This window comes from Zonotrichia leucophrys, chromosome 15, assembly GCF_028769735.1.
Source record: "Zonotrichia leucophrys gambelii isolate GWCS_2022_RI chromosome 15, RI_Zleu_2.0, whole genome shotgun sequence".
Taxonomy (NCBI): Eukaryota; Metazoa; Chordata; class Aves; order Passeriformes; family Passerellidae; genus Zonotrichia; species Zonotrichia leucophrys.
In genome coordinates, this window is record NC_088185.1 from 13,983,723 (window position 1) to 14,049,366 (window position 65,644).

The 65,644-nt window shown below is 56.1% G+C and overlaps 4 protein-coding genes across 12 annotated transcripts; 2 read left to right on the forward strand and 2 right to left on the reverse strand.

Moving 5' to 3' along the window:
• Positions 1-8,914: 8,914 nt before the first annotated feature.
• On the reverse strand, positions 8,915-20,938 carry INPP5J (inositol polyphosphate-5-phosphatase J). 5 transcript variants are annotated; one of them, XM_064727316.1, is made up of 12 exons: positions 20,266-20,938; positions 19,353-19,463; positions 17,765-17,873; positions 17,061-17,177; positions 16,814-16,989; positions 16,147-16,258; positions 15,638-15,747; positions 15,159-15,348; positions 14,831-14,968; positions 14,383-14,475; positions 14,042-14,146; positions 8,915-9,373 (listed from the first exon to the last, which is right to left on the reverse strand). In XM_064727316.1, the coding sequence occupies exons 1-12, from the start codon at positions 20,871-20,873 to the stop codon at positions 9,071-9,073; spliced, it is 2,172 nt and encodes a 723-aa protein (XP_064583386.1). In that variant the 5' UTR covers positions 20,874-20,938; the 3' UTR covers positions 8,915-9,070. The 5 variants fall into 5 exon arrangements, with proteins under 5 accessions (XP_064583386.1, XP_064583387.1, XP_064583384.1 ...); XM_064727317.1 differs by lacking the exon at positions 8,915-9,373 and adding an exon at positions 12,811-13,802 and having other exon boundaries at positions 20,266-20,937; XM_064727314.1 differs by lacking the exon at positions 8,915-9,373 and adding an exon at positions 12,811-13,909 and having other exon boundaries at positions 20,266-20,936.
• On the forward strand, positions 10,055-12,753 carry PLA2G3 (phospholipase A2 group III). The gene is made up of 7 exons (XM_064727319.1): positions 10,055-10,481; positions 10,546-10,678; positions 10,746-10,880; positions 10,986-11,446; positions 11,557-11,686; positions 11,797-11,931; positions 12,089-12,753. Exons 1-7 carry the CDS (start codon positions 10,055-10,057, stop codon positions 12,267-12,269), a joined length of 1,602 nt encoding a protein of 533 aa, XP_064583389.1. The 3' UTR covers positions 12,270-12,753.
• Positions 20,939-24,196: 3,258 nt separating the features above from the next.
• SELENOM (selenoprotein M) lies at positions 24,197-26,214 on the forward strand. Its single transcript, XM_064727320.1, has 5 exons — positions 24,197-24,774; positions 24,857-24,892; positions 24,977-25,011; positions 25,426-25,504; positions 25,594-26,214. The coding sequence occupies exons 1-5, from the start codon at positions 24,583-24,585 to the stop codon at positions 25,804-25,806; spliced, it is 555 nt and encodes a 184-aa protein (XP_064583390.1). The 5' UTR covers positions 24,197-24,582; the 3' UTR covers positions 25,807-26,214.
• A 630-nt stretch (positions 26,215-26,844) lies between these two features.
• On the reverse strand, positions 26,845-48,773 carry SMTN (smoothelin). Of its 5 annotated transcripts, XM_064727309.1 has the most exons (22): positions 48,582-48,772; positions 43,441-43,601; positions 43,120-43,213; positions 42,935-43,013; positions 42,557-42,840; positions 40,974-41,076; positions 40,573-40,790; positions 40,382-40,445; positions 39,103-39,195; positions 38,251-38,580; positions 37,190-37,293; positions 35,082-35,198; positions 33,926-34,084; positions 33,759-33,834; positions 33,326-33,490; positions 32,714-32,776; positions 32,486-32,549; positions 31,986-32,156; positions 31,767-31,887; positions 31,544-31,695; positions 30,045-30,218; positions 27,633-27,771 (listed from the first exon to the last, which is right to left on the reverse strand). In XM_064727309.1, the coding sequence occupies exons 1-21, from the start codon at positions 48,630-48,632 to the stop codon at positions 30,074-30,076; spliced, it is 2,814 nt and encodes a 937-aa protein (XP_064583379.1). In that variant the 5' UTR covers positions 48,633-48,772; the 3' UTR covers positions 27,633-27,771; positions 30,045-30,073. The 5 variants fall into 5 exon arrangements, with proteins under 5 accessions (XP_064583378.1, XP_064583380.1, XP_064583381.1 ...); XM_064727308.1 differs by lacking the exon at positions 30,045-30,218 and having other exon boundaries at positions 26,845-27,771; positions 48,582-48,773; XM_064727310.1 differs by lacking the exon at positions 30,045-30,218 and having other exon boundaries at positions 26,845-27,771; positions 40,573-40,778.
• Between the last annotated feature and the right edge of the window lie 16,871 nt (positions 48,774-65,644).

Here is a 65,644-nt window from a genome sequence, read left to right on the forward strand (position 1 = left end):
TGGGTTCCAGTGGGAGCCCAGAGCTTCAGAGAAGCTGGCCTTTAACTTGTGACAAGTCTTGCCACAGCATACAAAGCATCTCAAGTCGACGCTAACTTTGGTGCCTAATGACAGTCCCCTGACGGTGGCCCTGGTAGCTCATCCTTTCCTCTCCCAAACTGCAGTGATGTCAGCTTTGCCTGTTCTTAGTTTAGTTATCCTTCTTTCAAAGATCCCTAGAGATTATTTTCATTCGTCCACTATGCACACAGTGATTCCTGGGGAGCTGCAGAAATGCAACAGCAGCAGCAGTAGTCTCCTCTGGGGTTTTTAGAGGGAACAGCCTCTCAGACACTGTTCTGAGCCTTCCTGCAGCCAGGTTTTACTCCTAAAAATGACACAACTGAAAAGCTCCAATGATCAGTGACCTAGCTGAGCAGTGATCAAAAAAAAAACAACACTCTTTATCCCACTGAAGCCTAATACTGATGTTTGTTGGAAAAATAGCATTCCAATAAGTTCTTTTGTGCCAAACACAAAATTTCTGGTACAAAAAAAGAAGCTTCTGATTAACCAAATAAAAATGTAAACAAGCAATGAGAGCAGACACTGCTCTGCCTTCTTGGGGCAGGAAGCCAGAATGTCCCTCTGCTCTGTAAAAGACACCCTTCTCACTAAAATGAAGAGCTCTGGAATGCACCACAAGGCAGTCAGTGCTCACCAGGCTCTGACAGCAGTTCAGTCTGGGCAGCTCAGCTCAGATGAGTGCTTGCACTACTTCAGTGCTCCCAAGAAGCATCTGGACCCCACTTGCCTCTCAGGAAATGTCTATAGATTCCAAATAGCATCCTTATTTTGGGGAAAAAAATTATGTTGAGATTCAGGCAATGGGAGGCAATGGGAGGCAATGGGATACAGGCAATGGGAAGTTCTTAAGCTTCTGGAAAAACAACTTGCATTTTATTATCCAAAACCACTGTAGAGTGCAAGCAGAGACAGGAGGCAAAGTGAATATCAAGTCCCATAAACCCTGCTCCATCCTGAGGGAACTTCTGTGGTGCTATGTCCAGGCTGACACTCCAGGTAAACACATAAAGAACACCACTGACACACAGAAGTAAATCAAGTGCAGGCAACCAGGATTGCTGAGGCTGGAAGTAAGGAATGCATGAGGGGAGGAGGAACTCAGTTTTTTCATTCTGGAGTATCAAAGGCGTTGAGGATCCTAGTTGCTACATTCAGAAGCACCTGCCTAATGAGAAGATGCCAAGGGGACAGTGCTGGGTCCTTAGAGGTGCATGGTGATAGGACAAGTGTTGATGGGCACACAATAGAACATAGGGAATTCCAGATGGGTACACAAGAGAAAAAAACTACCTCAAGATGGCTCAGGTGCTGGAACAGGGCCCAGAGAGTCTGTGGGATCTCCATCTCTGGAGACACTAGAAGCTCAACCAGAGGAGAACCTGGGCAACCCCTCCTAATGGAATCCGTTTGGAGTGGGAGGCTGCTCTGGAGACCTCTGAAGGTCCTTTGCCATCTACATTATTCTGTGATACACTGAGCAGAAGTGATAGCACAGATTTGGCAAGAAAACTTGCAATAGACACCAGTAAAACCAAGTGGGTGACCACAGCCCTGCTCACGGCCGATACCAGGTGAAAGAAACACCCCGTAAGAAAGGGAGAGGAGGACAGAGGGTTGGTGTGCTAGAAGGCAACTGACAAACCCAGCCCACCCTCCAGATTTTTATTGTACTCCATACCTTTGTGTGGGAGAAGAGGTTTGTTTAGGTGTGTTTGGAAGATACCTTGTAGGAGTCTACTAAGTGCACATAGCAGATGTCTTCACTCCAACTCACCCTGAGCAGTTCTGGCAAAGTGCAGACAGTCTATCCATTGTCCCCTGGCTGCTGGGGGCAGGCTGTGGAGTCCCCTCACGGCCTCCTTCAACATGTCCTTCCAGCCTTTCCAACTGCTGGGCCTTATCCGGCAGGATAAGGCACTTGGTGAGACAATTGGAGAACAAACGACAAGCAGGAAGTGTATTGCTGGAAGGTTCAAAGCAGTGGCAGCGAAAAACCCGCGTGGAAAGAAAAACTGTCCAGCTTGCAGAGATTTTGGCGCACACATTTGCTCATCTCTCTGCAACTCTGACAATCCACCAGGTAGGGTCTGTGTTTCCAAACAGCTTCTTCACAAAGTAAGTGGATTAGCTTGGAAGGGACCTCTGGACGTCTTTGCTCCAAGCCCCGTTTCTCAAAGCAGGGCCTTCAGCTCTGACGCGACAGCACGGCTGGGTGCCATTCCCTGGCAGAATGCAGAGCTGTGGGCTCCCGCCCAGCGGACAGGCCGTGCCGCTAGCAGCTCCCGCACCCCGCAGGGACAGGGAGCCAGCTCCGCCCCGGCCGCGCTCTCCTCCGCACCCCGCAGGAACAGAGAGCCAGCTCCGCCCCGGCCGCGCTCCCCTCCCGCTCCCTTCAGCAGCGCCGGCGGCTGCAGGAGCCTCTCGGCCCGCAAGGGGGCGCTGCACGACGGCATCGAGCGGCTCGGCCGGGCCAGCTCGGGCAGTGGCTCATCGCCATTTCGTGGTCAAGGGGGAGCCTTGTCTCGGCGGGGAGGGAGTGCTGTCCCCTGGACAGACTGGCACAGGTGCCCGGGAGCTTTTCGGTTCTCCCGCAGCTCTGAGCACGACCGCGCGACAGCGGGCCTTGGAGCCACTTTGGCGGTGGATTCCCCGCTGTGTCAGGGCCGGGAGTCCAGCTGTGGCTTCCATCCCTCCGCCTCTCCTCCCTGTGCCAGGCTGGCCAGTGAACTCCAGTTCCGAGAATCTCCATGTATGAGGTCACCGGGGGATTTCTGCCCTGTGCAGAATGTGGCTGAGTTGGTAAGGCTTCTGGAGGGACGCCCTGCCAGGCAGGAGTCACCACTTTCTGCCAGGACATGCTTGCATTGAAAGCAGAGCACTCTCTACCAGAGCTTGTGGTTTGTGCCTCAGTCACCACCTCGGGTCCTCAGTTTGAGGACCTGACAGGTTTCATCGTCACGAACTGGAATGTGAGTGGAATCAAATCTGCTTACAGCTTCTCCTGTGTTCCTGCAACAGAACTCAGAAAGCCTATGTCCCTGCATAACCCTGAAGTACATCTTTGCAGGTGGAGGTGCATGGCAATGCTTAAGGGATTCCTCCTGTGTTTTAATTTGTGCTTTCCAAGAAAAACGGCCAGTTCTGCTTTGACCATGATGTGAATCCAAAAGAAATTGATGAAAATCTGCCCTTTTCCTTTCCTGGAGAACCTCTGGCCACAGGGCACAGGAAAGGTGACTATCAGCCTCAAGAATGCATCATGAAGTATCTGTGCATGTGGTGTGGCCACAGGGTAGAGGCAGTCTGAAGCCTGAGAGCCTGTGAAGCTGTTCTGGTGCTCCAAAATGACTGACATGGACACAAGGATGAATTAAAGCAAAGTTGTAGGTGCTATGAGTATCCAAAACCAAAAAGATGTAGTCTCCTGACCAGCACTGCTCCTTCTTCAGGGATGCTCCAAGGACAGCTTTCTGGAAGAGCAGCTGGATTTGCTATTTAACTTGGTGGTTTTCTAGACCAGATCCATTCCCCAGTCTGCTAGGCTCCCTGGGCTCCTGCTGCTCACAAAACTTTGGTGCTTCTGCAGAGTCACAATTCCTGATGGCTGTACTGGACCAAGCATAGGCATGTTTTGTCTCAATCATTCTGATTTACAACAGGAAAGATCTGACTGTAGGAGAGAGTCCCATGGAGATTGGGCAGTGCATTCTTACCCAATTTCCTGCTCCCCCCTGGGTTTCATGCTCAGTTCCCTCCTCCAATACACTTCCTGCAGGAGGGCTGAAATGGCTGGCTGTGCATGCATGAACAAAACAACACAAAGAGTCAAGTTTACAAAAAGGCTTCTACCAGGTTAACTAGAAAATAAAGTGGATTGGGCCTTCTCATTCTCTTTCCCTCCTTTTCTTTTTCACTTTCTTTGTCTCACAACCCCAGCTCTGGACCACCCATGCGGCAAGACCAAGGTGGGATCTACATACTGATTATAATCTTTGTTATCTTTCTCCCTCTTCTGTGTTTATTCCTCTCCTGGGCAAAGCACACTTACCATATTCCACCCCATACTCTGCACTGGACTTTGTTGTGCAAGTGGGAAGTTTATGGAAATGTGTTGTGGCTTGTTAGGCAGCACCCTGTGGGAGTGTGTTATAAGAATTTACAGGCTTGTTGGCCAACACCTTTTGAGTCTAAGCAGTGGGCTGGTATCCAGTTACGGTGACTGTACAATGAAACATAGGAGTTCCTGACATATGACCAGTGGCTTTGTTCAGCCTGGTAAGAATTTGTGCTGAACATCATTCCCCTGACCAATGGGTCATGACAACAGCAGCACAGGCCCAGGCTACCATCTTTGGCCAGGGGACAAGGAAGTTCCCAAGTCCCAGTTGCCTTTGCAGAATCCCTTGTGTCAGCAGCATGCCATGTCTCCAGGACTCACTCCATGAATTGCTGCTCTGCGTAACTACCCCTCTTTGTTACTACTGACAACCTTTAACAGCCTGGGACACAGCTGGCCTCATCCTGCTGCTGGCTGACATCTGCAGAGGCTCTGTGGTGTGACTGCTCCTGAGGCTTGCCCTCCGTAGAAACTGCTGGAATTCCTGCCTTGTGTCTAGGCTGGACTACAAATGACAGCCAGGACAGCAATTTCATTGAACTAAGCCAGGAGAAGCCCAGACTCAGTTGCACCAGACTCAGCTCCAGTGGGAAGGAGAAATTCACTGGGGCCCAAGGCCATCTGACATTGGCTGCTTCCTTTACCAAAACCAGGGAAACTGGTTTTACTGGGAGATGTAGGGAGTTCAAGGAGGAATCATCAAGTTTTTAGCTTGACCTGCACTCATACCCCTTGCTGAGCCATACAGTGACGTGGGCATGGTGTGGAGGCTGCAGGCCAAGGGGCACAGGCTGCAGCCCTGCCAGTCCCCATGGGGTGCTCGGGGTGGAGCTGGCTGTGTGCAGGGCCCTGCTCTGCCACCTGCGAGTAACAAGCACACACGAGCTGTGGCTTGTTCACCTGACTTTGCAGTAAATGATTCACCCAGTACCGTACACACTTCTGCTGCAGGCACCCAAACCTCCCCAGCATTTGTCACAGGCAGAGCTCAGTCACATCTGTTGCACACCATGGGAAGGAAATCGGAAGCATGTGGGAATTTTTTCTCTTGTCAAGCTGCTTTGGTCCCTTCATCTCATTTCCAAAGAGATGATAATACCAGCCCACAGTTTTCCTTGGACATTGAAAGAAAAGTAACTGGGCTTTCCAGAAATGCCTCAACCCCATGAACTTTCCTCTCCCCAGCGTGCTGGCCCCCAGCTCCTGCCAAGCCCCCACGTATGCTGGGAAGGGGGTCCCTGCTCTGAGTTGCTGCTCCTCCTGCTCTTGGTAAGCCAAGCTCCTGCTGATTCATCACTTACGTGACCTTCACCTGGAGTGCACTGATATGCACCAGTCAGGTACTACTCCTTGCAGAGCTGCTTCCTCCTGGGTAGTTCCCATAATTTAAAGGGACATGTTCACCAGGGCAGTAAAACCAGGTGCATTGATCACAATGGCATGGGGAAATGCCTAGGGACTAAGGGAAAACAGAAAATGGTAGGAATTTCCTCCTGCCATCAGTAGGAGGAAAGTACCATCCTCTCACAAGGAACCTCTGTGCCTTGTGGTAGTTTTGGGGTGGTTTTCTTTGTGTTCCTTAAGTCTTGGAGAAAATACTCTCCTTGTATTTTCCTATAGGACAAGGCTGGTTATTTCCTGCTGGAAGCAAGGTGCTGCACACCCTTGCTGAGGGTGGAGGTTTTCTAGTCCCTGGCTCAATCAGGGTCACCCAGACAAGGCTGCCCAGGGCCTTCAGAATGCTCTATGACTCTTGGAAAAAACCTTGAGGAGGCTGCAGCTGTGGCTGAGGACCCAGAGCAGGAGATGGCTCCTGTGAGCTGCAGGACCCACAGATGTGCAGAGCCTGACCACCTCCATTGTCCCTACAGCCCAGCCTCATACTGAAAATAGCTGATGGAGCCAGCTCTGCTTCTGCAATGAGAGTCTTGCAAGAGAGAAGAAAAGACTTCCCCTGTAGTCCCTTCCCCCTATAAAATTAGACAATATATCCTAGAGGGATGTCTCTTTCCTTGAAGAAGTCTGGGGGGATGCTACATGATGACAACCAGCACAGCCTTCACAGAGGCTGGGGCCAGGCACACGGGCTGTCTTTGCCCAGGGTGGCCTGTGCACCCATGGGCACCAGTGCCACCCCAGCCTGAACCGGTGCTCTCCCTAGAGCCAGGACTGCTGGGTGCAGGTGAGTTAAGCCCACCACCCTGGCCTCTGGCCCCACAGGGTAGCCAGGGAGCAGGCAAATGCCACAAAAGCAGCAAAAGTTCCTTACTCCCACCACATCCCAGTGCTCCCATCTCCATCAGGCTGATGGAAAGCCTGAGTAGCCTGATGCAGCAGGCTGGGGCACTTCTGGCTGCTGTGTGATGAGGGTCCCAAGTCACTCAAGTGGGAGAAGTTAGCACTCGTCTGGTGTCTTGGTGCCACAAGGGGATGGGATCCAGATGGGACCAAGCTGTCACATGGGACCACAGCTTGACCCAGGCTCTCCTAGGCAGACAGGTGGTGGCTGTATTGGCTGCCAGCCTGGGGTGTGCCCACCAACCAGCATGGCGTGGAGGGACATGTGGATGCATGCCAGAGTCCCCAGGAGCCCTCAAGGGTCTCCCTGGGTCTGCAAAATACTTGAACTGATAATCTCAAATCAGGCGAGAAATAACTCCTTTGCTCATTCCAACTTGAATTTTGTCTTCCAACCTTCACAAGACATTTTCTCTCATGAAGTTGTTTCCCTGTCCTGCCTTTCATGTTCAGAGCCATGGATGCCCTGGATGCTCTATTGCTCCCTTCCACAAAGCTGTAAGTTCCAGCTTACTTAGATCAGTAAAAAGCAGACAGGCTTGTTTCCAGTGCTGCAGCAATTCCTTTTCCAGAAGGCAGAGCTGTGCATCTCCTCCAAGGGTGCCTGTCCCCAGTGACATGAGCAGGCCAGCAGCATGCATGATACACACACAATGGGGAGCCAGTGCTGCTGCTGGCTGGGGCGAAGGGCAAGGCTGGACATGGGGACATCTGGGGGTGTGTCAGCACTGAGATACGGATGAGGCTCCAGGTCTGGCAGCCACTCACACAGTCTGTTCATCCAGCCCCTGCCTGCAGGATGTCTCTATAGGAGGCATCACCCCAATGCCCATGCTGGCCTGGGGAGTGCCAAAGGAGAAAAAATCAGTCCAGCCATGACTCACAGTTCAGGACAGATGAAGCCTGATTCCTCCTCTTCTTCAGCCCAAGTAAGCCTAGCTCCAGTCCTGACCAGCTCAGCAGCCTTTACTAGCCTCACTCCAGCATGGGATCTTTTTTGTACTGGGGAGCCCCAAATGGAACATAGCGTGCAGAAGGAGGGGGGAAAGAATTGCTTCACCAGCCCATTTCTGCACTCTTGCTGACCCAGGCTGGGACCCACTCCCTGCATGGACCATGACTGCTGGCATCTTCACCAGAGCTCAGTTCTCCCCCACTGCAGGCTCAGCCCTGAGTCCTTGGGAGCTCAGCTGCACGCTGGCCTTGTCTACAGCCTTGAGCCACGTCAGTGGGGCTGGGTGCAGGCTTGGCAGTGCTGCCTGTTGAGCTGCGCAGCCCAGGGCTCAGCCCCATGTACTCACTGTCCAGCCAGACACCAGTGTTGTGCCACCAGCTGGCAGCAGGGCAGTAGCTGCATGATTACACAGTGGGGAGGTCTTCTGCAGGGCCAGCCATGTAAGGCACTAGTTGCTTGGGCGTTGAAGGCCAGAGCATTAGGCGTCCCTCCTTATCCCCTGTTATCTTCCAGACAAACCCAAACTGTGTTTTCTGTCTCTCACACACTTATTCACTTGTCAGCCAATTCACTTGTGCTGCCCCATGGATCCCTCCCTGTGGGGCCCCACAGGGCTGACAACACAGCCCAGGCACAGGGCAGCCCCGGGGTGCTGGGCATGAGGGGTCACAAAGCATGCACAGGGCAGCCCTGGGGGCACTGGGACAGGAACACAGCACAGTGTGGCAGAGCCCATGGCAGGAGGACTCTGTGGATCCCTATGGGTGGAAAGCTGGTTCTCCCACATCTGGGGTACTCCCGAGCAGAGCCCTTCTCCAGACTTGGCATGCCAGTTCTGCCAGCCCTCATCCAGCTTCATGAACACAGCTCCCAGGACATGTGACATGTGGGGTGTTGTCATGGGTGGCACACAGCAGCCCTATCATAGCCATAGGGTGGACTCTGCCCTTTCTGCAGTGCATTGCTGTCAGGGAAATCCTGATAAGGTGAGATAAGCCCACACTGCCAAGCACCATCCATCAGGACCCAGTGTCTCCCAGTTAGGGTTAGGGCACATGGGGATCCACAGACCACCTCCCCTGCCCCCCCCCCCCCCGAACCCCAGCAGGGCAGAGCATCAGCCTGGACACAGACATGACACCAGACTAGCCATGGAAGAAAAAAACACACCAGAGGAACCTTCCCTTCCCTTCCCTTCCCTTCCCTTCCCTTCCCTTCCCTTCCCTTCCCTTCCCTTCCCTTCCCTTCCCTTCCCTTCCCTTCCCTTCCCTTCCCTTCCCTTCCCTTCCCTTCCCTTCCCTTCCCTTCCCTTCCCTTCCCTTCCCTTCCCTTCCGGCAGAGAGGTGCATCTGGACTTCAGTGGGCCAATTCTCCAGAGCGGGGCCAGCATCCTTTTGGGATGCAGCAGTGATGCAGCAGGATTCCCAGACACACTAGCCACCCTAAACAACACTTCCTTGGGGCACTGGGTTCTGGGATAGGTGGAAGGGTAAGCTCTGCCCCACAGTCCAGCTACCCTCCCAAGGTATTTCCAGGGTAGAGAGATCCTGATTCACAGGGGGATATTGTACCAGCATAAATTTGCCACCAGCTGGAAAGCAGCTCCCCAGGGATCTTTGGGATCCTGCTGGGCACTAGCTGAGCAGAAGGCAGGGATGTGTCCTCAAGGCACCAGGCAAAGGCAGGCAGGGAGCACCGATGGGGAGGCTGTGCTGCTCCAGTTGGGATAACCTGGGCGAGACACAGCCATGCTGGGGTGAGTCCAGCAAAGTGCCGTGATGGTGGTGGAGCGACTGGAGCACCTGTACTGTGTGGAGTGGCTGCAGGAGCAGGGTTTGCTGAGGCTGGAGCAGAGGAATTTTCAGGGATCCTGCTAATACACAGGCAGGGAGGGTGCAAGGAGATGAGAATTCGTCTCTTCCCAGTGATGTCCGGTACTGGAAGAAAATGCAATAAGCACAAATTAGGACATGGCAGATTCCTTTGAATATCAAGAAACACCTTTGTACTGTGAGAGTCACGCCTCAGTACAGGTCACAGGAGGAGCTGCCCTGGGGGCTGTGGTGGTTCCATCTTAGGGATCCTCAGTTCTCAAACAGGTGTGATCGTGGGCCACGGGCAGCTTCTGCAGGGGCTGGACAGGACAGTGCTCTGTGTCCCGACTGCACACAGTGGACACTTGAGCAGGGACATGGCTACAGCCTGTGCAGGGCACACACATGGTTGGGGAGGCACAGCACATGGGCATACACTCACACACGAGTGTACACGTGTGCTCAAGGTGAGCGTGCAGGCACCTGTGCACATCTGCACACACACCTGCATCCAGGGTCGTACACGTGAGAGCACACTCGTGAGTGCCCAGGGAGAGAGCGCGTGCGGCGGGGTGCGTGTAACAGGGGGTGCCCGGGATGGCGGGTGCGCCGGACGGGGGCGGTGCCCAGGATGAGGAGCCGGGGTCGGGAGCCCCGGCTGCGTCCCGCCGCTCTGGCCGGGGCGGGGCGGGGCCTGCGCGGCGCCGCGCGGGCCAATCAGCGCCGTGCTCGCAGTCGGGCGCGGGGTTAAAGCCGGGTGCACCGGGGGGGAGGGGGGCGGGGTGACGTGGAGTGGTGCTGGGGATGTGGGCGCGAGCGGTTGTGGTCTGTGCGGCGCTGTGCGCATGCGCGCGCGCTTGGCTCGGCGGGTCCGTGTGCGTGCGGGAGGCGGCGGGCGCGGGCGGCGCGCGGTACGTGGCGTTCCTGAGCGCCGGCTCCGCCGCCGGACCCGCGCTGGTCGAGAGCGTCTGGGCTGCCCCCGGCCGCCTCCGCGCCTGCTGGGCCCGCCGCGATCCGCGCCTCGCCCGCGCCTTCCGTGCCGCCTGCGCGCAACGCCCGCCTGCCGCGCCCGGGGCTGCGCTGCGCGGGGCCCTGTCCGCGCTGTGGCGCCGTCGTGCCGCCTGCACCGACCCCGTGCCGCCGGGACCGCAACGCCGCCGCCGGGGCTGGACGCTGCCAGGAACGCTGTGGTGCGGCGCGGGGAACTCGGCGGGGAACTGGAGCGAGCTGGGTACGAAGCGGCGGGAGGCGGCGGGAGCACCCGGTCTCCCTCCGGCTCATCGGCGCCTCCGCAGGGCTTTTCCGCGGCCCCGACCGGTGCTGTCGGGAGCATGACCAGTGCTGGGCGCAAATCACGGCGCTGCAGTTCAATTACGGCATCCGCAACTATCGCCTGCACACCGTGTCCCACTGCGATTGCGACACCAGGTGAGCCCAGGGCGTGAGGAAACTGGGAGCTTGGGGCCCGCCTTCCTCACCGGTCCCCTGCCCGCAGGTTCCGGCAGTGCCTGCTCGCCATCAACGACACCGTTTCCAACATCATCGGCGTCACATTCTTCAACCTTTTGGAGGTGCCGTGCTTTGTGCTGGAAGAGAGCGAGGAGTGCATCCAGTGGCACTGGTGGGGCGGGTGAGTTCCCGGGGGTGCCCCGGTCCTCAGCGTTTCCTGCCCGGCTCTCTCCTCGGGCACTGACTCGGTTGGTGTGCAGGACCTCACAACACGTGGTGTCCCCAGGTGTGAGCGTTATGGAGTAGTGCCTCTGGCCAGGATGGTGCAGCAGAATCAGTACCACCCTAGTCTACCAGCAGAGGAGAGGGGCAGCCCCACTGTGCAGCCCCCGGGCAAGGGAAGGAATTTCTCTAGAACAGGGCGTAAGCGGTTTCGACAGGAACTGAGGGCAAAGCCTGGGCGCCGCCAGGCAGGGAGACCTAAGACAGCCCAGCAGCCACAGGGCCCAGGTACCCCTGTGTCGGCCAGGGACAAGGCTGAGCTCACAACCAGGCACCCAGCAGTGCAGTGGGGGCTAGAGCCTGGCCGTGCAACAGCATCCACAGTGTCAGGACAGGATTTGCTTGGACCAGAGCAAGGAGCTGGAATCTCAGCACATCCTCGGTGTGGCAGCCTTGGACCCAGCCCAGCCACAGCGCAGTGTGGAGCCACCCCCGTACCAGCTGTGAAGGGGCGCAGGCAGCAGGGTGAGCTGGTACTGTGGGCAGCACGTGCACACCGCAGCTGGGGTGGCCCAAGGCCTCAGGCTGGTGGGGTCATGTGCTGGGGATGCCCATTACCTCCCCACTGTCCTCAGGCCTGGGCAGGGGATGCAGGTGCACCAAGCACCTGCGTAAGTGTGAGCACCAGATTGCAGCCCATGAGGTGAGGTACCAGCTGCACAATGTGGACAGCCGGACACTCTTCCACTGCAACTGCATGCGCAGGTGTGAGTCCAGGAGGAAAAGGCCACTGTGTGCATACAGTTGGGGATCAGAGGAGGTGGGATGCTTGCCCTGGCCAGCACGTGGTGACATGTGCCCTCCTGTGCCTGCAGGCTGGCACGGTGCCTCCACAGGGCAAGGGACTGCAGCGACATGGACTTGGCCGTCCTGGCTGACCGCATCACCATGGACTGCTTTGTGCTAGAGCTGCCTGCTGCCTGCAGCCCAGGCAGGGGGTCACAGCACAGGTAAGTGGGGAAGAGGCCAGGGCCTGGATGGGGCAGGAAACCAGTAGTGCAACATTGGCCCCTGCTACGCTGTGCCACAACCAGGCTGCAGGGCAGGGGCAGTGGATGTTGGTGCTGCAGGGTTAGAGTGATGCTCACAGCTTTGCTTTTCCAGCAGCTGTACCATGATGACCAGGGCTGTGCTTGTACCGGCACAGCAGCTCAAAAAGATTCTAAGACGCTGGGGCCCTCTGCGTGTGAGCTCCAAGGCCAAGCATCTACACTGGAAGACACATGCCAGGGGAGGTACCCTCTGTGAGCAGTGCCAGCATCTGGTTGTAGAGCAGACACCAGCTTAGCCCCACACAGTGCTTTGATGACACCCAAGCAGCACTGCCTTGGGGAGGAAAATGTGCTGTGCGGCAGCTGGGAGCTGCTTGGGGTCTGGTCCTCAAGTCAAAGGATGGCACTGAGCATGGCTGTTGGCATGACAGCATGGAGCTGGGGACCACAGCCAGAGCAGGCAGAGGGACTGACAAGCCTCTCAAGGAGTATCATCCATGAGTATCAAAAGCAAGAGGAAAGAAATAGGAGGTCTCAGGAAAGAGGGAACTCATTGTCCTTCCCTGGTGTGCTCTGGGGCAGGGAGGATGGCAGGGCACCCCACCCCTAGATTGGTGACCCTTCAACTGGGGGGCCTGAGCAGTGAGGTGTAATCCTGACCCTCTTGCCCAGGCAGGGTAGGAGGGTTGAGGTCAGTACCTGAATGCAGCAGAAAAAATAAAGGGTGGGTGGTCAGAGCATGGTATATGGTACAAGAGTTGAGCTTGCTGTCCCCTCTTGACACTGTGGCCCCCACCCCAGGGGTGATCCTGCCCCCAGCAGTGAGCACAGTGCAGCTGGGGTGGGCAGGATCATTTATTTTGTCACTTGCACTATGTTCAGGCTGAGGCACAGTAGTAGAGCAGGGAAGGAGGGAGCAAGCATTGATCTCCGATCTCCAGGCTACCCTGTGGTGGTCCTTGCTCTGTGCCTGTCACCATTTCTACCAGAGCCCTGCCCTGGCCTTTTGTGCCACCTCAGGTGTGAGGCCAGCACTCCTCCCATGGGACAAGAGTCCTGCACTTGGAAGTTCCGTGAGAGGTTTCCCAAACCGCATTAGACCAAATTTGCCCACCCTCCCCTGTGTGGTCACCTCACAGCCCAGGGCAGGAGCTTGGGCTGTGGGGGGCAGCAAGGAGGGGGCCTCTACCTGCCAGGCACACAACAGGGGTGAGGAGTCACTGCAATAAATAAGGGAGGGGGTGTCTCAGCAGGGAAGTGGCAGAGGAAAGCACACAGCAAGCGCGCTATGGGGAGGAGGAAGGGAGCCACTGCATCAGCGGCCCATGGCACAGCTCTGTCTGTCCAGTTCCTGGGGGCTCTGCCCCTCCTTTGGGGAGGGGCCACAGCCTGGGGGGCAGGTGGTGCTCATTCTCCGGCAGGGATAATAGCCCTGGTCTGCGCTCTCCTGCCGCCGGCCCAGGGCCTGGTCAATCATCTCCAGACGCAGTGCAGGCAGCAGGCCCAGGTTCCGGGGGTCAGCCCTGCTCAGGGAGCTGTCAGCAGAGACACGCCGGAGGCCACTTTGCTCCTGCACAGTCTGGTAGAACGGGCTGCTGTCTGGGCTCTCAGCTGCCTGTCCCAGCTCCTTGCTTTTAACTTCATGGTGCCCCAGGTCTTCATGGGGCAGATGGATGGTGGGGATACTCCTGGGGAGGCTGCAACGGCTCTGGGGTGAGGGACTGCGGCTTGTACCCCTGTCCCGGCTTGATGGCCGCAGGATGAGGCCCTGGAACTTGGCCAGGCTGGGGCTTCGGCTCCGGTGACGTTTCATCTTGCCCGGGCTGGGACTACGGGATTTGGGAGCCAGGAGGACAAGTGTACTGTCATCCTCTTCTGAGCTGCTGCCTGAGCTGTCTGTAGAGCTGCTGCCCTCCTCTGACCTGGGTAGGGAAATCTGCGCCCCTGCATCAGCACTGCTAGCTGACCCTCACAGGGGACTGTTGGGTACCACACCAGCTGGCCTCCCCCATCCAGAGACACCCCCCTCTGCCATATCCATCCCCCCTCACCTCTTGGCTGTGCTCACCTGGAAGGGCTCAGTCACACCAGCGATGCTACTGGAGGTGTTGCTGTAGTATCCAAGGATGTACTCTCCATTCCCCTTGGGCAGTGCTTCCTCAGAGAACATCACCTGCAGCCCAGAGACACCTGATGGGCACCAGGATTGGCACAGGGGTGCCCCCCCCGCTACCTCCAACCCCAGCCAAAAGCACAAATCTCTGCTGCCAATACCATGAGCCTGCCCCATACTCAGCAAAAAGCAATAACGAGGTGCCTGCCTCCCCCATCCAGGGGCACAAAGGGGCGATTATCCCTCTAGTGTGGGGCAGAAGTGCCAGCAAGACAGCAGGGCTGGCCCCAGCTCACCTGTGCACACAGCTGCTTCTCCAGGCAGCGCTCCCCATCATCACTCCTGGCCCAGACATAGGACACATAGTCTTTAGGGTGCCGAAACCCCACCTGTGCACAGTACATGGGACAATACAAGTGAGTGGGACAATGTGAGCCCCACTCAGCACAGTTACTCTTCAGTCTCCTGTTGCTCAGCTGGCTCTGCTCACAGAGGGTGACCCAAAGCTGCCTTGCACCCCCCTGCAGGTGTGCCCTGGGGTGCTGTGGGGCCCACAGAGCAGGGGGAAGGAGAAACTGCTGGACCAGAGCCTCCTGAAGCAGGACCACATCATGATGCTAGGGGAAGGGAGGGCACAGCTCTATGCCCTCACCATGTTCACCTGGGGGGTAACTCAGAAGGGACCCCACAGTGCTGTGCAGTGCTCCCCACTCCCTCCAGCCCCAGCAGCCCCCAAGCCCCTACCCGGTAGAGTCCTATCCAGTCCCAGGAGCTCCGGTGGAAGCCAACAGCCATCTTGTACCTGACAACTGCTTGCTCAGGCTTGCTCCACTCATCAGCCACATAAATCTCAACCAGGGGCTTGTCCACCTTGGAAGCAAACTACCAGAGAAAGGGCATGGCAAACAGCTGCCTCTGCTCCCCAGGGACCCCATGCACAGTCCCACTGCAGCCCCCAGTAAGAGGCAAGGTAGCTGAGCTCGCCAAACCGGAGTAAGCTCCCCACACAAGGCTGGACATTCCACCCCTGCAGCTCCTGCCTGTGTTCCCAGCAGCCCTGGACAGTGCTCACCTGCACGGCAAAGATGGCAGCTACTGGCTTGTGGTCGCTGACGGTGTATTCCATGTGACTGCAGTAGCACAGCTGGCTCACTGACAGCACACCCTGGCTGGGCCGGTGCCCACCTGTGCCCAACCCCTTGCTGGGAGGTTTTATCTTCCACAGGATGCGGTCAGTCCAGGCAGGTTTTCGCTTCTTGGCACTGCAGGGCACAGAAGAGCATCTCTTGCCTGGCAGGGGCAGTGGGCTCTGATCCAAACTGCCTCCCCCTGGCACTATGGCGCAGAGAATGTGGCTCATCCTGGCACTCAGCACAGCTGCTGGGGCAGACCTGTGCTGGTAGCAGTGCTGCTGTCACATCACAGTCCAGCCTGTGCCCACCCCAGCACAGCTGCTCTCCCCACCCATCCACACCAGCACCTACACTGGCTCTGAGCCCCCGAGCTCCTGCATCTCTCAGCCCCACCTCATGCCCAGCTCTGCTCTCCTACCTGCTGTCATACTTGTTGGTGCCCACATCAAACTTGAAAGTGGGTGGGAAGTTCAGGGGTCCCTCCTGGAAGCCTCTGAGAACAGGCCATGTGCTTTTGGCAATGTTCAGCTGTGGGGAAGAGAGCACATCAAGGAGCACAGCAACCTCCATAGCCAGACCCCTCCGCAAATCCTGCCATAATCTCCCCACCCTCACACACTGTGAAATCCCAGTCCCATTCCTGCCAGCTCCCACAGCTCTCAGGGTTTGTCTATGCCAGCAGCTAGTCTGTAGACTCAATGCCTCAGCTCTCCTTCACACACTCATGAGGGAAGTGTGCCCAGCTCCATCCAGACTGACCTGGGATTCTGCCGTCCCTTCCTCCCCCAGAGACATGAGAGCCAGGGCTCTTTGTGTCCTACGGGTTGCAAGAGGACATGCCCTGACCAACAGCCACGTGGGCAGTTTTGGGGAGTGTCGATCACTGCTAGGGTTCCAGTGTAGGCTGGCAGCCCACCCATCCCTCACCTGATCCTTCTCCCAGAGCTGGCTCAGGACATTGCTGTCAATGGCATACTTCACAAAACAGATGTCCAGGCTCTCAATGCGGAAATTGAGGTCCCCAAACCAGAACACGAGGCTGTGGATGGCAGCAAGGGCAACGGGCTGAAAGGGCTGAGGCTACCAGAGCCAGGGACAGCAGGGGTAAGATGTCCCCAGCCTGGGGGCAGCCTTAGCCCACAGCACAGGTGCTCTTGGGAACACTGGCACAAGTCACTGCTCAGCCAGCAGCCTGGCCAACTGCCAGGATTCTGTAGGTAGGACCAAGTACCATTGGCCAAATGGGCCAGACTTCCCCAAACTGAAACCAAGGGTGGAAATTTCCACATGAGGCACCTGTTGGATTCAGATCACAAAGCCAGGACACAGGGACAGAGCTAGGCCCTCTGACTGGTCCCAAACCCCAAGAGTGCTAGTAAGGCAGGAACTGTACCCTGAATGTGGTGAGACCAAGACCCCTCTATAAACACCTACCCCACCATGCTGAGTCCATGCTAGGCCAGCTCTGCAGGCAAGACCTAATCTCCAAGCTGTTCTGGGATGCAGGGGAGACCCCACACCCTACATGGAGGTGGTCAAGGACTGGGACTGGCACTAGAGCCCAGACTGGGAAGCAAAGTGGTGGGGTACGCACTCATGGTCCAGGATGCCGTTGGCCACAGGCCCCTCAAACTGCTGCATGTGCAGTATGGTGGCAAAGTCCTCCTTGCGCTGCTCCGCCTTTTCCAGGTGTGCTGGCAGGTGGCAGTTCAGGAAGCAGACCATGTGGCCGAAGATGGAGAGACGAACACTCACCCCACCCTTGTTGCCCTGCACCGAGAGGATCCCATGACTCCTTGGGAAGCCAGCCCCTTGCAATCTCCCCCCAGGGCCATACTCACCCAGTATCCCCCCAGCCCTGTCCTGGTGCAGTCTGTCTGGATGTCCTGAAGGAAGGGCAGGTGGTAGTACTTGGCAAACACCAGCAGGATCACACCTTGCATCCTCACTGTGCTGACCTGGAATTGGAGCAAGGGCTGGAGTAGGATGGTAGAGAGCCTGGGGACAAGGGGACAACTCCCCTCACTCCAGGCCATGAGGCAGTACCTCCACCCTTTGTGTGCCACTCCATCCTACAGGTGACTAACAGCACATTTGGCTCAGAGATCTGTGCATACCCTCCTGAGCACTGACAGCCAAACCTGAACCTCAGTGATGCTGGGCTTACATATGTTCTGAGGCAAATGCCTTGGGGAGCTGAGCCTGTCTGGGGGAGCTGAGCCTGCCCTGAGTCTTGCAGGCTGTTGCCAGCTGCACCAGCCAGTTCCCACATTTACCTCCTCACCCTGGTTCAATGCAGGGGGCAACATAAAGCTACCCCAAAGCACCAGAGGGGAAGCATAAGCACAGGAAAGGCAGCTGGGTGACACAAGCCAAACAACTTGCTCGGTGAGATGCAGCAGCAGTCCCTGCGACCTGGATGGCTGCAGGCTGTCCCTCCAGCCAGCTCTCCCCCTGCACCTCCCTCCCAGCTTTCTATTCCTGTGTCCCACCTGCCTGGCAGGCAGAGAGAACACCAGCAGCCAACTCCTTCAGGACTCCTTACCAGGATGAAGTGGAAGGGGCTTAGTACATCCATGAAGAGTTCACTCCACTGATCTGTGAAGAGGGCATCCTTCAAGCGTTTGTTTATCTTTGAGTTTACCTCCTGCAGCCTGAGAGGAAATGTACAGGTCCTTCAGCCACACCAGGAAACCATCTGTGTCCCAGTTAGTGAGAACTTGGGAGAGGTGCCAAAGCACAATGCTGGGCAGCAGGACAGGGTGGGAAGGGCAGTTCAAGGGAAGACACTGATTTTGGAGCACAAACCAGCCATGTCCTAGCTCCAGTGATTCTGGGCCATGTGGTGGCAGGAGGCACAAGTGGCCCTGAATCCAGGAGGCTTTGGTCCTTTCTAAAGCAGAAGCAGTTAAGCTGCACAGGGTTGAGCAGAAGCCTAAAGCCCATCTCGGTGTGCAGGAGGGGCTTATGGGGCCTTTCAGTCTCTACAGAGAAGTCATGTCCCAACAGCACAAGGTGTCCAGATGTATTTGAGCTGCATAGCTCAGAGCAGCAGCAACCAGAAAGCTAATAGTGCTCCTCCTAGCTGAGCAATTAATGAAGAGAAGGAAAAATGTCCACAGAGAACAGCACAATCAGGAAATGTCTTGCCTAAAAAAATTGAGCGCTTGGAGCACAAAGACACAGGTCAGAGCAAGGACACAGCTAGGCAGAGATGCCAGGAAGTAACCAGTAGCAGGACACCCTGCCCTGGCCAGAACATGGTCCCAGCAGGTCCCTAACTATCAGCTACACCCCTCACCCCATCCATCCAGCTCAGGTTGACCTCTGCCACCCACACAGATCCATTCCACTGGCCTGTAAGGCTGAGGGGACTGAGAGGCTGGCTCCAACACAACGAGCTGGCTCCAACATAGCTCCAGCAGTGTCAGCCTTTACATCCTTCTGCCCCTGCAGCTGGGAGCTCGGGGGCAGTCCTGGAGGCAGATCCAGCTTTAAGACCTCATACCTATAGGCAGAGGCTGCTTCCTGCACCCTGTGCAAAGACAGCACATCCCTGGCCATAGTAGGAATTCATACACCGCTGCAGTCCTCAAGGGACAGCCACCCTCACCTCACCAGCCTCAGCACAGTGCTGTGGTACTGCCCTGTCAGCAGATCTGTGTACCAGGGGCATGGAGCCAATCCAGCCTCGGGAGAACAGATCTATGCCCTTGATGCCTGCATACCACATGCAAAAGCACAGAGGAGGAGAATGCTCCCAGAGGACTTGGCGAGGTGAGTCAAATGCCTTGACAGACCTGACCCAAGGACTGCCACAACTCACAGCAAGAGCAGGGCTAACTTGGTCCAGCATACTCATCAGGCTTGATGAGTATTCAAGTCTAATCAGTACTCAAGGGTTTCAGTTCCTCTCAGCACTCCCATTTTACCCGGAGCTGATTCTCCATCATTTTTTCTGACATGCTATCATTTGTGATGCACACCCCTCCCTGCTCCCCATGCCCCAAGGGAGGCTGGGGCTGCAGCTCTTCCATTCCTTGTCCCCCAGGGCTTTTGGGGATTCCTTGAAAAGGGAATTCGCCAGAGGGGGAAGGGGAAGAAAAAGGAGGAGCTGCACCTCATCTTCTTACCCAATGGCGATCATGTCCACATCGTTTGTCTCGCCCGTGTTGAGGTGCAGCAGGGATGTCACATCATTTGGGGGCATGGCTGTACCTACGTTCCAGGTGACCACTGTGATGCTTGGGAGGACAAAGAAAGAACAGGCTAGCATGAAGGCTCGGACGGGTTCCTTGTAACCCTGTTCAGCCCCCAGATCCACCAAAGAAGCTTTTTGCTGGCAACAGAAGTAGCCAGGGCTGAAGCTTAGTCATGGCATATATACAAGGTCCTTAATTCCTGTATGAGAGAGACAGATCCTTCCCTCCAAGATCTGCACCTGATATTGTAGAAACCAACACAAAGAGCCCTTGTCTTCATCACCACTAGCAAACACAGGCAGACTTCGAAACAGAGTGTCTCTGGAAAACCCCCCCTTCCCCAGGAAGGCTCAGGCTCCTGGGGAAAGGACCCGGATCTCAGTTTCCAGCCCCTGCCAGCCACAAAGGCCAGGGCAGCGCATGTGACAGCAGTGCTGCAACCCCGCAGCGGTGTCCTTCACCAACGCAAAGCGACATCCGTCACGACACATTAATGCCCTTGCGCAACGGGCACCAGCAAAGGGCCCGCAGGCTCTTTTGGTAGTGACAGGAGCCTCAGTCACTGGGGAGACGATTCAATAGGGAAGGACAGCAGCGCCACGCTAGCCCCGGTGCTCGGGGACAGCGGGGGCAGGTAGCACTCACTCCACAGTCGGTGACTCTATCACGACATCCTGCACGAACAGTGCGCGCCAGACACCCTACCCGCCGGGATCTTGCCTGCAGCCCCACATCCCATCCTGCTGAATCCGCCGCAGCGGGCAGAAGGGGCCCTGAAGAAGCGGGTGCTGCTCCCACGGCACTGCGAGCCCCGTCCCCGCGAGCGCCCCGCGGCCCCACTCACCGGAACGCGCCGTCCTCCGGGGTTCGTCCCGGGCAGTCCGGCAGCAGATCGCAGACGTCGCTGGGGCCGAGACGACCGAGGGGCCGGGCGAGGACGGGCAGCTCTCCCGGCTCCGCTCGGGGGCTCAGGCCCGCCCACCCGCCGGCAATGAACTCACTGGAGACGGCCTTGGGCAGCGTGGGGGCGCGGGGCACGGCGGGGCCCGCCCAGGCCGCGATGTGGTCGCTGGACTCCGCTTTGGGCAGCATCTCCCGCCGCTCCGGCGGGGCTGGCGCGGGGAAGGTGACCCGGCCGGGGGCTGCCGGGGACGGGGGGCCGCCCGGGCCGGGGGACAGCAAGGCCGGCAGCGGGAGACCCTCAGGCGGGATATGGGCCTGAGGTCGCTCCTCGGTTCCTGTGCGCCGCGGGCAGCCATTCCCGAAGCCCTGCCCGTCCGGTCGGGAGCTCCTACGGCCGCCCGGGACGCCGCCGCCGAGGAAAGGCGCCGCCGAAACCCCAGCGTCGGGCGGGAGCCGAACCGCGCTCCCGGGGCCGCGCGGGGGGCCGGGCCGAGACCCCGCGCCGGAGGCCGAGCCCCGGTCGGCGCTGCCGCGCCGAGCCGGGTCCATCGGCAGGAGGAGACCGGAGCGGCCCCGGCCCCGGCCTCGACCCGGCCCCGCGCACCTTTCGGCCCCGCCCCGTGACGTATCCACACAGTGACGTCACGCCCGCCACCTGCGCGGCGCCTCAGAGGCGCAGGAGCGGCCCCGCCCCTCGCGCACCTGCCGCCCCGCCCTGCTCACGTGACGGCCCGTGCCTCGTCCCGTGCGCCGCTCGAAAGCCTTTCCTGCGTGTGCCTGCCCCTGCTCACCCGTCCCTGCGTGTGCACACCTGTTCTTGTGCACAAACACCTGCCCCTGCACACCTGTTCTTGTGCACGAACACCTGTCCTTGCACACCCGTCCCTGCGTGTGCACACCTGTTCTTGTGCACAAACACCTGCCCCTGCATACCTGTTCCTGTGCACGAACACCTGTCCTTGCACACCTGTCCTTGCAAGTGCACATTTGTCCTTGCTCATGCACATCTCCCCCTGCAAATGAATGCCTGCCCTGGTGCATTACTGTGTATATGACTGTTCACCACTGAAGCTGTTCTGTCAGCTTTTGCCAGATGTATTTGTGGTCTGCTGCAGAGTGTTTGCATTGTTGGTGAGCACACACACCCTCGGGCAGTTGTGTGTGAGTGTGTTTGTGTGTGGTGTTGTGTCTGGCCGTGTGTGTATTTACAAATGTGCTGTGTGTGCTGCATGTGCATCTCTGTGTGTGTACTGGTCTGTGTGTGCAGCTGCGTGTGTAGCTGGGGATGTGTGTGCCTCTTTGTGCAGCTGTGTGTATGTGGCTTTGTGTGTAGGTGCTGCTGTACCTGTGTGTGGCAGTGCCCATGTGCTCCAGTGAAGAAGCACTTTGTACAGGCAGGTCTGAACACCTGCACTTGGGGTGCACACATACACAGGAGTCTGGGTGACAGGTTTATCCTCATCCTGTGCCTGCTACAGCGTCTGGGGAAGGCTGAAGATTGAGGAGGAGAAAGACCCAGGTGAATTAAGGAGTGAGGCAGAGGAAGATACTGGCCAGAGAGTATAAGATCCTTGGATTGCCATGGGATTCAGTCAGGAGCCAAAGGAACTGTGGGAAGTCCCTGCCATCGTGGAGGGGCACTTGCAAATAATTTGTGATCAGTAGTGGCAACTGGGAAAGGACTGAGCAGAGTCGATATCAGCAGTATCAGTCGATACTGCTCTGCACTGGACACAGCACTCCAGGGGTGGCCTCATAGGAGCCTCTGTGACCTCCTGTGGCCTGCTGACAGCACCCCCAATGCAGCTCAGGATGTCATTCACCTGCTTTGCCCCGAGGACATGGTGAGCTCATGGTCAGTGAGGGTCAGGGTGTGCAGGGTTGTGGGGGTGGGGTGTGTGTGTGTGTGTTGGTGTGTGCTGTTGGTGTGTATGTGTTGCTGTGTGGTGCTGTCGTTGGTATGTGTTGTTTCTGTGTCTGTCAGTGCAATACTGTGTTCTGTGTGTATGAGCAGTTGTTTGTGTTGCTCTGTGTGTTGGTGCTGTTGGCGTGTATTGCTCTGTGTGTTGGTGTTGTTGGTCTCTGTGTGTTGATCTGTGCTCTACTGGTGTGTGTTGCTGTGTGTGTGTGGTGCCATTGGTCTGTGTGGTGCCAGCCTGTGCAGATTGTGTGTGTGTTGGTGTCCTTGGTCTCCATGTGTCAATCTGTGCTGCTGTGTGTGGTGCTGTTGGTGGTGCTGTTGGTCTCTGTGTGTCAGTCTGTGCACGGTCACTGTGTGTTGCTGTGTGTGTGATGCTGTTGGTCTGTGTGGTGCCCATCTGTGCACGGTTGGTGTGGTGGGTTTCAGGGCTGGCTAAATGCCAGGGCACTTATTAGAATTTCCTTATTAATTTCCTGCTGTGACATAGGATTAGGAGGAAGGCAAAGCAGACTTAAACTTGAAAAGGGTATAAAGAAAAGTTTATAATAGTAACTAAAAGAAAGAATAGTAAGAATGATAATAAAATTTGTAGAATATTTCTCCCCCCATAACCTTTTCTTTCTCTCTAACAATGTACAGAAACAATTCAGTCAGTTTATTACTTTTAGAATAGTCTTTCTTCAGTTTACTTAGGGAGAGAAGTCTCTCATTAATATATGAAGACTGGTCTATAAGAAAACAGTTCTCTCCTGCCTTTGAATTTCTATGAATAGTAGCCACCAGGAAAATCTGCAATTGTGAAGTCCTTCTCATTTTTTACAGCTTCTCCCACAGCTGTGTTTATGGGCCATGTCAACTTATGGGGTACTGTTTTAAAGATGAGCTGCTTAAGAGCAAAAGTTCTCTTAATCTGTCATTGAAATCATAATTTCTGGGAATAGAGGTCTTCTCCCTGGGGGCACAGGGTCTTCATCACTCTTTTCTCTCTCTCTGTATAAACTTCTTATGGGATCACAGCTAGTTTAACATCTGCTTACTTTAGCACAGAGGCCTTTGCTAGATATCTACCATTTGAACGATTCATCTCCCTGGACTTTTCAATGCATTACAGGGAAAAAGAGCCTGATGTATCAATTATATTTTTCTCCATATCTTTGTAAGAGTATTTTCAGCCTAAAACTAAAGGCATCTCTTTATCCCTCCCATCTAGGACTTGACTTCTTCACTGACCTCAGTGACTTCATGCCATTCTGCTACACGTTTGCACTGTGTGCTTTTCTCTCACTCGAGGGAGGATTGAAGCACTGAAAGAGTTAATATCTCACCTGGGGCTTGCAGACGGTTACACGGCCCTGGCCAGGCTCTGTAGCTTGCAGCCGGAGCTGCGGCTGGGCTGGGGGGTAAATGCAGTTAGGATCTGGGCAGCCAGGCCAGGACACAGCAGCAGCACACCGGGGGCTGATGGCTTCTCCTCCCCCTGCCCACTGGCTGCAGGTGAACCTCAATGGCAGCAGAATCTCGGCCGAGCCAGCCCAGCCCCGGCTGCTCCTGGGGCCCAGCGGAGCCCCCTCGGCCTGGGCTGGTGGCAGGGCAGGGCTCGGTAGCAGCAAGATGTCAGCAGCCGCGGCCCGGCCTCGGCCCCGCGGCCTCCCCTCTCCCTGCCCGGCAGCGATGGGGCCCGGCGGGCGCCCTGGGAAGGGGCTCGGGCCCGCGGCAGGGACTGCCCGCCCGGCCTGCCTGACACGGGCCCGGCCCAGCCTGACACGGGCCTGGCCCGGCCTCCTCACCTGCTCTCAGGCCAGAAGGGAAACAGACCCTCCTGGGCTTTTTTGTCTTTAACAGGTATCTTCACAGAGGCGTGTACAGTTTCCTTAGTAGTTTAACAAATTGTCAGTTTTCATACCTAATTACTGATTGATCTTTTTGTCAGACACAGGGGAAACTGCTAACAGCCTCTTTTAGAAAGCCGCTTCCATGACTGCCTCCAATATAAAACTGTGACAGTTGGTCTGTGTGTCGCTGTCTGTGTATCACTCTGTGTGTGTTGCTGTGTGTGTGTTGCTGTGTGTGTGTTGCTGTGTGTTGCCCTGTGTGTGTGTGTTGCTGTGTGTCGCTGTGTGTGTATCGCTGTCTGTGTGTTGCTGTGTGTTGCCCTGTGTGTGTGTGTTGCTGTGTGTCGCTGTGTGTCGTTGTCTGTGTGTTGCTCTGTGTGTGTCGCTGGTGTCGCTGTCGGTCTGTGCACGTTGAGCGCTCGCGGCTCTTACGCGCCATTCACACGGTGCGCACGCGTGTGCGCGCGCGACTCTTTCCGTTCGTGTGCGCGCGTGTTTTGCGCGCATGCCCGGCGCCGTGCGCGTGCCCGTGGCGCGCCGGACGTGGCAGCGGGCGGGAGCGATGCGGGCGGTGCTGCCGGGGCCGGGGCCGGGGCTGTGGCTGCTGCTGGCGGCGGCGCTGGCGGCGGGCAGCGGCTCGGAGCGCCCCCGGCTCCGCGAGACCGTGCTGCAGGACCTGGCCCGCGGCAAGGTGGAGGTGAGCGCGGGTGGGGGCCGCGGGACTCGCCGGGGCCGAGCCGGTGCCCGCCGGGTGCCTGACGAGGTGTCCTCTCCCGCAGACCTGCGGCGGGTGACGGCTGAATCGCCTCAGGGAGGTACGTACTGGGGCCGGGCCGGGCCGTGGCGGGGAGTCGGGGCTTCCCGACGCTGAGCTGGGCCCGACTGGCCATTCTCCGCAGGTGAAGGCGTTCGTCACCCAGGACATCCCATTCTAGTACCTGCCGGGAGCGGCTGCAGTGCTGGGGTCCGGACGGGACGGGAAGGGATGGGTGGGGGATGGGATGAAAGGGAATGAAGTATGGGAGGGGATGGGCTGAGGGACAGGATGGGGTTGGGGGGGTTTGTGAGGAATGAAGGACAGGGTTTGGGGAGGAGTGGAGAATGGGTAGTTGGGGAATGTGATAAAGGATAGGATGGTATTACATGGGAAAGAGGATGGGATGATGGACAGAACGGATAGGATGGAAGGCAATAGGATATGAGACAAGATGGGTTGGGATGGAGGATGGTACAGGATAGACAGGAATGGGATGTGACGGACGACAGAAGGGGATGTGATGAAGGATGGGATGGGACAAGGATTGCATGGGCCTGATCAGTGCTGCCCATTCCTTGACACATTGCCCAGCCATAACCTGGAGATGAAACACCTGCCTGGTGCTGACCCTGAGCTTGTGCTCCTCAGCCTCCGGTATGAGGAGCTAGAGGTGAGTGGGCAGTGTGGCACCTGCTGCCACAGGGCCTGGGGTGCTCGGTGCCCCCCAGGTGCCAGGCTACAGCCCCTGTCTGGGTGCAGAGAATTCCCCTGAGCGACATGACCCGGGAAGAGATCAACCAGCTGGTGCAGGAGTTGGGCTTCTACCGCAAGGAGACGCCTGATGCCCCTGTGCCAGAGGAGTTCCAGTTTGCCCCTGCCAAGTCTCTGCCAATACTGCTGCCCCCCCATGCACCCACTGCTGATGGCAAGACCCCACCCAAACACGACAAGGAAGAACACCCAGACCTCTAGCAAGGAATGGCACCCTTAGGACAGGGTCCTGCAGCCAGTCCCCAGTGCAAAGAATGAGGGCGTTATGGCAGCTGGACATGGTGTCACAGGGTGGCAAAGGTTTTCCCCCCCACTCTTGCTTGTGTGCTGGTTGATGCCCTCCTGTCCTTGGAGCTCATTATCCTTGGCAGAGGAGGAGCAGCATTTCTTACAGTCTCTTGCTGTACCCAGACATTTAGCTGCTCCCAGCACTGGGCAGCAGTATCCTGCCTGCATGGGACAGGATGAAACCCTCAGCAGAAAGCGCCAGGTGCTAAGGGTAGATGTGCTGAGTCCCAAAGGTGGGAGAGCTGTCCCAAGAAGGGGGCTTTACCCCCCAGCAGGCTTTATGTCATATCCAGCTCCTAGTAAAGCTTTTATTTGCAGTCATCTGCATTGTATCATCTTTTCAGAGGGAGCTCAGTCGTGTGCATCCCAAACTGCTCTGTTCCAAGGACAGCTGGGTGCCCCAGGGCTTCTCACAGAAGCAGAAGATGGCACAATCATAATCACTGCTGGTGGGCCACCTGCCAACCTACAGACCAACTGTGCTGTTCCCGTGTCACCCCTCCCCAGCATGATAGAGGGGTGAGGGTGGTGGGCACCATGGCATGGGATGAGCTGTTCTCACAGGGTGCAGGGGGATAGGCACGAGCCCATGAGTGAGTCCTGCAGTGTTGAACCAAAGCCCCATGGCTGCACTGGCCCAGTTGGAGACATCTGGCCCTCAGCTAGGGAAGGAAGTGGGGCACAGCTGCACTTGACCATAGTCTTGCTGGCCATATGGGAGTTTTTCCCTGTGCCAAGCCTGGGGCAATAGGGGGCAGTGAACCCTGGTCAGGGTGGCTCAGCTATGGACATAATCAATGAGGTGAGGAGCAATACATGCCCCAGTGTCCCTCTTGGCTGGGTAAGCAGTTCAGTTGCAGGTAGAGGGGCCTGCAGCAGCTGGGCTGCCAGCATTCCCCAAGCACTGTGGTGTGCAGTATGCCACTGGCAGAAGGACCTGAACCAGAGGCATTGCCCTAGATAAACCTTTATTATCTGACTGGCGTTGGTACACGTGTCAGCGCAGGTGTAGAGATGTGACAAAAGGGCAAGCAGCGCTGAGCACGTGGGTGGCCTTAGCTGGAGAGGAGAGTGGGGGCGGTTGTCCCAGCTTGCACCGTTCAACTTGCACTCCCCTGGGACCCCTTGCTGCTACCCCCTCCCCAGCCCACAGGTGCCCCTAATGTGGAAGTGCCTCAGGTGCAGGTGGAGGTGGGAAGCAGGGAGTTGGCACGGTTGTGGAGCTGTCCCCAGGGAGGTGACACCAAGCACGGCCTGCAGTGGGCAGAGAGGCTTCCTTGCAGGGGACCAAGGGAACCCCTGGCAGGTGCTGCCTGCAGGATATACCATGGCCCTGGTTGAACTGCACAGCCCTGCACAGCCACAGACCCATGGGGTGGCCCGAGTCTGAGGGCACAGCTGTGCCCGTGCCACCCCAGGGACATAGGGATGGTACCTGCAGGGCAAATAATTCCTGGAGAACAAATAACTTAAAAGGCTGGAGTATGGGGGGCAAGCCAATGTGGGAGCATCCCCAGCAGTGCCCACCTGGCTCTGCCCACAGGGTCAGCCCACAGCTGGCCGAGGCAGAAACAGCTCTGCCAAGGCAGAGGTGTGGGGGTGCCCTGGTGGAAGAATTCTGTCCTCAGTGCCAGACCCATGGCCCCCCAGACCCTCCCAGGCAAGCAGCTCCCTTGCCCACAGGCAGCTCTGGGGTGAGGGCAGCAGTGGGGTGGAAAGGGCAGGCTCTAGCACTCCTTCTGCCGCATGCGCAACTCGTGGCGACGCAGGTGGTTATAGAGGGACTGCACGTAGGTGAAGACGCACTTGGCGTCAGGCTTCTTCCCCATGATCATCATGTCTTCAACCTCCACCAGCGGCACGCAGTCCACCAGCGTCCTGCAGAGATGAAGCCTTCAGCATGGCCTCAAGCGGGCTGCCACGTGTGGGGCTGGGATGGGCACCCCACACTGCTTAGGGCCTGCTGGTGTGGGCACTGCTGCCCTCAGACCTGCTGAGCTCCTTTCGCATCCCCCCCACCCCACCCTGGTACCACAGTCCTGCTCCTGACACTGGGAAAAGCATGTGCTATCTGCCCTAGGAGGTGCCTGCCCCAGGGCAGGGGTGGCCCAATTGTCTGCACCCCTGGCTCCCCAGATGCTCTCCATCCCACTTGGTGCTGGCAATCATCCCCTGCTAAAGCTGTGCCCACCCTCCTCCTCTTGCTCCTCCAGCTGATGCTGATGTCCTCTAGAGAGAGGCCAGCCTGGCTGCAGGTGTCTGCCGTGCCCTAGCCTCAAACCCTACCAAGTGATTCAGGGAAAGCAGGGGGTGGTCTTGGTTAAGTGCTGCCCCTTACTCGTGCCTCATGTCCTGGCTCTGCTGTTTTGCCTTCCCCTAAGCCCTGCCAACCTGGCTCCCTCCCCTGCCCTGGACTGGAACCCAGGGGCTACCTGCACCAAGCCCAGCACTCCTTGCTGCTGGAGTGGGCGCCGCCCTGCCTCAGCTCACTCAGCCCTGGCCTATTTCCTTCTCTCCCTGCCCCACCACAGTGCAGGGGTCCATGCAGGACCTGGCTCCAGGAGCTACCAGTCTTGTGGCACCCTGGAAGATCAGTTGTGGTTGTGTCCCCATCCCCATAGAAACTTTGGGGCTCTGCCCCTGCCCTTTTGGCGGGGTGGCCTACTCTGTCTTGCCACCCATCCAGTTCCCTGGGCTATGTCTCTGCCCAGGTTGGGGCTCCTTGGGCGCTTGAAGGGGCTGATAACACAATTAGGAGTCCTGATGACAACCAGGAAGGGCTGGATCCAGGATTCCCCTCCAACCATGGAGGGGATCTGGCAACCTCTTGTCTGCTCCTTTCTACAGGGAGAGAAGGGGTGGGGGGCACAGAAGCAACCCTACCACTTCTGCCAACCCTCCTGGCCCTGCCCAGGCCCCACACCCCTACCAGACACTGTTTCCCCTTCAGGCTGCTGCTGGAGCAAGGGCTGCATTGGCACTGGGGGTGGTGCTGACACAAACCGGCAGCACCTGCTGCTGCCATGGCCAGTTCAGCTGCTTTGGCCTGGGCCACTCAAGTTTCTGCCCCCAAGGCTCTGGGTGCACAAGGATGACCCAAGGCAGGGATCTGCCCCCAAAGGCAGGGTACACAAGGAGGATCTGAATCCTAAGCTTGCCACCCACCACAACACCCTCAACCCCCAAGCCCTGAACCTCCCCTCTCCCCTCCTGCAGTAGCCCCACTGCACACGCTGGCCCCCTAGAAGAGTCCCACCCCAAGGAGTGACCCCAGCCAGTGCCAGCCCCTGGGGAGCACCAGGGCCCAGGAGAGCCCCCCACCCTGAGTCCCATGGGCCCAGCCATTGCATTAGGTCTCTGCTGCCTGCTCAGTGGGCTCCAAGCCCACAGCCTGACTGGCACCAGCCCCACCTCATGATTTGGCCACTGTGAGAGTGGGAGGGAAAATGCTTGGGGCCTTTGGAAAGCCCTTGCCACTGCCAGCCTGGCTCAGGGTAGTGGTGGAGCAATGGCAGTGCACAGAGAGTGACTCTGCCCTTATAAAGCCATTGTTTGGACCCTGGTGTGCCAGCACTGTGCAGAGTCAGGGGAGCCAGAGCTCTAGCGCCAGCCAGGATGCCCTGAGACAGGCACAAACACTGCAGGACCTGAGCCTTGAGTCACACTTTCCAGACTCCTGCTTCTGCCCATATATGAGCAGGCAGCTTCTTGGAGCTGGGCATGCACCCTGAGGCAGGGGAATGAGGCAGCAAGTGGAAGCAGTGATGCTGCAGCATCCTGAGGGGCCACCCACACTCAGCACCATTCAGAACACCTTGGGTGGCATCCCCAGCAGCTGACCCCTGGGTCAGGCTCAGCCCTGGGGGCCCGGCTCTGTTCTAACTACTGCCCTCCCCACAGCTGGAGAGCAAACAGCACTCCAGGGTGAAACAGTCCCCCCTGCCCAAACCCCCACAGGTGCTATTCCAGAAGGCTGAAGCCCAGCCAGCTGTCCCTGCCAACCTCCTGCTGGGTCCTGTCTGGCACCGCCAGGACTTGCCCCTCACCCATCAGCATCCCCCAGCCTCATCCACAGCCGAGGCAGTCAGTTCCCTGCCGAGCCCTGGTGGTGGTGGGCACATGGGCAGGTACTTGGAGGGGAAGGTTCTCACCATCAGTCCTGAGGGGGGCTGACAATGGGCTACGACTTTTTGGTTTTTACCAGCCCCTTCTGGACCAGGCAGCGATAGAATTCCTGAATGTATGTGTACACACACTTCCAATCTGGCTCGCGCATCCGGACCATGTCCTCCACGTCCAGCAACTGTGGACAGTCCGCGTGCTTCCTGGGTGCGGGGAGAGAGAGGGGCAAGCCAGTGACCGCAGCCCAGTCAGGGAGGGGAGGAAGAGAAAACAAGAGACACAGATCAGTGCAGTTCCCATCCCACTGGCAGCTGCTCCGCTCTGGCATGCTCTGGGGATGCACGATGCAGGGGCAGGAGGGCTCCAGGCACCCCATGCCAAGGCCATTCAGTGATACTGGGGGGGGCACAAGCAAGGGGGAAAGGGGCAGGTGAGTGGCGTGGAGAGGCGTGAAGTCCAGAGGGAAAGACAGACGGAAGAGGAGGAGGAGTAGGAGGACGAGTGAGGTGTTCTGGCACGCCAGGTGCTCGGGGTGCGGGTTCCAGAGTGGAGCAGCACTCTATACAGCTCCTGTATAGAACCGCTGGGAGGATGGCGGGGGGCAAGCCCAGCCCTCCTGCCCAGCTCCACTTGGAACCGCGCGGCACAGCCCTGGTGCAGGAAGCTCAGGAAAGGACGCTCACAAGAGCTGGAGGAGGAGGAAGGACGAGAGGCCACCTGGCTTCCAGGCCGGAGAGATCGATGGCTCTCTCAAGTCCGCGCACCAGTTTCCCAATTAAGGCAAAAAATCCATTAACAGGAGCGCCAAGAGCCAGGCCCACAGCCCCCTTCTCGCTCCACCAAACAGCACCACGGCACCCTGGGAGCTTGTGGGAATCCCCATCTCACCCTGCCACCCTGGACATCAGCAGGATGGGACCCCCCACCCCCAGCCCTGCCCCCTGGCAGGGTGCTGGAGAAGAGTGGGTGGGTGGGAGAGAGACAGAAGGAAGGAGAGAGGGGCTGGCTGCCAGCCCTCCAGCTAGGTGCACTCCCATCTCTCAGCACCCAGGAAAACCAGAAGCAAAAAGAGAAAGGAAGAAAACTGGAGAAGGTGCAATGGTGTTTGAGGCCCTATAACTGTGAAAGGAGGAACCTGGCATAGGCCAACCCTGCTCCCCCCACAGGCTGCAGTCCCACACCTGGTCCCCAGGATGGAAAGTACTGCTGGAAGCCAGCTGGGCTCATGGGGCTGCTGCTCTACCTTTGGGTGCTCTGCCCCACATTCATGAAACCAGACCCCTATACCCACCCTTGCCACACTAGACTGGGCTGCACTGGCCTCCTGTGACTCTGCCCATACCAGCTTCTGTTTGCCCCCACAGCACCTAACCTTGTTGTATTGCATGGGGGGAGTGACACCTAGAGGCACCCACCTCCAGCACCATCAACTCCATGTGTCCCCCCTCGCCCCAGTAGCGAGCAGCAGAGCCACCCCAAGCTGCTCCAAGCCATCCCAAGTCCATATGATGGCAAGAGAGGTACGTACTCTGCAGAAGAGAAGGCCACCTCGAAGTTTTGGCGGCGGTTCTGGGGCGTCAGCTTACTGTAGTCAAATGCATCAGGGAAGAAATTGTGGACCAAGGCACAGAAGGCCATGCCATCACTCCAGCTGGATGAGAAGTTCTGGATGTCCACGTGCTGAGAGAGCAACAAAGTTACCAAGGGACAGACTGACTGGCCCTGGGACAGGAAGAGGAAGTGGCACCCACCTCATAGCCCCGGGTCTTGGCTCTGCACCAGTCCAGCAACATCTGCTTGATACTGTTGGCATTAGGCACGCCAAAGCTGGAGGAGCGCTGCACAGCAGTCTGTGATGCTGCAGGGTTTGAACTGTGGCAGGAGACATGGGGTGTTATCCATAGCTGCAGGGTGTTGTTATTTGCGCAGCAGTTACTGCCCTGGCCAGCCTGCCCCAGGCCCAGCCTCACCTCCCACCCTCCTTCTGCAGCTTCTCCATCATGGCCTTGCGTGCCTGAGAGGCTGATGTCTTGGGCAGGCTCTGAGCCTTCATCAGTTCCTTCTTCTTCTCCGCCTGACGCCGTTCCAGCGCTGCCAGGCTGCTCTGCCGAGAAGCACTCTCATCTTCACGGTCAAAAATGCTGGGAGAGAGACAGGCAATGCTAAAGGGGCTCTGGGCAACCCAGAGGAGGGCCAACAGTGGTCTCAGCCCATGGCCAGCCCTGGAACTCTGGAGACCTCCATGTCTTTGGGATAGAAGAGAGGTGGCTTAAGGTCCTCAGCTGGCAGACCTATCTCTGTCCCCAAGGAAGGACCCACGAGAACCTCTGAACACAGTGGATGTACCTTAAGGACCAGGAGGCTTTGGAGTCCCATTTGCGTGAGGACACTGCAAGCTGGGCAGAGGATTTGTGCAAGCAGATAAGTGACAGTGACATGTGGGGCTGTCCCCACAGGAACCTCTGCTCACCTGCCTGTCTTTTTGGATGAGGAGCTGTAGGATGATTTAGTTTGAACGAAAGTGCTGTTGCCATCTGCAGAGAGAAAGGAAGGAAAGAGGCCCTGGGCAGGAGCTGAGGGCAGCTATGCCAGGAAGGCAGGACTCTGCCTGCACCAGGGCACTGACGGCTCAGCAGCAGCGATGCCCCAGGGTTACACCCTGAGGATGCTATGGGGAAAGGGCAGGAAAAACTCTTACTGTCTGATCTCTTCACATAACTTGACTCCATGGTTGTAGTACGGGAGGTCTTGCTGCCATCACCTGCAGGGACAAAGCAATGGGAACTGCTTGGCTGGGAAGAGCAGCACCCACAGACACTTGGTGCTGCCAAGCATTCACACCCACTCACTGCAATAGGGAGAAGTCCCAGGTGGTAGAGCCATGGGCATAGCAGGCAGAGGGAGGACAGAGGGCATGTGCCCCACAGGCAGAGAACAAAGAGGCAAGCGCAAAGCGACAGGGAGCTGGGGCATCCCTCAGCCCCTGCAGCCACTCAGCTTGAGCCATCCAGGGACTGGGAGAGCAGGGATATAGGAGACAAGACACAGGCCAAAGGTGCAGATGAGGCCCTGCCATCCTGACAGGGTTGGGGATTCAGAGTGAAGTCACCAGAGCAAAACCCTAATTATCCCCAGGCAGACTCTGGGCAAGCCAGAGACTCAGCTCTGGAACACTGTCCTGTTCCCAGGACAGTCTAGCCAGACTCGGGACAGGCAGCGAACGGCAAAGGAGCTGTAGTGGCGGAGCACTGGGAGGGATTCTGCAAGGCCCCCAAGGGCTGGCACACCCCCCTCCTGGCCCAGCTCATACTGGACTGGATAAGACGCTCAGTCTTGGTGACGGTGCTGCATGCCGAGCCATCGGCTGACTGAGTGCTCTGCGTGGTGGTGGTCTCTGTGGCATGGCCAGCCCTTCCTGTCACAGATTGGCTCCTAGCCTCCTGCAGCCGCTGGTCCCGCTCCTTCTCCCGCTGGTCTGCAAACATGAGTGGGAGATGGCATCAGCAGGGAAGTGGGGTGGTGTGCATGGTTCCTGCCACACCAGGAGTCCTGCAGCTGCTGCTGGCCACAACTGGTTTGTGGGAAGGATGATGTCCTTGGCGTCACAAAGCCAAGGGGGCAGCAGAGGAACCAGCACACACTGGTTCCTACTGCTTCCCCGCAGCTGGACAGCCACACTTGAGCACCCTATATTTGCTACCACCACCATTCTGATTCCAGCAGGGATCACCATCCCCGAGTACCTCGCTTGCGCTGGCGCAGCTCCCGCATGGCATTTCGAATCAGCCGTCGTTCCTCAAAGTCTGTTGTCTGATCCAGCTGCAGGAGGGGGAAGTCATCATTAGACTTCTGCCATCAGCTTGAGGTCCCTTTACCTTCTTGCAGGAGCCCAAACCAGAGGAAGAAGTACCATCTTATCCAGAATATCCTCATCCTCAATCTTGCTCAGCTCCTCGACATTCAGCTTGCTCCTTCTCTCCACCTCCCTCACTTGCACCTTCTCCATGCCGTTGGGCAGCTCTGGTTCTCGCCTTGGTGCCTGCTGCTGCTCCACCACCTCTGGCTCCATCTGCAAGAACATCACAATGCAGCTGAGCCCCCTGCCAGCTTGGCCACACCCCCACCGCTTCTCAGGGTCCAGGCCCTCATCACCCTGACACCTGCCCAGTGCCACAGGCCGTGAGAACCCTAGAGAGGATGTGCCTAAGTGTTCTCAGCTGGTGGGTGCTGCAAGCATCTGCAGCGCCCAAGGCAGGCAGGGGAACATGGTAATCTGCAGCACCCCATGCCCCAGGAAGACCCAGCAGTCCCTCTCTTCCTTCCAGTCTGGCTGCCATAATATCTCCAAATCCTCTCTCTGCTCCCTGGTAGGAGGTGGCTGGGTCCCCCAGCAAGCAGGAGTTGCCCACAGCTCTGGGCCGGGCAGTGGCTGTTACCCAGCAGTGGGCAAGGTGTCGGCAAGGCCAGTGCACACCATTAGCAGCACAGGGATTTTCACGGAATTAAGGGACTTAGTGCAGAGAAGAGCTTGTGCAGCAGGTCAAGAGCCTTCTTCTGCATTCCTGCCAGGATCTAAGCCAGTTCGGCCCCTGCCTGAGCACAGCCAAGTCCCTTTCAGCACAACCCCCCAGCAATGCATAGCAGGCAGCGGGCCAGGCCCAGAATAGGGCACAGGGCACCAGAGATGACAGACTGCGGCCAGAGCAGCCATGCACACACCTGGTCCCATCCTGCATCCTGTGACCTGGTAAACCGATCCGTGGCAAAGCCATCAGTCAGAGTTAACACTGGCCCATGCACCCATGCCACCACCTGTGCCTGGTGCTGTGGTGGAGGCAAGACTGCTGCCTGGGGCCTCCCACCTGGCACACTGGGAATGCAAAATAGGTGGGTGCACAGCCCCACCACAGTGAGCCCAAGGAGCGGCAGATCCCCACGGTGCCGTGTCCCCGTGCACCACTGCCACAGTCACGCCTTGTGCCAGGGCTACAAATACCCCCAGGAGCCCTGGGGGCTGGTGACCCCCTCCCTTCCCCCTGTCATGGGGCAGGGCTGCCCACACTCACGCTGCTGTTGCTTCGGGAGAGATGCACGGTTGATTGCTGGCGCGTACTGGAGAAAGTGGGTGGATGGGCCGCAGGGACACTGGGCTCCTCAGTGCCCTCAAAGTGAGTGCAAGGGTCCTGTGCTTCCAGAAAGAGGGTGCTGATGTCCTCCCTGGGGGGCACCTGCAGCCCTGGTGCCAGCAGATCGAGGCGGCGGCCCAGGCGCCCCAGCTCTGCCCGTAACTCCAGGTGCTCCTGTTCCAATGTCTGCAGTGCCTGTGCCAGTGCCTGCACTCGCTGCAGAGCCCGCTCCAGCTGCCCCTCTGCTGCCCCCCGGAATGCCACCAGCTCCTGCCGCAGCTCTGCCAGCTCTGCCACCCCAGCCTGCGCCAGTCCCTCCAAGCTGAGCCCTGGCATGATGGCGGTGCAGGCGCTGCGGCGAGCCCCGCTCAGCTGTCCTGCTGCCCTTTATAGGGGCCCAGGCACCCCCCCGGCTGGAGGCTGGCCCGCTCCCTGCCTGTGGGCTATTCTGGTCCCAGCAGCCGGGGGTCCCGTGCAGGGGTGCTGAGCCAGGCGCCACACTTGGCAGCACATCCGGCTGTGGGACCAGGTGGCTCAGCAAGGGGAGCCCTGCAAGAGGCCCCCCCACCCCTGGAGGCTGCCAGGGCCAGATACCAGCCTAGGGGCTGGTGGGGACCAGCCCTGACCACGGCAGTGCTGGGTGAATGAAAAAGCCAACCACTGCTATGTTCTTCTGCCCAAGAGACTTCCCACTCTGGGCCAGCATCACCCACAGCACAACATCTCCAGCTCCAGGCTGGCATTGGTGCAAGGGCCTTGGTCACAGCATGAATTTTAGGTCTTCATACCCCTGTGCTCCCCAATGCCTGGCCCAGGGGGAGTGGGTCCCTGCACAGGTAAAGGCAGCACCGCACCAACAAGAAGACATGCCACCGTGGCTACTGCCCCCAGGTCCCTACAGCCTGCTGGTCCTCCAACCAATCCCTACATGGCAGAGCTGCCAGCGCCACTGCCTCATCCTCCTCCTCCTCACTGCCCACCGGGAGCATACCTGGAAGCTGCATCTCCTGCCATGGCAGCCAATGGGTCTCAGGACAGACCCATTAATACCTTAATGAGAGCTGACAAGTGCTTGGGCCAAGCATGCCCAAGCGCATTGGCACAGGGAAGTCACCCCAGTACAGCCAGCTGCCCACAGGCAGGACCTGCTGGCAGGTGTGGGCAGCACCTGTGGGCACTGCCTGCCTCATGCTGGCAAGGGCTGGGCTGAGGATGGGGTAAGCCACTGGTACCACAGCCACTGGCAGTGACACAGGCCACCCACAGGGCTGTTCCTGCAGAGGCAGCCAGGCGTGCGCAGGGCCATGAGTGAAACAGAGCCACGTTTGACATCGTGGCTCCTGCCAAGGCGGCACACAGACGCCTTGCATTACCCTAGATGGGCAGGAGCAGATTAAAACACTTGAAGGGCTGTCTCCTGTGTGCACCCAGCCCCAGGATGGCCACAGCCTCACAGCCTGCCCTCTCTGCAAAAGGGTTGTTTTTTCAGGTTTTTTTTTCTTTCAGTTGCACCCAAGAATCCCTCCCCGGCAGGCTGGGGCTTTGAGCACTCTCCACTCAGGATGGCATAGCAGAAACATGAAAGACCCCAACCCACAGCTCCAGAGTGCTTTAGAGACCTTTGAGGAGTAGCCCCCCTCCAAGGCAGGCTCCCCAGACACATGGCCAAGGCCCATCCCCATGAGGAAAAACAGAGGGGTGGTTGGCAATGGGTTTTTCCTTGAGCTGCTGCCACCCTTAAAGGTGTTTAAAACAAAGCAAGACCCACAAAAGATTCCTTGTCCCCCTCTGCGCACCTCCCCTGGTGTGAGTACATGGTGGCACAGTCCAGAGTGCAGGGGGCTCATTTAGGGCTGTGCAACCAAACACAAAGTCCAGGGTCTCTTGATGAAAAAAAACCCTATCAAAACAAAAGCACCAACCAAAACCAGACAGAGCCTCTGCGGCACACTGCCTTCACTAACTCCTTGGTCCCTGGTCCCCATGCCTTGGAGCTGCCACATAATGGCCAGGTGGAGCACAGCTCCACAGACCCCCTGGGCACTCACCTTGGTGACATTACTGCTGACACTGCTGATGTTGCAGATGCTGCTGACGCTGCTGGGGATGGTGGTGATACGGATGGGGGCATTCCGCAGATCCAGAGTCACCTCTGCAAGGGGAGCAAGAGGCATGTGGGCTCTGAACCAGCCCACAGGCTCAGCCCCACAGCTGGGGAGTGGCTCTGGCTGGGCTATGTGCCTGCCTCGCACATCTTGCCCTAGCAGTGAGCACTGAGCTCTGGCACAGGGAAAGGGCTTTGGGGGCGAGCAAGAGATGGCGCACTTGAGATCCCTCACTGCCCTGGCTTATCATCCTCCCCAAAGAAGGGCACTTTCTGCAGTGTCTCAGCTGGAGCCAAGACCCCCCGATGCGAGGGATGGCCACAGGAGCATCCTGAGCCAGCCACATCTGCAGGCAAGCAGGGTTGGGGCAGGGCTGGAACAGACACAGTGCAGCTGTGGGATGGGGCAGAGCAGGATGGCGTGGGCTCCCCTGAACCAGCAGGTCAGTGGGGAGAGGATGGGGCAGGGCTGCGAGGGCAGGGCAGGGATTGGAGAATGACCCCAAACACGGTAAGTCGGTAGGGCTGGGGACAGGCTGCAGGGCCAGATGATCTCCCCAAACTGAGATGCTCCAAGCACGATGAGAGTGCATGCCAAAGGATGAGGGCTACCAGGCATGCTTTGTTCTTCTGGCACACTCAAATGCCCCTGCTGCCACCCTGCCACCGATCAGCACCCACCTGGCCTGGCTCACCCTGCCCGCCTCCACCTGCCCATTTATGCCCACCAAATGTCAGTGCCCGACGACCCATTGGCATCCACCTACTCCACTGCCCAGCTGTGCACACTGTCGTATTAGGAGCACAGTCCTGTAGTGCTTACAGCCCAGTAGATACCCATTCCCCTGCGGTGCCCACCTTCCCGAGAGATCCACATCTTTTTCAGTCCCACCTCCCTGCATGACACCCATGCCGATCACCCCTACAGTGAGTGTCAAGCCTTATGACAGATGCCATCTGCCCATTGGACCTGTCGTGCACACCCCGTACCCCACCAGTGCCCACCTGCCCGCTGGCTGCCGGGGGTGGCGGTGATGCGGGGCGCCAGGGGCTGCACGCGCCCGTCCTTGATCTCGATGGTGAAGAAGGTCTTCATGGCGTCGAGGCGGGAGCCGGCGGGGCGCGGGGCCGGGCGCTGCTCTGCGCCGCCGCTGCCCCGCGCGTTTTGAGCGGGCGCCGGCGGGGCCGTGCGGGGCTCCCGCTGCCATTGGGCGGCCCCGGACCCGGCCCCGGCCCGCCCCCCCGCGCCGCCCGCCCCCGCCGGCCCGAACCGCTGCGCGCGCTCCCGCACCGAGCCGGCGGCGGGGGAGGGCAGGGGTCCCGCGGGGCGCGGCGCTGCGGGGATGGGCGCGGGGTCACCGCACTGCGGCCGCCGGCGCGCGTCCCCGCCGGCCGGGCTTCGCACCGTGCACGCAGCGCCCCGCGGTGCCCCCTGCGATACACGCTGCCCCCCATCCTGGCGTGCCCCCTGCGATGCATGCTGGCCCCGCCCCGGGATGCCACACTGCGCATGCAGCCCCCCCGAGGTTGCCCACACGACGCACAATGCCCCCGGAGTGCCTGACCGTGCATGCAATCCCTCACGTGCTCACGGGAGGTACTGCTGTCCCCCAGAGATCCCATCATAAGCCAACATTTCCCAGGGTGGCTGCAGCCCTTCAAAGCCTCTTCTCCCTCCCCCCACTGCACATGGATAGGAGGGAGGGATTCTGGGCAAGAAGCAAAAGGGGCAGGTAGGCAGCCAGCAGCATCATGCGGCATCCTGGCACTGCAGAGCTCCGCACCTGCCCAGGCTCCAGCAGGGACATCCCACCACTGCGAAGCAGAGAATGGAGGCAGCCATCACTACGATCTTACCTGTGGGGCCAGCCAGGGAGGAGGGCACCAGCTCCCACCGGTGAGTATTCGGGCGAGCCGGGGTCCCCATGACCTCCTGGGTGGGCACTGATGCTTGGAAAGAGACAGGCCAGGGAAGGAATGACACAAAGGAGGCAGAGGATGAGCACAGCACAGGTGCTACCGGCATCGCCCCACTGCAGCACAGCACCCCTGCAGTCTCCCTCCCCATTACTCCACACTCCCCAGAGCTTAGTGCCAAAATCCACCAGCACTTGTGGGCTGCCTTGCACCCCGGGCATGGGCTCTGTCCTGCACTGCAAAACCACACTGCAGAGGGGAGGCTCTGCACCCAGCAGTGCAGTGGGGGTCCCTGGGATCTGTGTTGAAAGGTTGGGATCACCCCTGTCCTCACCAGGCCCTGGCATATCGTTGCCTCTGGAGAGACCTTGAAGGGGCTAGGTGGGTCAGCCTTCAAGGGTGCAGGCAGAGCTCTCTGCCCTTGGACTGGAGTCATTGATGTCCATGGAGGGAGGGGGCTCAGCTTCTCCTCAGAATCCAGGTTTGAGCCCCCTATGAGGCAAGGGAGGGGGGGGCAGATCTTGCACACTTGCCTCTATCCCAGGGCTGTGCCGTCTGCAACCTATCACCCCTAGCATATTCCTAGGGCTTCTTCCTTCCCAGGAGCCAGCAGCCTCCAGGGGCTCCTCAGAAGGACAGCAACCTCTGCCTGTCAGGGCAGCACCCCTGACCCTGGAAGCAGAGAGCTGCTTTTTGGTTTTTTCCCCATTTCCTCTTGGCACAGCCATGGGGATGGTTTTCCCAGCAGTAGGAAGAGGGCAACTGCTGCCACTGGAATCCCTCAGGGCTGTGGGGAGGCCCTGCAGGGTGCTGGGCCCAAGGTGGGGGTGGTCAGAGCCAGCCGTGCACAGCTCCCAGCCTTATTGGGACAAAGAATGCAAAAGGCCAGGGTTTGCTACTGGCACGGATTCCCTTTCATGGCCCTGCAGTAACCCGGCCAGAGTGAGAGACCCAGTAAACAGCCCGCCTGGCCCCCAGTTCCCTGGCTGGGATGGGCATTGCCACCACTTGGCTAGGCAGCAGTCGGCCCCCAGCTAGGGGTGGCTTTGGCCTGGCCGTGTCCTGCACTCACATTCCTGGCCGTGGGCTGGAGTCATGTCCCCAGGGCTGCCTGGGATGTACATGATGCAGGACAGGGGAGTGGGGGGCCTTGGGGTGGCACTGCCCAGCTGGCAGGGGGGCACAGCTCTCGTGTCACCCCCCTCAAGGCTACACTTACCCACTGATGGCCTCTCATGTCTCCCACCTGGCCCCAGCACCTGGCAGTGTACCCCAACATGAAGCTGTGGGAGCAGAGGGGCAGAGCACTCAGCTGGGGGTTACATGCAGTCCACCCATCAAGTTGGCTTCACCCCACAGAGTGCCAGCCCTGGTCAAGGACGGCAGTGGCAGCTGCCACCAGTTTTGTACCTGGCTGCCAGCACTGGGCTGGCCCCGGATGAACTGCTCCCCTCTGGGGCTTTGTGCCACACTGGGCTCTGGGGCGCTGGCAGGGCTGCCCAGGTTCCCTTCCTTCCAGGCTGCCTCGGGCTGATCCTGCTGCAGGTCCTCACCATCATCCTCAGGCTCTGGACTGGGCTCTGGGGCTGGCTGCAGCTCCAGGAGCACGAGGTTCCCTGAAACCACAGCTGCGAGTGAGAAGAGACTCTGCTCAGGTAGCCTGCAGCTGCCTGCAATGCATCCTGCAGCCCCTGCAGGCACCCGGCTGCCCTGCCCACCACTGTGAGATAGTACGCCCTCCATCGTCCTGCAGCTGGCCCCAGGCATGCAACCCAGACAGGATTTTGCCATGGACATTTGTGAGGACTCACCCTGAGCACCAGGTTTCTGGGGGTCCCCTGCTTGCTGGCTGCACAGCTCCTGCATCCCGGCTGGGACATGCTCCTGCTCCACCACATCCTCTTGCTTGCGGGCCTGGGGGGAGTAGAACCAGCCCTGCTCCAGTCTCCCACCGGGCCACCATGGCCCATTCCAGCCAGGCATGCATAGATTGTGGACTCTTCCCAAGCTATCCAGGTCGCTGCCTGCATGCTGCTGGGAATTGACAAGCCAGTCCCTGCACAGGGGTCACAAGAAGAGGCTCACAGGGGGACAAGTGTCCCCACACCCTGCTGCATCCTGTGGGCAGGGAGAGAGACAGTGTCTAGTGAAGGGGGACCCCAAACCTGCCCCATGCCTCCAGCCCAGGCCCTCCAGGGGTCTGTGATGAAGAGAACATCCAGGTCTACAATACCCTGTCCCTGTCCATAGCACCTGCAGCTCTGCTTTGCAAATGATGAAATATTCCAAACATAGGACTACACATAGGTGACAGATCTGTCTCTGACATAAGTCTGAGCAGGGTTGGGGTGTCCTGGTGTCAGCTGGAGAACAAGGTGCCAGTACTGGCTGTGCCAGTGCCTCTAGCAGCACCATTACTCTAGGGCAGGGGGAGATGAAGAGGAGCCTGTACCATGAGGGGGCACAGGAGAGCCAGGCCCCAAACCCAGGAATGGAAATGGCCAGATAGAAATCAGCCAGATCAAGTGGAACAGCCCTCTCAGCTGCTCAGTGATGTCCCAGCCCAGCCAGGGCTTGGGGGCAGCATGGCAGCACATCCAGATGAGGAGGCAGACGGGGCTGAAAGGTGGCACAAGGCTACATGTCTCTGGCAGTCTCCTGCTACAACCCTGGGACAGGCGGAGGAAGAAGCAGGGCTGGACAGAAGCAGATAGGAGAACCCACACCTTCTTACCTGGCTGCGGGTACACCCATTGCTTCTCCTCTTCCCACCCTTGCAGGGCAACCCCACAGGGTTGGATGCAGAGATCCCCTACCACCACAGAGTCTCTGCAGTGTCATCCCTGCTGCACTGAAAACCCCAGTTTGTGCTCATTCCTTGCAGCTCTGTCCATCAGTTAATCCCTCCCCCATCCAGAAAGCTCCCAGCAGCTTCAGTCCAGAATGAGCCCTGGCCCCTCAAAGGCTAGGAAGAACAGCCATCATGAGAAGGGGACAGGGAATCGAGGTTTCTACCCATGCAGGAAAACTGCTGCAGGAGAGATGAATAGCAGTTGCTTCCAAAGAGCCCCATCTCCAAGAACTGGAGCAGAGATGGGGGCACCACATGCACCAGGGGCTCCCAGATCCCCACCGGGTAGCATCCTTGGGAGAAGCCCAAGGGGCACCCTGGCCTGAAGACCTAGCCCCAGCTCACCACTGCTGGGGCCATGCTGGCACAGCCCAGCCATGTTTTCCCTGTCCCCAAAGACCCCAGCCCCACCTGTCTCAATCCCTTTGGTCAGGCAACCACAGCTTGCTTAGGGCTTTGTGCTCCAGACAGGCTGGCACAGGAATCCCAGTAAAAGGTGAAATCTTGAACAGTCCCACCCCCTGCAATGCTCTACACACTCACCACTGAGCCTTTGGGCTGCTGGGCAGGGGCCTGCTTCACAGCCTCCTCATACCCACTCTCCTCTGGCCTGGCCAGTGGTGGCTCTGCATCGTCCTGCGGGCTGCTCTCCCTACTCTTGTCTGCGCCTGGAGGCTTGGTGCTGTCCTCACCACAGCTTTTTTCACTCCCAGTAAAGGCTGGTGTTTCAGCATTGTCCTTCTGGAAAATTTTCATTTCTCCAGGCACAGTGGGAGGCTTGGTGCCATCCCTTCGGCTGCTCTGCACATTTCCAGCCAGGGCTGCAGCTGGGTGGGAGCAAAGATGGTGTTCAGGAAGGAGCTGCCCACATCTCACACCTTCCAGGGCTTCCCCCCCAAGAACATAGGAATGGTGCCTCACCTTCAATCTCCTCAGCCCGCAGCTTACGGATGGCAGCTCGGATCAGCTTGCGTTCCTCATACTCACCCGCTGCCCGCAGCTGTGAGGAAAGGACCCAGAAAAGCCCCAGCACAGGGTGACCCATGGTCAGCCCCAGCACAAGTTCCATCCCAGCAAACAGTCTGCCCCAGCACATGGTCGCTCACCAGTTTTGTCAGTTCCTCCACGCTGGTGATGGCTTCGAGCTGCTCAGACAAGGCAGCCAGGGCTGCCTGCTGCTCCTCTTCCAGGCGCTGGGACCTGAGCAGGGTGAGAGGAGTGGCCATCTGGGAGCTGTCACGGGTGCTTGCGAGCAAAGTCCCCTTGTGGGCAGCTGGCAGATCCAGGCAACAGGTCCCACCATGCACTAAGCTGCTCCCACCCTCATGTTCACTCAAATCTGTCCCAGCCATAGCGGGGCCAGGTACCGCAGCTCCCATCTCCCAGGGCAGAGGCACGGAATGACCCCAGCCCACAACAGGACTCACTGTGGCCAGTTCTCCTTGTTGTCCTGTCGGTGGCTGCTGCGTTCTGGGCGGAAGCGCTTGGATGCCAACGTCTCCTCGTCTTGCTCCAACTCCTGCCGCTGCAGCTCCCGGATAGCTGAGCGGATGCGGCGCCGCTCAGCCAGGTCCAGTGTGGCCTCCAGCTGGGTGCACAGGGCAGGGCTCAGCACCGGCTCTGTTTGCTGAGTCCCCATCTCAGCCCTGGTGCCGCCCTCTCCCATACTGCCATGAGTTGCCCACGCTCTGGACAAAGGCACTGTCTGTGTGTGGCACCCACATGCCCAGCGCACGCTGCCCGGCACTGCCAGGCCCTGCAGGAAGTGGGCATGGCCCCCCCACCCCGGGACAGGATGCTGGAACCAGCCATAGTGAAGAGAGGCTGTCACGGTGGAACCAAGGCCTCCAGGCATGTAAAGGTAAAAGAGACAAGCAAGGGAAATGAACACCCACCAGTGGTCCTACCGCCTGCAAGGGCTGGTGCACTGCAGCTCTGTCCCTCCCAGTAGCATCAGCTCTGGAATGAGTCCTCCTACCCATGCCAGTCCCTCCAGCAGCAAAGGGACAGGAGAGCCCATTCTCTTCTCATCCCCTGTTCCCCAGGAGGTGCTGGTTGAAAGGACCCCAGCATCCCACCAAGGAGTCATCTTGTCCACCTTGCAGCCCTCCCCATCCTCATTCACTGCTAGCACATAGCAGGTGGCTCTTGGAACCAAATCCATGAGTGGGATCTGTTCTAAATGCAAGTCCAACCCTTTATGTGTGGGAAGCACAGCCACAACTCACCCAAAAATGCCTCTCATGAACATCTCACAGGGACTCCAGGTGCTCCTCAGCTCACCAAAGGCCAGCACCTGGCATGGGCATACAGAGCTGCTCCCCCTCTTCCAGATCAAGTCAGCCCCACTACCAGCTCCAATTTTTCCAGAGTGCTATGAACACACCTCCTGATGTTCAAGGGGCAGAAGGCAGCCAGATAGGCAGTGAGAGGCCAGTCAGGGCAGGCATGGCCCCACTACCCTTACACTGTCCTGCTGTAGGACATCAACACCACCCCTTTTAATGGAGCTCATTAAAATAAACCAAATGACCAACACCAGCTGCTGTCAGCATCAAGCTCCTCATGCTGGGAGAAGCCATGGCTATGCCACAGGACAAGTGCATCAGTCCCTTCCCTTCCTATCCCATGGGCCACTGACAGGCCACCCATGCAGGCTCTCTGGGTTCCGCTGCAGCAGGGATCAGGGTTAGTCCCTTGACTGGACCTGAACTGAGCCACACTGGGGGCCCCACACCACTACCTGTATGCAGACTTCTCTGCAGAGAAGCTATCTCTCCAGAGAAGCTATTGCCCTTTGCCCTCTCTGCTTGGAGTTTGGTGATATGGCAGGGCATTCCCCATCTTAGTGAAGCTAGCAAGCACAGAGCAGGCACGGAGATGTCATGTGTCATCTCAGCAGCAGCCAAAACTGTTGTGCTCCAACCCTTGCCAGCCACAAAGCCCAATAGGGAGCATTATCCTTCCCCAACTGGGAAGATACTGGTGGCCAGGACTACCAAGCCCTAGGGCAAACCAACTCTAAAAACACACATAACCTCTGGGGGAGCTGCCTGGAGTCAGGGTGCTCTTTCCTTCCCACTCCAGCAGCCCCCACCACACTAGCAGGCAGCACCATCCCTTCCAGCAACCTGGCTAGACCTGAGGCCTGCAGCCCACTCTGGGCTTTTATCCAGATCAGGCACCTCTGCCACCACAAGGCCAGGGAAGCAGCTGGGAAGAGCAGGAGCCACGGCACTGCCAGAGCAGTGGAGTGTGTTAGAGAGAAAACCAGTGCCTCCATCCTCATGGGCCTCTTATTTCCCATCTGCCCTAGATGGCTGCTGGCATCCTTGGGATGCCACTACAGTGGTGACAACTACCACCAGGACAAAGGCATGGTCCAGCAGCAATGGTGGCCAGCCAGGAAGCCTGGCTCCCTGCAAACAGGGCAGCATAGATGGGCTGGGAAGTGGTGGAATTTGGTTCACCTCAAAATGAGGGGCTGAAGGCAGAGCTTTGTGGTAAGGACAAGCTCTCCCTGCAGCTATCCAAAGGCTTTGAGAACAGGAAAACAGTTCTCAGCTGCATATTGGGTGGCCAAGGTCTTGGCCGCTCCCTAAATAAGCTGCTGGCAGTGAGTGGCTTGGCCCCAGCAGCTGGGTCGGGCCAGCTGGTTGGGGGAGAGAGGAGAAGGGGCATGTACATAGCAGCTGCAAAAGTCGTGAGTGCCAGGAGAGGAAAGGAGGACACAATGGGACACCAGCCCTGCAGACACTGGTGCAGGAAACATGCTGGCACCAGTGTGTGCTGAGTGACACCCACTTGCCAGCTCTGGGGTCTGCCCTACGCAGGAGGCTCCAGCTGGGACCTGACATGCACTCAGGTCCTGGAAGGCTTCTCCCCACAGGAGAAATGGCAGGGCAAGAGAAAATGCCTTATTCCAAGCCCACGTCAGCAGGGAGCTAGAATGAGGCAAATAAGCAGCTTTGGAAGCGCCGTAGCCAGTAGCAAGGGAAAGCATGACGGAAACCACAACAGCTGCGAAGGACCAAGGGGCCCAACCCTGCCAGCACAGGAAGACTCAGGGATCGGCACATGCCGGGGCCCCATGGGCCCTGCCCAGCTGGCAGCAAATTAATGGTTCCAAGCAAACACTCTCCTCGGCACACAGAGTGCCTTTGTGAAAGGCACCCATAGGCTGCTTCCCCACTGGTGCCCAACACAGCAGTGCTCAGAGCCCTGGTGCAGTGGGCAGCTCCCCCAGGAGGGCTGCAATTAGCCTGGCATCCATCTGGCTCTTTGGAGTGCTGCAGTACACAGCAATTTGGAGGCTGGAGCCTGGCCACAGAGAAACTGCTTTGGGACATTCAATGAGCCTGGCACATTGAGCACCTCCTACGGCCTGAAGCTTCACTGTCACCTTTAGAAAGAGCCATGGGGAGCATGGCTTGGCTGCCCCCCGGGCAGAGGAAAGCAGGAAGGACACTAGATGACAGGGATACGGCAGGGATGCAGTGCTTCTCAGAGCCATTGAAGATTTGCCAAAGGCTACTGGGTATAAGAAGAAGGAGATCTCATGGCAGCAACTTTCCTAGCTCAAGCCTGCCTTGCCTCTGTCTCCAAAGGTATTTATATCCTCCTTAGTCAACCAGACTAAGAGTTGGAGAGGCTGGGAGAGGGAAGCATTCCCCAGCCCAAAGCTGGCAGACCTCAGCCTGGAGGTCGGTACAGCTGTGAGCACTCAAACAATCTCTTGCTTCTGGACATCCACCTAAGGGCCACCCTGCAGTAGCACTCACCCCATCCCCCACTACTCCCTCCTCCAGCTTCTCCAAGACCTTGGTCACTTTTATGCTGCTCCATTGGTTCATCACAACCGGCCTCCCTGGGACTGGGATACCAGTGGGCAGCTGGGGAAGGAATCATGCAGATGTCTATGGCAGGAGTTGCAGGGCAGGGGCTTCCTGGCAGCTCCCAGCCCAGCCAGCACAGGAGTGAGGGGGCTGCAGGGACCTCCTCAAGTCCCCCAGCCTCCTTCTTTCAGTTTCCCTGGGGACATTAGATGTTGCTGCCTAGGTGTCACTTAAGACAAATGAGGAGAAGCAAGGCAGAGTGGAGAGCTGGAGAGAGCAGAGAAGACGGGAGGAAGCTGTGGGAGAGGCAGTTTTCCCTTATATGGACTAATCCTCTTCCAGCTGAGTGGAGCCAAAAACCTAACCAGAAGAAAAATAATTCCTTCCCTGCCTCACACCAGCTCAGATGAGGCTTTCCCCAGCTTGTGCCACACAACACAGGGAAATGTGGGTCACAAGCACAGTGCTCTGGGAAGGCAAAGCCTCAGCGTGTCAAAGAAAAAGCATTCTTAGAAGCAGTGCTTGCTGCAGGATGAGATCCACCTCCCTGGTCTGGCCAGACACCAGGAACCCACTCTTCCTGAGGCTCCATCTCAGATCAGAGACCTTGGCTGGGACATGGCAGAGCTGGAGCACTGGCAAGATGGGAAGACACCCTGACTATCCATCCCCATGCCTCTGGATAGATGGTCCATTGGCCCCAGCATCACCCCACGAAAAGCAAGTGGGGTCCTCAGATCGAACCACGGGCAGGTCTGCGTGTCGTCACTCCGAGCTGGCTGAGGGCTGCAGGACAGAAGGCTCAGCCGGGGGCAGCCCTCGTGCGGACCCACTGCACAGCCCTCACTTCCCGCCGGCTTCCCGACTCTTTCCTGTTCCAGCAGAGCTGCCTTCCTGGCTGACTCAGCTTCCTGCTGTGACTATTCCCCATCGCTGGCCCGGGCCACCCCGGCTCTACCCCCGGGGCAGCCAGCACAGCCCTAGCCCCGGGCCGGGGGTCCCCGGGGTTGCCCAAAGCCGGGCACTTGTAGGGGCGTCCCGGGACACCAGGCTCGGCTGAGTATCCCGAGTCCTGTCTTCGGGACACGGAGGCCCTCGTCCTCCAGAGCCCACCGGCCGCGGCAGCGCACGACTGCAGCTCTCGCTCCTGGGGCAGCGCTCCGGCCGGTGCCCCAGGAGCCGCCGCGCAGGAGCGGATGGGATACAAAGCCATTCAGGCAGAGCCCGGGAAGTGCGCCTGGCACAGCGCCAGCTCCCCGGCAGCGCGGGAGCCCGCAAGGAGACAGCGGGGAACAGGGAACTGCGCCAGCATCGGGGAACGATTCACCGGGATCGGCCGAGAAGATGGAGCCGGGACAGGCGGTTACGGCCAGGTTGCGAGCAAAGAGCCAAAAGCGGTCAGAGCAGCGGGGCCAGAGTCTTCGAAATCACCAGAGCTAGTGCTGGAGCTCCCCCCGGCCCAGAGCTCGACCCAGGCCAGTGCGGGTCCCTCCAGGTGCTGCCGCCTGGGACCAGCGATGGGTCTCCAGCGCAACATCTGCTCCCAGACATGGCTCCAGAGTTCCCCCGGCCGAGCAACAGACCCGAGGCCCGCCCGGTCTCATTCTGCCCGCGCCTGAGACAGCGGCCCCCGGCCCGGGGGGCGGTTCAAGGAACCTCCAGGCACGATCTACCCCCGGAACCGCCGCGGGCGAGCACCATATCCCGAGACCCAGAGTAGTCTGGGGACTCACCAGCTTCCGCAGCGTTCCCTCGTCCATCCCGAGGAGACTCTCCTGAGACATCCTGCCCGTTGGGCCCGGGCTGCTGCGGCCGGGACCCGGTGGCGGCCGAGACAACAAAGCGCGGCCGGGGCGGCACGGCCCTGCGCTGGGTTCCACTGCGCTCCCGCCCCGCCCCGCTGCCCCCCTTTCCCGACTCCGCTCCGCTCCCGTTCGTGCTCCCAATAGCGCCGCGGGGCCACCGCTTCCCACCGCCCCGCCTCGCCCCGCCGCCGCCAGCCCGGCCCGGCGCCGCCCCGCCGGACCTACGGGTCCTGTATCCCGGTGCCCAGCCCTGTTCTGGCACCGTGTAACAGCAGCCGTGCCGTACCGTGCTGCGCCGAACTCCCGTCCCGGACCCCACGCCGGTGCCGGTGTGGCAGAATTCGGGCCTGGCCACCTTGGGGTAGCGCCCCAGGGTGTATCGCTGCCCGCAGAGTGTCCCGAGCCCAGCCGGGCCGCAGGGACTCCCCACCCGCAGGAGCTGCTGCGCCCCTCGGCTTGAGGGATGCGAGGCAGAGAGCCACCAGCACCTCCTGCCCAGAGGCCTTCCCCACCGGGCCCGGGGGATCACACCGTGGGATGCCCCTGCATGATCTGGGGAGCTGTTTGAGCTGCTCCCTGACGCTGCTGCAGGATCAATGCTCAGGGCACCCCCAAAAACTTGTGAAGGCTCCCTGAGGATATGTTGTGCCCCTCACATGGTCCTATTGCTTGCTGCAACTCAGAAGCTGCTTGTAGTGTCCTTGTCCCTACATCCTGTTCCAGGTCCTAGAAGGCAGTGCCGGGACAGCCAAGCCCTGGTGTCTCACTCTCGAGATGTTCCCCTGGAGACCCCAAGGTCCTTATCTGCAGTTGAAGCGCAGTCCTGCTCTGTAAAGGACAAACTTGTTGGGGCTCAATCTTGTTTCTGGGCAAAGGCCAGAAGTATTCCCTGGAGAGGACTAAGTACCTGAGATAACCCAGAGGTGTTGTGGGCTCTGCAAAGCAGGCAGTGGCCATCTGCCTCTAGCTCCTAGTTGAGGGGGAGAGGTGCTGCTCCCTGCCTTGTCCAGCAACCCAGAGACTCAGGGGCTTCTCCAGAGAAGGTCATAGAGATTAAGTTCACTGCTTTTCTGGGAGTTCCCAGCAAACTGGGAAGATGGATGGGGTGGAGCAGGACCACAGCATCATCTGACACAGGGAAGAACCCACCATGGTAGGCCAGAAAGCTGGGGTGTGGTAGAGGTACGCAGAAGGTCCAGCAGTTTCCATACTGGGAGTGTTGGTTCAGATGTCTCACTTCAGGCCTGTTTGCCAGGGTGGGTCTCCAGCTGCACTGGCATCCCAGAGCCCTCTGCTGCCCTAGGTTCCTCAGCAGCTCTCCACTCTCCAGGCCTGAGCAGCACTGGGCTCCACTGGAGCATGACAGCCCCTGCCCAAGCAACTACACTAAAGCCAACCCCTCCAAGCACTGTGGCATCTAACATAGCATCACCCTCTGCCAGTCTTAGCAGCAACATCATCTTCACTTGCTGGATGATCCCTGCCATGTCTGCCACAGAGCTGCCACACAGGGGTCTGGGGTCTGCCGTGCCCTCAATCTCTGCTGTCACACAGCCCCTCAGGGACCAGGCACCAGCACACTCAGGGGTCTGCATCACTTGCAGCTATGCTGTCACATGGGAGCAGGCACTGCCACATACCAAGCTCCTGGCCTTCAGGAAGCACAGCTGGCAGCAGCTCATCTGCCCTTGAAGTATGGGGGGGACCCCACTGCCAACCTTAAGCTGTTGAAGTTACACCAGGTTTGTTCCACAGCCCCTCTGGCAGCAGCAGCACTGAGCAGGGCAATGAATACTGACGTGTGGCTGGCAGCATGGACGGGAACCTCCCTTCCCTGCTGTATGCTGGCATTGCCAGAAGGATCTGTGCGTGATCTTCCCATATGGAGCACCTGGAAGCAGAAGCATGCTGAGCTTTGTGGATGAAGTAGCCTTGCGTGCACAGCTCTCAGCATGTGCGGCGGCACTTATCCTGCCTGTGTTCCCATAGGTCTGCACCACTCCTGGCTCCATCCCCCCAGGTAGTGATCCTGTCACATCCTCAATGACCCACTGCCACATCACCAGGATCACCACCCACCACACAGCATATGCAGGGCTCCCCGGGGGTGAGCCAGTCAAGCACAGACTCCAAGCAGACTTCATTCCATGAAGTGGAGCGAGGAGATATTTACAAACCCCTTAGAGAGCCCAGGGCTCCAGCTCCAGGCCTGGCTCTGGGAGGGCTGTGGGGAGACTGCCCAGTGTGTTAGTGCAGGGCATGTGAGGGACTGATCTCACCAGTCTGCAGCAATCACAGCATGCTGTTGGGCATTCTGTGCTGACAAAGGTGGTCATATTACCCAGCAGATGGGATGAACCTGCATCAAGGGCCAGAGGCCTGGGTGGGTGCACGGGTTCTGGGGGCTCCCTCAGCCAGGGGACAAGTGCAGCAAAAGGAGGAGAGGCAAGAATCCTTTGGGTTCCCTTTGGGGATGCTAAACATAATGTTAAATAGCAGTGATGGAATTTTATTGTGCAAGCACATGTTTGGAACTGGCCTGGGCACCTGCCTGACTCAGAGATGGGACAATGCAAAGGTAGGGACGTGACTGTAGTGCCAGGCAGGGAGAATTCAATTCAATTCAATTCAATTCAATTCAATTCAATTCAATTCAATTCAATATCTCATTTGGGGCATAGCCCTTCCTCTGGACACAGGAGCACAGCGTAGGGCCAGCATTACCCTTCTGTTCTGGTAGCACAGACCCTCTGGCAGTGCAGGGCCACACAGGCTGCAGTGGGCAGAGGAGGGTCCTGGAATCCATCTCTTCTTCCTCCTGAAGCTTTTCTGGTTTCATACCTCCTCTCCTGGGAACTTCTGACATGCACAGACCTTTGTCCATCCCACTGTCCACACACCCAGTATTTTGTGACTGCTCCCAAAATCACAAATTGGCTTGACCTGGTTGACCTCAGTCCCAGAGGAAGCCAGGGAGGGGACACCTGTCACCCCAGGTGGATGTTTGGGCCAGGCACCCACTCCTGGCTGACCAAAGCAGCAGGATGAGCTGAGGAAGAGGGGGATGGGGGGAGAAGGAGGAGGAAAAAGGGGAGGAGAAGGACAGTTCTTGGCTGCTGTTTGCCCATAGTTGTTTGCCATTGGCATCTACATGTGAACCCTGATGCTGCCACTCCTCTGTGTGCTGAAAATAGGGCAGCTCCCACAGGACACCATGCTATTATCAACAGTGACATCATGGTGGTTGAGTTTTGGAGCTCTCAGAACTTCTTCCCAGGGCCTCCCATGGCAGAGTACCCCCGTGGTTCCCAGCTCCTCTGGGCAGGAGAAAAGCTCCTCCATCTGCTTGGGGCTGCAGGAGAAATTGGGCTTTCCCTGCCTCCTCTTCCTCCTCTCCTGAGAATTGCAGCCGTGGGTGTGATGATGTGCCAAGATCCTCCTTAACAGTAGGTCCCTGGGAACTATGCAGCGTGTTTAATTCACAGGCTGGCATGAAGAGAGGCCAGAGGAGCAGACCTGGGGTGGATGTAGTGCTGTGCCCTCTGAGAGATGGCAGAACCTGGGCATGGGCACATCCCAGAGATGGGTCAGGACAATGGATGGGTTAAGGGCTGCCCTTGGGTGTGGATGGAGGCTGGGCAGCACAGAATGGCCAGGATGATGCACAGGAAGGTGTCCTGGGGCACACAGTGCAGCTGGAGGACAGTAGCAGCAGGAGGGCAGCAGTATGGCAGCTCTGTTGCAGCCAGACCAGCCACAGGGACCACCTGCCTGCACAAAACTGGTGCCACTTGCTTAGGACAGGGTACTCATGCCTAAACATGTCCCCATTTCTCAGGCATGATTCACATCCTGCTAGGAGCCAGGGCAGGATCAGGTGTGATGGGATCCCTCACATCCTGCTGCTGGCAGGGGCACTGGGAAACCTCCTACCTGCCTGGGGGTGCTGTTTCATCTAGGATAGGAAGGAGCCATGTGACAAGACAGGTCCCACTTTTGGGGTGCTACATTGCCCAAGGAGGACCAGTGCTGCTATATACAGAGCACATACAGAGGGCTCCAGTTGTCCCAATTGGCTGGCTGGTATGGGGACCAGCATGTGGAAAGCACACACCACTTCCCCATGAGCTAGAAGCAATTTGCCCCAGGTGTGGGTCTTGGGGGCTGGATCTCTGTTGTGCCTCTTTACCTGCATAGAGGAAGAGAATGGGCAGGTCTATCCCTCTCTCTGCAGGCTCTTGCCTGTTGCCTGTGCAGGTACAGGAGTAATGCTGGTGAGTACTCTGGGGCTGTCTGCTCAGGACATGCACCTGCGCTCCTGGTGGAGCCTCTCCAGAGGGTAGATCCACACATGAGGTGCTGGGTTAGTGTCCTTCCTCTCCATGCCCACCCCAGTCCAGTTCAATTTGTGCTGTGGGGGGTTGCAGCACTGGGGCTCTGAGCTCCTGCCCCACCACAGCCTTGGCTTGTAGGAGTTAAATGCTAGATAAATGAATCCATTTCCCTCCACTGACCTTTGGCCCCTGTCCTGCACAGAATCCCCCAAGGATCCTGAGAAGCAAGCACAGTCTGTCCCATTCCCTGCCCTTACACAGGAGTCAGTGGGTCTATCCTTCAGCACCACATCCGCCACAGGAGCCTGGTTCTGCTTCTGCTGCAGTGCCTCTGACACAGCCAGCTCCTACCTGGGCACCTCTTGGCCATGAGTCTACCTTGCCTGTGCCCAGGAAGGAGGGGAGAGAGAAACACTCTCAGTACCCAGCACTACAGGAGCCCAGGAGCCCAGGGCACTGCATAGCACCCCACAGTGCAGGATGCAGCCACAAGCCATGTCCACCAGAAGCAGAGGGAGCCCTCAGGCAGAGGCTGCCGTGGAACTAGCATCTGCTCAGGACATGACTCCCCACGCTGCAGCCCATTCCCTGGCAGTGGGCCCAGACAACTAGAGTGCTTGAAAACTGTCAGGGCCTTGGTGTCAGCATCTCGAGCTACCACAGGGCTGCCAGCCTGCAAAGAAGAGTGGGAACCTCTCTTCCCTTCTGTATGCTGGCATTTCCAGATGGATCTGTGCATGGCAACATGTGTACCCAGGCTGAATGCAATGGTCCCTGTCCTGCTGCCGCTGCTGCCAGGGCCTGTAGAGGCACTGTGTGGCATCTGAACTTCCCACGGAGCTGTGCCCCTGCTTAGATGGCACTGGTAGGCTGCAGAGTTTCCCCTCCAGCCTGCCCAGACCTCCAAATGTCCCTTGTCTGACCGTCCTTCCTTCCAAGGGGTTGTACCCCTCCTGCCATGCTGACCCAGAGGTCTCTCATCCTGCTTTTCTCTGCTCCTTGAGCAGTGGTAAGAAGTAAGGTTCCAGGGGGACCTCAGCTCCTGGCCACATCAGAAGCTCCACCTGAAGCTGGAGAGAAATATCAGAGCTGAGGGACGCTCCAGCTCAGCTGCAGCTCTGGGATCTCACATGAAGCCCTGGCACTGGGGGAGGCTGCTTCAGTATTTCCACAGACAAGACATTCCTGAGAGGTGACCTGACAGCAAGCTTCCCTCCTGCCATTCCAATTTCTCTGTCATACTGAATGAATGCAGCTCTTTTTTTCCTTTTTTAGACACCTTAAAAGCCCATAAATCAAATGTTGAGATCTGCTGTGGCCAAGAAAGGAAGCATTTGGAAAAAGAACAGGGGTTCAGGAAAGATGCCACTCCTGGTCACTTACCCCTAAAACCAGGATCCAGACATCTCCAAATACTTCTCAGCCTGAAGAAAAGAAGGCTCTAGGGAGACCTTCCAGTACTTAGTGGGGGCAGGTAGTGAAAGGATAAGAGGGAATAGTTTAAAACTGACAAAGGAAAGATTTAGATAAGATATTAGGAAGAAATTTTTCCCTGTGAGGATGGTAAAGCACTGGCACGTTGCCTAGAGAAGCTGTGGCTGCCCCATCTCTGTAAGTGTTCTGGGCCAGGTTGGACAGGTCTTGGAGCAACCTGGAATAATGGAAGGTGTTCCTGCCCATGGCAGGGGAATGAAATGAAATGAGCTTTGAGGTCCCTTCCAGCCTGAACTGTTTTGTGAAACACACCAACCCTTTCATGGCTTTCTCTGAAGACTAGAGCATCCATCTGCATCTCGAAGAGTCCTGCCTGTCAGTTAGGGGTTTTGACCACCAATACACTGGGAAGAAATAAAGGAATTGTTTTCCAGATTGCCCTAAAAAGTGGCTTTATTTACAAACTGTATGTCAACAGCAAGATGACTCTTCTTGCAGGGATGGGTTTGGGGAAGGTCCCCCAAATCACTGAGAGAAGAGCCCAGAATAGCGCTACTGCGCCACAAGCAAGTGCCATTTGCTATAAGCAAGGCCAAACAGACTTGGGTAGAGGTGGCCAAACCCTCTGGACTGCCCAAGTCTTCTCTGCAGCCTTTTGCCAAGGCAAACAGAGTGTTTGTCCTGGAGCTGTGACACTGCCCGCATGGAGGGAGACAGAGCCCCAAGTGCAGGGTTCAGCATGGCCCACACTCACAGACTGGCTGCAGGCAGCCCTGGCTAGAGACACAATTTCACCTCGAGGGCTGAGGAGCTGGGGACAAATCTGCCTCAGCACTCAGAAGTTGTTCTCTTGTGGTCACTGGCAGCGTGGAAACCCTATCACAGACACCAGTGCTATATGACCCCAAGAAACCTGAAAGCTGTGATGTTTTGGAGCACCTGTACATAACCAGACCTGATATTTGCTAATGAGCCACATCACACGCAAGTCAGTTGGGTGTGCTGCTCCCAATGGGTCATGTCCTACCAACAGGTGGAGGGCCTGGCTGTCTGTCACACCTCTGGGCTTTCTGCTGCCTGATGGCTGCCCCATGCTCCAGGACAACCATGTCCTTATGGATCAAGAGGATGAGGTTTCATCTGTTACTCTCTGGTGACATGTCTATTTGCCTCTGCACTTGTCTCCGGCAGGGGCCCTTCTGTCTCATTTACCATTTACTTGAAATAGTAAACTATTTCAAGACCAGACTCTTTTCTGAACATCTTTTCTCCTTAGAGACACTTGATTCTCCCCGGGACAGTCACAAGGAATTAAGAAGACTTGGAAAAATATTCCTGAGTATATTCTTCAGGGCTGCTCCTCCCCAGGACCATCCTTCTCCTTTCCTGCAGCTCCATGCCGTGTCCTCTTGCACTACCCAAATTTTGTGGGCTCACCATGAGTAGATATTTCTTGGCAATGCTGCACCTTCTGTGTGCAAAACATGAGAAGTTTTCCTAGCTGTAATAAATCTCACTACTTACTGTTCTTTTCCATTATTTTTATAGTGGTTTGTAGACTTTTCTCTGATGCATAACTGGCTGCACTACCAACATCCTTTTTTGGTTCCCTCCCTGCTTTGCACAAACTCAGATATGAAAGCTGGAGACCATCTGTGTAGGGAGCAATACTCTCATGCCAGGGCTTTGCTTCTTCTTGTCTAGATGGCTTACATGAGAAAGAACTAAACAGACACCTGGTTGGGAGTTTTCCCTGCCCAGCTGTGATTCTGCCAACACCTGCATTGGACTCCTAATCCTTGCTGCTATGCCTAATATATACAACAGGCAGGGTGAGCTGTTGCATTAAAATCCCCTATCCATACACAATGAGATTCACAGAGCTTTTCACAGAATCACAGAATAGTCTGAGATGGAAGGGACCCAGAAGGATCATCAAGTCCAACTCTTAAGTGAATGGCCCATAGGAGGATCAAACCCACAGCCTTGGAGTTACTAGCACCATGCTAGTAACTGAGCAACTGAGATTGCTAGTACTCCATTCAGCATTTCACATGTGATCTCCAATTAACTTTGGAGATAGAAGATTAATTTATCCACTGGAAAGCAACTATGAACAAGTATGCAGCAAAAACTCCCACCAGCATCCCATGATGCTCTGCTGGCTCCCCATGAAGCGCTTTCCCATCCTTCCCTTTTCTGGAGGTCATTCTCCTAAGTCCCAACTTCAGTCACTGAACTACAGTCAACTGCAGCTCCATCATGTATGGCAGTTACAAACCAGCACTTTGCTCTTTTTGACTCATTTACAGCTGTCAGGTGCATCCCAATCCAGCTATCTCCTTCCACGATATTCCTTCTCCCTCCTCAGTGGTATGATGGCACACAGAGAAATCTTAAAATAACCTTTCACAAAAATTCTGCCATTCCTCGCAAGTTGCGCCTGCATTTCAATGTCTCTTATGCTGTGTTTGGTCCCTCAAGAAGCTGCTCTGCCTGCCACCCAAACCATTCCCCCATTCCCACTCCAGCAACTGTGATGCAGGACACAAAATCCAGCTGTCACAATGCAAAGCTTCTCCCAATTACCTCACAGCATTTATGTTTTATACTTAATACCACACATCTTTAACATTCTGCATATCAGTAGGTGGTGTTACAAGTCTCCTTTTCTCCCAGTACCTGTTAAAATGTTCCTGGCCCCAGGTACACATGGTAAAGTGAACCAGCAGAATAATGAAGGATACCATCAACATCCACCAAGATCATAAAATGGATCAAAGTCTCCATCTGATGTTACAAAAATTCCTCACAATTCTTAAGATGCTCCTACAGTGGACTTCTCAAACCACCCCATGGAAACACAGCAGGTACTGCCAGACTGGTCACTGAGGAAACACCACAGAACACACACTGGAACTGCCAAACTTAACGCCGAAAGCAAAAAGAGCAGGCAGCTTGTCCCACCAACTACCATGTGTGACAGACACCATTTCTCCAGGTTCCCTTGAACCCACATCCTATGCCTAGTCTTGTGGCTCAGCCTCAGTGGCAGCAGGAGCATCCAGTCGGTCCAAAACCCATCAGCTACACCTCAACGAGGCTGGGGTGGTGGGCTCCCAGCTGAATGCGCTTCCCTGTGCTGGGCAAAACTTGCACCAACATGCTGCATGCTGTTACTTCTTCTCTTGAATCCTTTGGCCTCCAGTCCTCTAATTTTTCTCCATGTTTCAGGGAAGCAGTTGCTCAAGAGACACCCAGCACCTATCAGTTACCAGCATCCCAAAAGGAAGCTGGGCTTCACATGTCTGCATACCTGGAAGCTGGTGCCTGCTTGTTCCAACAGCTACAGCCCAGCAGCCTGACCTCAGCTCTGCCACAAACCTGGGAGAGGGGAGAGTGTGGCCAACCACTTGTGTGCTCTGATGGCAGTCATGCCAAGGTGCATCCCTCAGTGCAGGCTCACACTCCTCTCTGCCTGGTGCATCTCCAGACCATGAATCCAGCAGACACTTGTGAACACTGCAGAGCCCTGGGTGCAGGGCAGGATGTTTCTCCACAGCAGGGACCATGTGGTGTGCCTAAACCCCTTTCCACACTATGAAACTGGGCAGCACCTTTGCCATCCAGTGGGAAGGCAAGTCCCTCAACAAGCAAAGGCATTGGAGAACCTCAGGGAGGAGCAGGCAGGGACAAATTCCAGTTGTGGCACTTGACTCACACTGCCTGCTCTTCATGATGTGAGCTCCAGGGATCTCACATGCTCTGAGATCCCATGGCCTCTCTTTCAAGGGCTCCCCATTGCTGGCAAGTGACCCCTTCCCTGCACAGCTGATGCAGGGAGGCAGGGAGGCTTGGTTTCTGCCCCCTAATTCTCCCATCCTCTTCTGATATGCGTTCTTTCATACTCCTCATTTGAAGTGCATAAGTCAGATGGAAAACTCTTCCCAGGTTTAACTAAGGATAAATTCTTTTCTCCCCCTTGCTATGACAGTGGCTGGATTAAGACCTTAGCTATATGTGAACAGTGGAGGGAAGCCCACATCATGGCCAGAACCTGAGCCACATAATCAGCCAAGGATTAAATCTCTTTGGGGCAGGGAAAGGAAACACTATCTTAGAGCAAAATATTTAGATTCTGTGGAATATTGGCTAATTAGATTATTTCTATTCAAATAGAACATTTATTGGAACACTGAAACAAATATTTGAGAACACTACCAAAGCCTTGAGTAATTCACGAGCAAAAGTGTTCCCTCATTTTTCAGGCAGCTTCCCCATTTACTGTTTGGAGTTGGGATGACTTCAGGTGGGACTGAGGTGCACTGACAGGTCTGGTGGCATGCATCCCTGTGGCCTGGAAATGCTGAATCCCTCCTGGCAAGGGTCACCTCCCAGTTTGAACCAAATGGCTGGGTGTGCTGGAGTGTGGAGTGTGCTGGAGTGCAAGATGGGCTGTCAACTTCCAAGACCCTGCCAGCAGCAGCTTGGGAAAGGACCTGCAGAGCTCTTCACGTCTTTCAGTCCTATCTGGAGAGCTGCAGAGGGATGTGGACACAAATGAGATTCCTTAAATGGCCTTTTCTGAGATTCTGATGAAGTGAGCTGCTAATGTAAGTCACACTCACAGCTGCCATGTCAGGAGACTTGTTCAGTGATGCTGAGGGTCACATTCCACTACCATGGCTGCAGAAGCAAGGCAAACCCACCCGCAGAACCCTAGCAGATTTGGTGTAATTCTCCCAAGCCCACCCTGGCCCCAAACAGCTCCATCACATGCTTTGCCTTCTATTTTGCCCCCATTTCCCCCTACCATGTGAACAACCTAGCCCAATTCTTCCTCTCTCACGCTCAGTTTCTGCTGATTTTGCACCCTTGTTCAGTGATTGTAGCCATGGTGAGTGATCCCAGTCAGGCAGCACTGCTGATACTCACCCCTTTGTCTGGCTATTTCTTGCTTTTTGCTCAGCCTTTGGAAAGGGCTGGCATCTCTCTGGCCTAGCAGTCACCTCTCCATTTAACCTCAGCCCAGAGCCAGACACTTCCTTTAAATTTTGCACTACTGTCATTAATACTGGTATTTTCCTACATTTCAGCCAGTGCCACCTGATGCAACACCAAAACTGACTTTCAACACAGGCTGGAGTCTCTTCATTGGCTTTCACATACCCATTATCCCACATGCCAGTAGGAGACAAGCCACCATGACACTCCTGTGAGCCTATGGATACTCTGCTCTTCCTTACATTAGGTGGGGCAGGGTTAGGGAAGGAGTTTGGGAGAGGCACACAGGCAAAACCACTTTCACAAAACAAAATCCATTGTCTTTTCAAAATATTATGCAGATGATGTATTATGCAGATCACCAATGCAGGACAAAGAAGTGAGGCTTAGGATGTATTGAACAAGCAAGATGATATCACACATCCTCCAAAGGAATGGCATTACAGGATTGATGAGGACTGGTGAAACCATCATGAGATGATCCAACTGTGCTGATAAAACATTTCCTGACTTTGTTTCTCTTAAAGAAAATAACTAAGTTTGGATGGAAGATCTTAGTAACAAGAAATAACTTCAGGGTGAAGTTGCTGAAAAAATGACACTGCCTCACAGATTCTTTTTTTCGCCTCCCAAGAACTTCCCACAGATTCTTTTTTTTGCCTCCCAAGAACTTCCCAGCTTCCTGATAGTCCTAGCTCAGGCTAGGGACAGTCTCCAGAGCTGCGTACTGACATCTTTTTCCTACAGTACTTCTGCTCCTCATACCATCTCTTGACTGCCAGACTGACCAGCTTCCCCCAAACCCTGACATTCCAGGGAATATATTACACATCTGTGAAGTTCCCCTCATTGTCTCCCACCAAGGCAGTCAGCTCTTCATGTTGATATCAGATTCCTATAAGGCAGAAGGGCAGCCCAGGGCTCTCATGCACCTAGCACTTGTCTAGAGCTAAAGCTAGCAGAGATGAATGCCTTCAGAGATGACAAAAGACATTTGATCCATGATGGCATTCCCAGCAAATGCTAGAGGAGCAGTTATCTAGCCATCACTGAGAGATGCTTTGATGGAAATTACTGGCTAAGCCCTGCTCTCTCTGTAGCACTCTCCATGTATGTTCTGATGTGGTGATTCATCTGTTCATCTCTTCACTGGTACCACAGCTCAATCTACTTGGATGCTACTTCCATGAGACACCCAAGATTTTCCCATAAGCTTTTCATTATAAGAGTATGTTTTTGGTTGCTTTCAAGTTGCCAGACTGAAATTACCTGAACTACCCATGTCAGGCACACATCCATCAGCCTGAGTTAAACGTACACTGAGTTGGACCAAACCCACAAGAAACACAGTCCACGTATTTCAAATAATGACACAGGAAAAACTATTTATTCATAAAAGGAATTGTACTAGTTAGCTGCCTTGTTAAGAAGTCTGCACACCTTCTTATGTTGGTTGAAGCCACTAAAAACATCATTGTTCCAGCTCAGAGCAGAAAGCCTCTGGGCTTGGGTCCTTTGCGGCATACCTGTGGACCCTTTTGGACCTTGACCAAAGTATTAATTTCTGACAGTGAGTTCATGCCATACATAACTCTTTTGACTTTGTGGGGCAAAGTCTTGTAAGACACCACGATCGCTCCTTTTCTGCCATCTTCTTGTAGGCTCTTCTGCCTGTCTTTCCTGCCAAGGCACAGGGTGTTTTCTGCAGTAGGACTGAGGCGGTGACATGATGCTTGTAACAGCTGGGATATTTTTTTCATGTTATCACTTCATTAATCAAACTTGGGCTCAGGACACTGGGAGCCTGACTGGCAGCAGAGAATCCTCCCTGTTCACCATTCTGCTGACAATTCACTCAAAGATGTCTCCCTGTTCTCAATCACCCTTTCTACTCTTCTGCAAACTCATTTACAAAGTAATTCCTGACAACCAGTGTCTCACCGAGAATGGTACCTAGACTGAAATAACAAATTTAAATCCATGAAGTGACATTCCCTGAAAACAAAGCATTGAGAGATTGACACCTGGCACTACAGAAAAGGTCTCTGAACTGCTATGCCAGTACCTTCCACATATAGGGGCTCATCTTTGAACATCTTGCTCTGCATGTCTTGTAAGGACTGATATACACAGACTGTTCACAAAACTACTGCAGAATTTAGGCTTCCCAACATAGGAGAAAAAGACACTTCCATGAAGAGAGGTCCAACTTCATGATACTTATGTTTAGTCAGCAAATTGCTCTGCTACTTGATGCAAACGATGGAGAAGCTGGGCAGATGTGCCTATGAACACAAGAAACAGGGCTGCCTCAGGTCATACAGGGAATAACTCCTTACTAGGAGAAGCCAGGAGGAAAACACTTCCTTCTAAAAGTTTGACTTCAGGGTTGTGTTCCTGGATTGTATTGAATTGACATGGAGATACAACTCATGCTCAAGAAAAGGAATGCTTCTGATGCTTTTTGACATAGCTCTTCTCTGTGAGACTGGCATGCTCTGTCTAAAGGAGAACATCTCACGTTGGAGGCAGCAGCATTCTGTACTCACAGCAGAAGTTCCATTCTGTACTGGGAGACAATGAGAACTCATCACACGGCAGAGGCAGCATACGGCATGACATGAAAGAATGAACCAAAAACCTGTGAGGCAACATGACTTCAAGTCCACTAAAGGAAGCTGCTTTGAAATTCTTTTTACAAACTCAGGGCAATGGAAAAGAGGTCCGTGCCAATCTGGTTACTGGGGCTTGCAACTGCACCCAATCTTCTTAGAAGAACCAAGGTGAATGCTTGGTAGAACAGCACTGACCTAGAACTTCAGCAGCTTCTGTCATGAGGTAGACAGAGGACCTTGCATCCAAAGGCAATGCCGTTTTTTCCTTCCAGAAAACAACGGATAAAGGCAGGATCAGTAAACACCTGAGGATTACTGGTGATGTGTCAGATTTATGTTTCACTGCCTGTTTATTTCATTCTGACAACTGAAAACCTAATTTCTACAATGCAGAGTTTTAAATTTCTTCATGTACATAAAGACCGAATAAAGCTACAAACAGTTAACTTGGGAGACCTCACAGGTGTGTGAAAAAGACACTTTACTGCACTCATATCACTTGTCTGGTGCAGAATCTAGTACTTACCACTATGATGACTCCTGCATTAAGTATTGGCTTAGCAGGCTAGCATCTTGACAAATAAGGAGAATAAGAACAATTGTTGACTCAAGGCCCACACAGATGTAGAAGCAGTTACCTTCAACTTGCAGAACAATGGCCACATAAATAAACTCTTCAATGACCTCAGGTTATGGCCTGGACTCCAGTGGAAAGAGGCTTAACAAAATGCTGTGCCAGAGTAAGGACCCAGCAAACACTACATGGGACTGCATGGGAACTTACAGCACAGCCTAGAAACACAGATTTTGAACAGTGTGGAATCAAAAGTCTAGTTTTACAAGGAGACTTGGGGATTATCTCAGAGTAAGAAACTTAGCCTTAGGGTTAAAGAAGAGCAGTACAGCTTGCCCCAAGCTCCACTTGTACAGGCTGCACAAACCACCAACCCACAGGTCATTTATGAGGAAAGTTATGTGCACCAGAGCAAACTGCTGCCTTCTACTACACTGGAGACTTCAAAAATGAGGGGGTACTGCCTGTGACACCTGAGCAGCCAGATTTATTTTGCTCATTACTGTAAGATGCGGAGATCTTGGGAATGAAAGCAGAGATTCCACAGATCATGGAAGAGAAATTCAGGGAAATGGTGCTGGTAGAAGAAGAAAAAAAAAAAAAAGAGAGGTTGCCTGTCATAACCAGTATAACTGAAAGATCTAGAACTATTTAAACAAAGTTTAGGGAGAGAGTTTCCAAGGAAAAACAGCTGCCCCAAAAGACGGCAAAGGTGAATTTCCAGTGGGAAGACTTTCATCTCTAAAGTACTGAGAAATTCAGCAGTTTGCAGCAGTGGGACACAGGCCAAACAAGCCTGTTATACCTCCATCCACGGACAGAGAGGTTCCTATCAAAGCATGGCTCTGCCACGGCCAAGGCAGAGCTGTGATGTAATCTAAATGCTGCTTTGCAAAAGGTGAATTCATTCCATTACACCTTGGGCCAATGTCTGCCAGGTGAGAGAGCCAGCAAATGAAGGTATAAATCTTTCAAGACTTGGGCAAGAGAGACCAAAGAGCAGAAGTCAGGAACATGTCTGAAACCTACTGCAGAACAGCTAGGGAAAGTGTAAAAATTAAATTCTCACTTAACCTTGGTCAAATTGATCACCACCAAATGGTGAGATCGTAATGAGCAATTTCCTGCCTGGGCTGACCAAATGAAATAGAACTGCATTGTACTGGTCTTCTACCAAGGGCCAGATCCACAGAACAGTCAGATCCCATAGGAAAAGCAGGAAGGTGGTCAGCTGCTCTGTCCACATCGCTGCAGTACTCAGATAATGTTGTCAATCTCTCCAACACCAGGAAAGAAACACTGGCTGCTCCCTGAAGGTAAGATGACGAGACAAAGTTCCTGATAGGCACAGAGATACTCAGATTACCTAAGAGGACAAGGTTGATATGATGCATAAGTTCAGGCTCATATTCCTCAGGAACACATATTTGGGTAATTACTTTGCCCTTACACTGACAGGATTTATATTACTTTTGAATATCTGCTGCTGACATTGACTACAATGTAACAAAATAAAACCTGAGTACAACAGATGATGCTACAATCTACAATAGACTCATTGATTGTCATAAACCCAATATACCAAAACATAGTTCTCAACAGCAATTTTCCTAATTCTTTAATGCAGTTCAGTGTCCTGCTATGCAAAGCTTTTCAGAGCTAAGGTCTAAAAGGGCCACTGCACACACATGCACAGTGATTTTTTGATGCCTTCACAAGACATTTTCTCTAACACACAGAGAAATCCCTGCCAGGAGGAATGATACAACTTGCTGGCCTGAACAGGCCAAACTGAGGGTAAACAGAACTAAATGCTGTTCTGGGAAGTGAAGTTTTCAGGCCAAAGCTGCAGACTTGTCAGCTCAGGCTCATACACAACTGGGGATGGGGGTCAAACAACTCAAATATGAAAATCAGGTTTTAGCCATTTAACAATTATGAGTAACATTTACATTTAAGTTTTCACCACATGTGTTGGATACCACAGAATCATGGAATGGCTTGGGATGGAAAGAATCTTAAAACTCATCTTATTATACCCCCTGCCATGGGCAGAAACATCTTCCACTAGGCCACGTTGCTTCAAAAGCCCTGTCCAACCTGGTCTTTCACACTTTGAGAGATGGAGCAGCAACAGCTTCTATGGGCACCCTGTGCCAGGGCCTCGCCACTCTCCCATGGAAGTTCTCCTCATTATTCCAATAACCTTGCCCTCTGACAGTGGGAAGCCATTAGCCCTTGTCCAAAGTCCCTCTCCAGCTCCCTTGGGGCTCACTGAGGTACTGAAAGACTGCAGTAAGATCACCCTGGATGCTTCTCTTCCCCAGGCTGAATAATCCCAACTCCCATAGCCTTCTTTTTTTTCCTCTAATGAATAAGATTCTATTGTTGGAAAATTATCAGACAAAATTAAAGTGCTTCTCTTTTTTTTTAACAAAATCTTTACCTTTTCCCTTTGGTGCCCTATAAATAAAGTATCAAATAATGTTTATCCTTTCTAAATCTGCTATCTTACATGTTTCATTCTTGCTGGACATTCTTCAAGAAGAAATATACCACAATAATTTCTGCACAGGCTGAATTCCTTCAGATTCTGGATATTAAACTCAGATTCCTATTATCCAAGACACAGCCATGCTGTTTCAGTGTCCATTTCAGAAGAATGATTGGAGTTGTTTATCCATTGGACAAGTCAGACAAGTATTCCTAGTCTTCAGGGATCCTGCATTCAGGTTGTATTTCGTGGGGATGGGGGCAATGATGGGTGCAGAACAGAGGTAGGACAGCCCCTGAGCTCAATTCTTTCACATTTCAAGATGAACCAAAAGCACAGAATTGAAGTAAGAATATTTATGATTTTATATACCCTTTGCATTAACGTATTTTGGTAAGTACGAGCACTTTCAGGAGCTTCTCCTCGGTGACTTCGTAGTGCCTTCACCAGCGCAGCAGGACCGGCACCCGCCGAAATCCGCGCGGAACCGTCATAAGAGATCAGCGGCGGGATCCTTCCATCCAGATGGGTCCTGG

Excerpts from the sequence above, each read along its gene's own strand:
- INPP5J (XM_064727314.1), bottom strand. The coding sequence starts at position 20,873 with ATGGACCCGGCTCGGCGCGGCAGCGCCGACCGGGGCTCGGCCTCCGGC. Across the intron at positions 19,464-20,265 it reads CCGGAGGACGGCGCGTTCCG|CATCACAGTGGTCACCTGGA; the intron begins GTGAGTGGGGCC and ends TGTCCTCCCAAG. Across the intron at positions 14,969-15,158 it reads CTGCCATCTTTGCCGTGCAG|TTTGCTTCCAAGGTGGACAA; the intron begins GTGAGCACTGTC and ends TTTCTCTGGTAG.
- PLA2G3 (XM_064727319.1), top strand. The coding sequence starts at position 10,055 with ATGTGGGCGCGAGCGGTTGTGGTCTGTGCGGCGCTGTGCGCATGCGCG. Across the intron at positions 10,881-10,985 it reads CAGTGGCACTGGTGGGGCGG|GTGTGAGCGTTATGGAGTAG; the intron begins GTGAGTTCCCGG and ends TGGTGTCCCCAG. Across the intron at positions 11,447-11,556 it reads GAAGGGGCGCAGGCAGCAGG|GCCTGGGCAGGGGATGCAGG; the intron begins GTGAGCTGGTAC and ends CACTGTCCTCAG.
- SMTN (XM_064727308.1), bottom strand. The coding sequence starts at position 48,632 with ATGTCTCAGGAGAGTCTCCTCGGGATGGACGAGGGAACGCTGCGGAAG. Across the intron at positions 41,077-42,556 it reads AGCAGCCCAAAGGCTCAGTG|GCCCGCAAGCAAGAGGATGT; the intron begins GTGAGTGTGTAG and ends TACTCCCCCCAG. Across the intron at positions 34,085-35,081 it reads TCTCCCGAAGCAACAGCAGC|ATGGAGCCAGAGGTGGTGGA; the intron begins GTGAGTGTGGGC and ends ATGTTCTTGCAG.